Source organism: Martes martes (assembly GCF_963455335.1).
Source record: "Martes martes genome assembly, chromosome: X".
Taxonomy (NCBI): domain Eukaryota; kingdom Metazoa; phylum Chordata; class Mammalia; order Carnivora; family Mustelidae; genus Martes; species Martes martes.
In genome coordinates this window covers 16,465,312-16,525,358 of record NC_137897.1, presented here as the reverse complement: position 1 = coordinate 16,525,358, position 60,047 = coordinate 16,465,312, and the positions used below count along the sequence as shown (strand labels likewise).

At 38.0% G+C, this 60,047-nt stretch overlaps 2 protein-coding genes across 2 annotated transcripts; both read right to left on the bottom strand.

Annotated features, from left to right (window-relative positions):
• Positions 1-10,464: 10,464 nt before the first annotated feature.
• Positions 10,465-49,724, bottom strand: MBTPS2 (membrane bound transcription factor peptidase, site 2). Its single transcript, XM_080831330.1, has 11 exons — positions 49,535-49,724; positions 46,263-46,411; positions 43,032-43,272; positions 36,807-36,910; positions 34,083-34,210; positions 25,799-25,917; positions 24,687-24,867; positions 16,917-17,011; positions 16,368-16,563; positions 14,923-14,998; positions 10,465-13,388 (listed from the first exon to the last, which is right to left on the bottom strand). Exons 1-11 carry the CDS (start codon positions 49,607-49,609, stop codon positions 13,166-13,168), a joined length of 1,587 nt encoding a protein of 528 aa, XP_080687456.1. The 5' UTR covers positions 49,610-49,724; the 3' UTR covers positions 10,465-13,165.
• On the bottom strand, positions 30,717-32,201 carry YY2 (YY2 transcription factor; the record flags this gene model as incomplete). The annotated part of the gene is made up of 1 exon (XM_080794894.1): positions 30,717-32,201. The coding sequence occupies one exon, from the start codon at positions 32,199-32,201 to the stop codon at positions 30,717-30,719; it is 1,485 nt and encodes a 494-aa protein (XP_080651020.1).
• Positions 49,725-60,047: the final 10,323 nt, after the last annotated feature.

Here is a 60,047-nt window from a genome sequence, read left to right as displayed (position 1 = left end):
AACATTACCAAACTTTCACTCACATGACTAAAAGATTTTTCCCTCTTTTTAAAGACTATTGCATATATGATTTTTACAGTAAGCAGGGAGCGAAATATACATGAGTAAAATTCCTGTGCCATCCTTCCAAACCTGGGGAAATTTTTTATGTTATGTCTGGCCTTCCACTGTAATAGTAGAGAGAACAGTTATGCTCATCCATCTTCTTATCTCCAGTAGCTGAGGGTAGGTATGAAATTGGAATGTACCATATTAAGAAGGAGGCTCATTTTCTACCTTATAGAGTGGCCTTAGCCATCTGCTCAAGAGAGCTCACTGACTACCCTTATGAACTAGGCCCTATGAGGGTGGCCATACCAAGGGGAAACAGAGTCACAGCCCTCAAGGACTTTATAAACCAGGGAACGAAATAGGACACATGAGGTCACAGGTAAATGCCATGAGCACAAATATTTATAAAACACATGCTACAAATGGATAAGCCTTGAGGACACTAGGCTAAGTAAAATAAGACAGTCACAAAAGGCCAAATACTTTATGATTCCACTCATACGAGGTAGCCACAGTAGTCAAACTCACAGAGACACAAAGTAAAATGGTGGTTTTTCAGGGGCTGTGGAGAGGGGGGAATGGCAATTATTGCTTAATGGGTATGGAGTTTCAGTTTTTCAAAATGAAGAGTTCTGGAGATGGATAGTAGTGATGGTTGCATAACAATATGAATGTATTTAATGTTGTACAACTAAAATGGCAAATTTTATGTTATGTATGTTTTACCACAGTTAAAAACAACACTTGAGGAGAAATATCAAATTATGGTGTAACAAAAAACACAAGAGTTGGAACTAAAAGAACCTGAGTTCTCATCCTTACATTTCTACTGACTGACTGTATGTGCCTAGCCAAGTCATTTAACTTCATTAAGTGTCCTAATCTATAAGGCAAAGAAAATGACTGTGAGGTTATTGGGAGAATTCAAAGATGTAATGTATGAAAGAGCCACTTAGCTAAATGTAGGGGTGATACAAAATAACTTTTATCTTGGAGGTGATGAGGGAAGGTTCCATAGGGCACTGTGATTTGAACTGGTCCTGGAAAAGGTAGGGGAAAACATTTATTGAGTGCCAATTTTGTGACTAATCAAATAGCATGACAAGGCAATTTCAGTTAACACAACAAAGTTTTGAAGGTATCATTCTCAAAAAGAAGAAAATTAAAACACAAGGATATAATTTGCCCAAATCCAAAAAGCAGCTCTGTCTTTAAAATCCCTCATGCTTGCCATTTATAGGAAGCTGTGAAATAAAAAATGTTGAAATTGGGAATCAAATAAAATAGAAAGTTAAAAAGTGGAGATTCAATAAATGCAGAAGCCGGTTCTTTTAAAAAAAATCATTTTATTTTGAAGTAACTTCAAACAAAAATTTCAAGAATACAAAGGAAAAAAAATACAAATGACTCCCTCATGCCCTTCATTGAGCTTCAACAATTATTAACATTTTCCATTTTTTGGAAAGATTTATTTATTTGACAGAGAGATAGAGAGAAAGCACGCACAAGCAGGGGGAGCAGCAGGCAGAAGGAGAGAGAGAAGCAGGCCCCCCGCTGAGCAGGGAGCCCAACTCAGGACTTGATCCCAGGACGCCAGGACCATGACTTGAGCCCAAGGCAGACGCTTAAGCAACTGAGCCACACAGGCACCCCAACATTTTGCCATCTTGGCTTTATTATCTCTCCCTCTGAACCATGTGGGAGTAAGTTTCGCATATCATGCCCCTTAAAAAAACAAACAAACTTCTCCTCTACTCTCTTAGGTTAATAATTTGATGTCTGCAAATTAAACTAGACAGATAACCAAGAGAAAAAACAAATTTATTTACACACATAGCACAGGAGTTCACAAAGAAATGTGACTCAAGGCACTTTGAATTTGGGGCTTATCTGGCATCTACCAGGGGATAGATAGGAGCAGAGAGTCACTGGTGGGAGAATAAATGACTTATCAGAAGGAGGGGAGAAAGGGCACTTTTGAAAAAACAAATGGCTCTTTGGAAAGATAAATGGGCTGCTAAAAGAACTGGTGGGAGATATGATAGTTTTGTGTCAATGCCTGTTTGAAAAGATTTGAGGGGCTCCTGGTAGGAGATTTATGACAACTGAGTTCCTTTGGGAAGCCCTGCTTTTAGGCAGATAAGGCATTTTAGGAACTCAAATGTCTTCAGCTCAAAATCATTTTTATGCCAGATTGTCTTATTCTGGACCCTTTCAACTTCTAAACTTCTGCCCTGTGTTTTCTGAGAACTTAGGTAAACATAGAACATTCTCAAAATCAGGAAATTCAATGCTATCATCCCAGAGCTGAGTACTCTGTACCTGTTCTTCAAGTACCTTTGCCAGTATGTCTTATCTAGAAGGGGGGTTGGCTCAACTGCTCCTTGCAGCTATAGGAGAACTCCATCTTACTCAACAAGGATTTCTGGAGTGCCTACTCTGTGCCAAGCACTGTACTATACACTTAGGATTCAAGATAACTGTATTTGCATCCATGTTTCCTCTTCCCCCCTCTGACACAGGGCATCTCTCTTGCTGAAGGCTATTGCTCTACTTGTGCTCTGGAGCCCATCTCCTCCCTTGATGATCTGCTTTCCTTTTCTTAGGTTCTTCCCATCAGCACCAAAAATATACCCATGATTTTCCTATTGCTAAAACAGTAACAACAATACTGACACTTTCCTCTATATCCTTTACCAAGTCCCATTTCTCCCCACCCCTTCCAAATAGAACTTCGTTTTTTAAGATTTTATTTATTTATTTATTTGAGAGTGAGGGAAAGAGAGCAAATACGAGCTGGGAAAGGGGTAGAGAAAAAGGGAGAGAGAATCTCAAGCTGACTCTGCACCATGCCCAGGGTTCTATCCCGCGACGCCAAGATCACAACATGAGCCAAAACATACAGTCACAACATGAGTCAGATGCCCAATCAACTGAACCACCCAGGCACCCCGCCAAACGGAATTTCTTGGGTATGTTTTCTGCATTTGCAGTCTCTCCCTGCACCCCCACTCCCCACCCCTCCATCCACAACAACTAGGCTCAGCTTTCTATGCTGCACTGGGGCTGCTCTCTCAAGATCACCTATGAACTGCTAACTGAACATCTGGCAGCCTCTCTCAGTAACATCTCACGTTATCGACATCTTCTTGCTACATTCTCTTCCCTTTGTTTCTCTAATACCAAACTCTCACTTGTGATTTTCTTCCTAATTTTCTAAAGTTCATTTTTCCTCTTCCTTTGTACCCTTTTTACCTAAATGCTGGTGTTCCTGAGTGCTCTATCCTAGGACACCTACTCTTTCCTTTTCCTTTTCTTCTCTCCCTGGACTATCTACTCCCATGGGTTTAATCACATATTTGGGGTAAATCAGCTTATACATGGTGTCTTCAACTAATTTCTCCAGAGTTCCAGACCTGTCTGTCCAACAAACTACTTGAACTTCTCCCAGGCAGTCAAACTCAAGAGTTCCAAATTGAACTGCTCCTTGTCTGGTGTTCCTTAGCCACCATTCAATTGTCCAAGCCAGAAACCTGAAGTCTTCTTGACTCCTTCCTGAATCTAAACCACATGAAACCATCAAATAGAGTGGATCCTACTTTTGATTTGTCTTTCTCTCTTTCAACCTCTACTATCACCATCCTATTTTATATCACCATCAGCTCTTGCCAAAATTAGTGAAATAGTCTCCTAACCAATTTCCCTGCCTCCAGACTTGCCTCCCTCCAATCTATGCTTTATCCTTAGTCAAGGTGATCCACCAAAATGCAAATATGATTATGTCACTCTTTTGCTTGAGACTTCCAAACACTTCCCATTTGCAATTAGGCTAAAGTCCATAACATATTTCTAGGACCTGGCCTCTACTAACCTTCTTGGCTTAATCTCTTGTCACCCCCATGCCTGCAACATTTAGTAATGCTTAGCATATATATTTTGTTTAAAAAATAAATGGTATTTTTTCCTTACAAAATACAAAAGAGAAAAATTGACTTATTTATTGCTGTATCCCCAGAGCCCAGAACAGTGCCAAGAACACAGCAAGTACGCAGCAAATGTTTCTTAAATGAATGGAAGAATATTTGTATCAGTTCTAGTGGCTATAGAATGGGAATAAGCAAAAAAATGGAAACTTTTAAATCCAATAACCATCTCCTGGAATAGCGCATTTATAAGAGTCATATTCTAAAATTTGGCAAATTTAAAAACCAACTACAATGATCTCAGAGGAAAAACATTTTGAATGGGGGAAAAAGCATGCTTACTCAAATTTTATAAGAAATACAATACAAATTCATAATATCTTCATTACCTCTTATTTTCATGATTTTAAATTATGACTAAAAATGCATATATGTGAACAAGTAATCAAGGAATGCAGTGTTCTAAACTTGATCATTATATAATTAAAACAGATAAAGATAAGATACTTACTTTAAAGTCTGGACATCTATTCCAAAGACAGTTTTTTTTTTAAACCTTTAGAGACTAATATTAAACAATCCACAGAGAGAGGAATTAAAGCTTGAAAATCTAAGAAGCAAAAAAATAATTAAGAAGATGATGATAACAGTACCTTTAGATAATGATATATATATTAAGGATAATCTCCAGATTGCTAATCTATATTGCTTAGGAATGAGAAACACTATTTCAATAAAACTAAAAATGCCTCAGGGAAAAAAAGTGATTTAAGGACTCTTGTCAATTAAAGTACAAGACATATTCTCAATTCACTATATTACTAAACTGAAAAAGTTAATAATAAATAGCTGCCTCCTATATGAATAAGAATGGTTTATTAAATGAGAGATAATTTCACTTATTATATCCATTCTCTCCAAAGGATATAAATTCATGACTTCTTGGCTGGCATGAAATATCTCTTAAGACTAGCCATCTCCTTTCAGATGACTGGCTAATCATTTGGGGATAACAAAGCACAAGGTTATATTCCTACTTTGCACCAACATCAAAATACATTGCATGTAAATTAAAGATTATAATATTTGAAAAAAATGAAGTCATAAAATGATCATAAAATGTCTGTGAATATTTATAAAATCTTGAGAAGACACTGAAAACATTTCACCAAAGGTAGAAAACATAAGGCAAAGGTTGACACATCATGATATATAAAAATGTAAAAATAAGCATTAGCATTATACTTAAATGTGGTTTTAATTTATTCACATGTAACAAATCAAATGGCAGAGCTGAGCTTATGATGAAAAGCAGTAAGACAATAATCATTCCCATGAAAAACGGGCAAAGAATGGGAATAAATGAAAATAACACAATGGCCAATAAATACATTTTAAAATGTTCAACCTTTTTTCTAATCAAGGAAATGCAAATTAAAATGAGATGCTATTTTTACATATCCAATTAAGAGAAAAATGTGAGCGCAACAAGGCAATATGCATATATAAAACATTCACATTTTGAGACAGTAATTTTTCTTTTAAGATTATCATAAGAGTTTCTAGAATTATCCAAAAAATCATAGATATGCAAAAAGACTCAGTTATAAGTATGTCCCTCACTGCTTTGTTTATAACACTGCAAAACTGGAAATAATAGGGGTTGGTTAATTATGCCATATTCAGGGGTGCCTGGCTGGCTCAGTTGGTAGAGCATGTGACTCTTGATCTCAGGGTTGTGAGTTTAAGCCCCAGGATGGGCGTAGACCTTACTTTAAAAACAAAAAAAAGAAAAATTATGGTACATTCAGTGCTGCAATATTATATATCCGTTTAAATAACACTAGAGTATTAATAACATTGAAAATTGTTTATAATACATGATAAAGTTTAAAAAGCAGTTTACCAGTTAATCTATAATATAATCCTATTTTTCCTATTACAATTTACTTTAAGATGTTTTTTTTTTAAGATTTTATTTATTTATTTATTTGTCAGAGAGAGAGAGAGAGAGAGAGCGAGCGCAAGAGCACAGGCAGACAGAGTGGCAGAGGGAGAAGCAGGCTCCCTGCGGAGCAAGGAGCCCGATGTGGGACTCCATCCCAGGACGCTGGGATCATGACCTGAGCCGAAGGCAGCCACTTAACCAACTGAGCCACCCAGGCGTCCTGACTTTAAGATGTTTTCTATAACAAGTGTGTATTTCTTTTTTAGTAAGAAAATAGTTTTTCTATAAAGGCCAAAGGAATCACATTATCTCTCTTCTTCTGTTCCAATTCTATACTCTCCAAGCAAATTCCTGATTATCAACTTCTTTTTCCCAGGTATTTCTGTAACAAAAAAGGGGATGCCCTGGACTGGAGAAGTGAACATTCTGTAAATTGCTAAGTGCTACCCACTTCTCATTGTAGATTTCTGGTGATACATACAGCCTAGAAAGAAAATTAGAAGCCATTAAAGGAGGGAAACAAAGTGACTGAAAGGGAAGAAAACCATGGTAGGAATAAAGTATTAAAGTCAGGGACCTATAAAGGAAGGTAAGGTATGGTCAAATATATTTGTAAACCCTTGCAACAAATATGAGTCCTGAGTAATGAAAAGCAGTAAGAAGGTGATGTTACTGCAGGGCAATAGGGACAAATGATGTTGATTTAAAAACCTACATAAGAACACACATTAAAAAAGAAAGCTTAGCCTCTTTTCTAATTAATTAATGCAAAATAAAATGAACATGTGAAAAAATAGCTGATTTTGAAATACAATATCCTAAACTGTGCACAGAGTAGACAACTTTCTATAATCTGATGTAGTCCTCAAAATCCATTCTACCCCAAATTCTCTCTCATATTGGTTCATCACAGTGCATCCTTCTGAGTTAAAATGTTTGGGTAAGAGCAGATTTAAATGCCTAAGTTACTATCAGTACACATACCCACAAAGGTCATTTTGAATTGTTTCAGTGAGCAAAATCTTTAGCTAACACCTTAAGTATTACGATTTTGGGTTCATTTTGATTGGAGGAAGAAATATATAAAAGGGTCAAGAACTGGAAGACATCTGGACAACAAGAGCGAGCCCAAAGGCAGTGGAAGCCAAGGAGGAATATCAAAAGGAGGCAGGATCTGACACTGTGTGATCAGGGATGTCAAGGCAAATTTATGTCATAATTCTGCATTATGAAAATAAGTAATTTAAGTATATAATATCGTGAACATTCCAGGCACCATGTTAAGAACTTCATGTAAACTGCTTTAATAATCTTAAAAAGGAAAATACTGTTATATCTATTTTTAAAAATAGTTCATGCTACATAGAAAAATAAACCTGGAACCTGGATTTCCTACCTCACACCATATATTGTAGAAATCAAAGTCTCATTGTGAAAGTACAACTCTAAAGTAAATAGAAGAAATTGTAGAATATTACTGTGACTTTGGGACAGGACAGGACTCAAAAAATTAATGGACTTTACTGTATCAAACTAAAGATAAACTTGTTCAGCAACAAAACCTCATGAATAAAACTTATAAATGGGTGACAGATGGAAAAATTATTTGCAACATCTAATATGGACAAGAGATTGATATCTAGAACATGGTCTGTTCTATAAACAGATAGTAAATATTTTAGGCTTTGGAGGTCATATGGTCTTTGTTGGAACTGCTCAACTCTGCTGTTGTAGCATGAACAGAGCCATACACAATATATAAATGAATGAATGTAGCTGTGTTTTTTTTTTAAAAAAATATTGATTTTATTTCAGAGAGAGAGAAAGAGAGAGCAAGCGAGCAGGGGGAAGGGCAGAGGGAGAGACAGAATCTCCAGCAAACTCCCCATTGAGTGCAGAGACTGAAGAGGGGCTTGAATCCCAAGACCCCAAGATAATGGCCTGAGCCAAAGTCAAGAGTCAGAGGCTCAACCGACTGAGCCACCCAGGTGCTCCTGACTGGGGTTATGTTTTAAGAAATCCTTATTTACAAAACTAGGTGGTGAGCAGGATTTGGCTTGCAGGCTGCAGTTTGTTGACTCCTAATCTAGAATATACAAAAAATTCTTATGGATCAGTAAGAAAAATTTAGTAAACTCAATGGACAGCCCGGCAAAGGATATCAATAAGCAGCTGGCAAAATGAAAAATCTAAGTGGCTAAACAAGTATATGGATGCCCAACTTTATTAATCGAGAAATGCCAACTAAAAGTAAATACATTTTGCACACAACACATCTGTGAGAACATGAAAGTCAGACAATTCGGGTGGAGGTAAGGGCATGGGGAAACATGGAACCCTCATGCCTTGCTAATGAGGGTCAGTTAGACATTCTGCAGAGCAATCTAGAAGTGCTAAGTTAATTTAAGTATGTGTTTCCATAATCTAAATAAAGGAGAACTCCTTGATAAAGGGTAGCAGACACCTTATAACAACAAAAATATATTTGCCTTATTTTGTAATTAGATTTAACATATTTTTCTCATTTCACTAGAGATGGACAAAAACACCATCATAGACTGTCACTAGTCTATGGATCAGCTGTTATAAACTACTTGTATCAATGTGTTTTAGACATGGAAAAATATTAATATTCTTAGCATCTAATTCTTTCACAGCTTAGAGTTTCGTATCTTTAAGAGAACTGGTTTTAGATACTAGACTGAGTGCAAAATTTACATAAACTTAAGATAAAGCAAGACTTCAGTTTTGTAGGATGGACAGCCAATTACAGGGTTCTACTCTCAGATCTTTCTGTGTTTTTCTCTCTTCTGAAGAGTGTCAAGAGCACATCAGTAGAAAAATCTGAGAAATGATCAGTTAATAAGAAGGGATGATTATTGAATATCCATCAATCTTCAGCTAAATAAAACTAAGGTATGGCCAAAACACCAAGAGGAGCTTGCAAATATGCTGATTAAAAAGGTGTATTATCTCAGGGTGCCTGGGTGGCTCAGTGGGTTAAGCCTCTGCCTCCGGCCCAGGTCATGGTCTCAGGGTCCTCGGATGGAGCCCCACATTGGGCTCTCTGCTCAGCAGGGAGCCTGACTCCCCGCCCACCCCCGCCTGCCTCTCTGCCTACTTGTGATCTGTCAAATTAAAAAAAATCTTTAAAAAAAAAACTGTATTGTCTCAAAGAAAATATATCCACATGCTTTATCTTTTTTTTTAGCAGGGGGAAGGGCAGAGGGAGAGGGAGATAGAATCTTAAGCAAGCTCCACACCGAGCACAGAGCCTGACACGGGGTTCAATCTCACAGCCTTGAGTCATGACCTGAGTCAAAATCAGGAGTCGGATGCTTAACCGACTGAGCCACCCAAGGCACCTTCACATGCTTTATTAAGTAATCTCTACACCCAACATGGGACTTGAACTCACAACTCTGAGATCAAAAGCTGCATGCTCTACTGACTGAGCCAGCCAGGTACCCCTTTACATGCTTAACCTTAAAAGTGATTTAGTTAAACTCTATTCTAGTATTGAAAACCACTTGCGAGTTAAAAGCTGTGAAATAAATGAAACATTTTCTTACTTCCCAGTGTTTTATCACATGTTCATTTGCTTAAAAGTTAGTTTATACTAAAGCCTATGTATACTATTGTTTTTTGAGTAGTCATTGAAAGAAAAGTAGTTTACCCAGTGAATTGTACATATTAAACAGGTAAATTTTATAGTATTTAATTCTATCTTAAGCTGCTAAAAAAAGTGGTTTAGATAATCAGTCACCTAGTCTTGTGGCTCTTAATTGTAGCAGAATGGGATCAGAGGCAAAAAGGAGGAGTGGAATGATGCCAGCCAATCAGGATTTGGGCTAAATTTCCAGCCTATTTTATCTGGCCTTTAGGTAATCTAGAAAGAGAATATGTGCCCATGTGTGTGTGCGGGGGGGTGTAGAGAGAGAAAGTGAGAGAGAGTGCAGAGGGGGAGAGAGAGAAAGAGAGGGAGAGAGAGATTGAGGCTGGCACTGTGGTCAAGGGAGGGAGTGCTAGAGCAAGAGTTCAAGATGAACCAAATGTCAGAGTTGAAATACTTTTCCATGAATTCCTAAGAAATAGAGAAGACTTCTGTTGGACACTACTGAAAGGAAACGTGACAGTCCTCCAAAACAGTAGTGGGAGCACAGGAATCTCATTTAAAAAAGACTTCTTTCAGGTGCCTGGGTGGCTCAGTTAGCTAAGCGTCCACCTTCGGCTCAGATCACGATTCCAGGGTCTTAGGATTGAGTCCCACATCAGGCTCCTTCCTTGGCTGGGAATCTGCTTCTTCCTCTCCCCACTTATGCTCTCTCTCGCTATCTTTTTCTCTCAGATAAATACAATCTTTTTTTCTTTTTTAAGACTTCTTTCTGCGGCCTGCAACAACTTTCATGTAAGGACTGCTTGAGTGGAAACTGAAGGTTGCTTTTAGAAACAAGAATTTAAAAACAACGAAGATCACACTGTATGTAAAGGAACACGTTTGGTAGAAAAGAACACTTAAAAAAAAAAAGACAACACATAGATATGATAAAACACAGAGTGCTGGTACACATTTATTCTTTTATTGCTAAACATCAAATGCCAGTGGCTATGGTATCTTCAACTTGAATACTAAGAATGAATTACAGCATGGTTGAAAGAAAGATCTGTAGAAAAAAATACCTGTGCACCATTAATTAGTATGTGGACATTCAATAAATACCACAGGACAAACTGATGACGGAGAGCCATGTATCCATGAAGTGCTTGTTTAAAATTTGCTGTTAGAATAGATGACAATGACCCTATAAGAACGATTATCAAAAGATCAAGTTTAAACGCATGTCTTTTCAAACTGAGATGAAAAGCATACGTTCTTTACACACTGTAGGTGATTTTAAAAACTGTGGAAAATGTAAACAATGTAGAGTAGAACACTGAAAATAAAGTACTGTTGAACGACGTGATAACACAGAAAGCACATTTTTTTCAAATCCTCAAAGTAATTCATTTTTTCTAATTGCTCTACATTAACCAAAATGGGTTATTTTCATAAAGATGATGATATACTAGGGACACAAAGACCTTCCAGGTTATTTTGTTGTTAACATATATTTACAGTAAATATTCAATAATACTATTCATAGCTTACTTAAATAGAAACATGCTTTTCTAATCCATAAATACCAGTATTCATCATTCACTCGACCACATTTATTAAGTATTTATGATGTCTCATGCACTGTGCCAGGGATGCAAAGCCGAGTATGGCATGGTCCTTGCTCTAGAGGTGCCGATAATCAAGCTGAAGAGGCAACAGATAATATTTCCTTTCTTACACGATGAGGCCATTTCTGTGCAAATGCAACTGATCTGCTCATTATCCTAATAAGAGTGGTTCTCAAATCCCGACCCTATAGAGCAAGAGACCAAGATGTTCAAATGCTACAAGAAAGTGAGGTGTTTGGTTGTTGCTGTTGTTTTTTTTCCCTACCCAGAAAAAGAAATTAATGGGTAAGATTTCCTCTACTAAAATTTTTTCTGTTTTAAAAAACTGACCTGCACATATACAACATGTTCATTAGTAAACTGCATAGTTCATGTTATCAAATTAATTATGCAAGTATTTCATGGTATTCTCCAAGTTCTACTATCTAAACAGGTCTGAGCTCTCTGCTAACAGATTTTGATCCTGAATGACTATCTACCTAAGAATACAACAACCACCTTTTTCCTGGGATAAAAGAATAACTTGTATGATTTTAGTAGTGGTAATAACTGATGACAAGTCATTAATAAAATCTTAACAGTATACTCAATAAATAATTTCTATTTAAGAAGGCAGGCAAACTTGCAATACAGTCTAAAGAACTTCTTAAGAATTAAAAACGTTTATTGCTGAAGAGCAGCTCAATAATCAGAAAAAGGTGAACCCCATGGAATGCCTCACTTGGTGAAAAAGTTGGGTACACAGTTGTTAATGTTCTTGAGTGTATGAAGGAAGCACGTATTTTTCAACAAAGAACAGTACGCTCACACTTAGAAGACCAAGAGCTTCACAGTGGCCTGTTGACTTCCTGGGTTTTCCAGGGTTCCAGCTCTAGTCCAAAAGACCTTGAACTACTCAGGGCTCTTTTGGGCTCCAGAGTCAGTTCCCAGGCTCTGGCAAATCCACATCTGTACTCATGTGTAGCCATTCTCACTGTACTACCAAGTCTTCCGTGGACCCATAGAGGTAGCTTAGGAGAAAGATGGAAAGCAAGGACTGGGTGTTTACAGTCAATACAGAAAAACATGAAAGCTGCTGGTGAGGACAGAGTATGGTTGAGAGCTTAAGGTAGTTGCTCCTTGAAGGCAGGAACCCAGGACCTAGGCCCCAGATAACCCCAGCAGCACAAGAGAAAACGTCTACCCTGAAAGGGTTCTGAGCTTCAAAGCTTTGCGGAGAATGGTAACCAGGACTGCAGCAGATCTGTCTCGTGATCTGTTAGAAGACCAGGCTCAGTTCTGACGCTCAACTTTAACTTCCTCAGCTCACATGCTGCAAGTGGAAGATACTTCTTGTAGCTCACTCTGAATGTCAGAACACAGTGCTGCTTTATGAGGGTACGTACGGGGACACATTATCAAAGAGGCAACTCTTGTAGGGCAAAGCATGTGTCATTGTAAGCCCTACTTCCTACTTTGTTCACTTATTTGGTATCATTTAACAAAGATTTTCCCTTTCATGTCAGCAGATGCTTTTATAGAATTTTATTAATTGTAATCAGACCTCAATTGTCAGAGTACAAAATAATATATCAATAAATCTTAAAATACTTTTCAAACTAAGAAAAAAGACAAGAGATATAGGCCAAGAAAATGCTCACCCTTCCACTTGGCCAGAGTCTGGTCTTCTTCAAATCTGGGTTAATGATGCTTTTTCAGAAAGTTTGCCCCAATTAATTCCACCCAATTCTCTTCTCCTTTACACTACTGCAGTATGATATGTAGTCACACAGAATGGTTTAATATGAATTTTCACTTGTTTAGAAATTGTTTCACAAGCATCTGAAATTTGTTAAGTTCAGTCTTTAAAAGTAGGATGTGGTCAGGGACTATGCCTTTCATTTCTTCTGTTTATCCCCCATTCCAGAGTTTGGATATTCTGATACAGGAGGAGCTTAAAGTTGTTGGTTAAAATGTAATTTTAAGGAAATGCTTTCTCTTTCATATAAAGTATCATTCTGCAAGATGAGTGCAAACATTACCGTGCTGTAACCATCCAGAGTCCCAGGGTCACGTTGGCAGCTAGAAGTACACTACCACCAAGCAAGATGAAAAATCCTATCAGATCTTTGATATCATTGTCTCCAATCACTGAGGTAAGGGTAGCATCTAAGAACGAGTTTAAAATCCACTGACCATCCAAGGCAAAGCAGGGCACTGCATTAACAATAGCCAGAGCTCCTGAGAGAGAAATCAGGTACCTGGTTAAAACAAGTTAAGGAGCCGACTGTGAAGTCTGAGTGGAAAACACATATTTAGTAATCAGAAGAAGATATTTTACTAGGACTACATTTGAGATTATACTTGACTTCCCTCCTTTAATCTTTAAATTTCTGCCCACTAGTACAGGATATTCCTTCTTAGATCCTGGTATTTACTTATTTATTTTTTAAAAGATTTATTTGAGAGAGAGAGAGAGAGAGAGAGAGAGAACGTGGGTGAGCAAGGGGGAGGGGCAGATGGGGAGAGAGAGAGAATCCTGAAGCAGACTTCTCACTGAGCAAGGAGCCCCATGAGGGGTTCAATCCCACAACCCTGACACAATGACTTGAGCCAAAACCAAGAGCTGGCTGCTCAACTGACAGCCACCCAGGCAATCCAGATCTCTACTATTTCAAACAAATTATTTATATTATTTTAAAGCTCAAAAACCTTGACTAGAAAAATAAAGGCCAATCATGTGCAAACTAATGCAATCTATAGCAAACCCAGAGGAAGACTGAGTCTTTGTAATCTTCTAATGACACAAGGAGGGAAAGAAATGTGGAAGCAATTAGAAATAAGGGAAAATCACTTTTCAATCCTTACAAAATACTAACTTATCTTAGGAAACATAAAGATTTTGGCCCCTTTAACTCTATTTTAATATTATCTATGAGGTGATAGAGTAAATATAACTATAACATAACTATTTTATTATCATCTATAAGGTTATGTCTATCATAAATCTCTGAGACAAAGGTGCAATCTACAAGGTACAATCTTGATTGTACGTATTTTCTAGTAACTGCTCATTTGTTTTCCCTTTCACATTTCTGCAAATTATTGAGGAAAGAAATGAAGATGATTTAAAAGCGACAAAAATATGTATTGTGCACATGAAACTGATGTAACACTGTAATGTTAACTATAATGGAAGTGAAAAAAAAAGATCCATACTTAGATATAAACTTAAAATCTAGAAAGTTTAAAAAAAGTGACAAAAATAAAGAACCCTTACAAACTGCTAGGTTTGTTCAGATTCTTCATAATGATGAATTTAGAAATCAAGTTTTATATTCAAACAAAATGTGCTGAAGAACACAAGATATCGTCCTCTGAATTGCTATTTTAATAGCGGCAACCAGTTCGATCTCCCTTACTCATTCCTCCATTTAGTCAGAGTTAACAGGCTCAGACAGGGCAGAATTCATCACCGTGGTAGAAATTGAAGCTTTCAATCTTTATAAACTTACTAAGGGGTCTTAGATCAGTAAATTCAACTCTCAACTCTCAACTTATAGTCTGGGTTCTTCCTTTTCTTCCATATCTTAACTTTTCTCCTTCCCTGATCTATCTCTCTCTTATGACTTCTTCCCTCCTAGTTACAATTTGATCTTTTTCAACTTTAAAGTCTCCTTTTTAGTTGTTAGCAATCAATCGATATTACAAGGTGTGTGCATGCTCTATTCAAGGTAAGCCTGATCATGTTCCAAGTAACACTTTTAAAAACATTCTTCACACCAGAAAGGATACTTAACAAATGTCTCCACAACCACAGGCAGATCTATGCTTAGAAAGTTGAAACGTGGGATGAAACTGGTGATGCTCACTAAAAAAGAAAAATAAGGAATAATGAATATTGTTCATACAGGTAAGTAGCAGTATTATAAACATTTTTCCATATGGCCAAAAATTAGGCTAGCCTATTAAATTGGTTGAGAAAGCCCTTCCCAGACATATGCAGGCAGCCTATATGCCCCACATATAAAATAATTATTCTAGAACACCTAATAAATATAGTGGAATATAGAAATTCATGTCCCAGTGTGTACTTATATTTGACTGTATACCAAGTATGACTACCAAATACAGAAACTGACTTAAAAACTATGCCAGAATTTATCAAGAGTCCTTATCCTTCAAAGAGGTATAACCTTAAAATCACATTAATTCTAACTATCAATTAAAAAGAAGAATGACCCAGGTTGTAACTCAGAATATGACTATGAAGCAATGGGAGAGCGTTTTAAAGAGTAACATAAAACCTACATGTTCACCAACTGAGGAATGAATAAAGAGAATGTGGTATGTCCACAGAATGGAATATTTGGCCATAAAAAGGAAGGGCATACTGATGCCTGCTACACCATGGATGAACCTTAAATACATTATACTAAGTGAGAGAAGTCAGTCACAAAATATTCTACTTATATGAAATGTGCAGAACAGGCAAACTTATAGAAAGTAGATTAGTGGTTGCCAAGAGGTGAGGGGCGGGGTTGGGGAGAAATGAGAATTGACTGCTTAATGGATATGGGGTTTCTTTTTGGGGTGATGTAGATTGTGGTGATGGTGACACAACTCTGAATATATTAAAAACTCTTCAACTGTATACCTTAAAAGGGTCAAATATACGGTATGTGAATTATATTTCAATACAATTATTATAAAAAAACAACAAAATGAGTTGGACCATATGATCTTCAGCCATATGGAGAAGCTATCTATTTAGTCCAATCATGTAGCCACTGTTGAAACAATTATGCTGGCCCAGTTTTGAAAATTATATTCATATAAAATTCATGTGTTATACACAAATTATAGTCTTAACATGATGACTCCTGGATTCTCTGGGATATGTTGCTCTTGCCACTGTTTTGGGAGTTCGGAGAGATGTAATAAACTCTCAGAGAACATCTGAGAGAGCACCTATGTGACTTGGGAATAAATGGTGGTGAAAAGAAAATACATTTACTCTCTATAGGCAGACGTGGAAATCAGCTCCATCTTGCTTCATAAATTCAGATTATTTTCCTAATGGTAAATTTCATACAACGCTTAAGAACAAGTCAATAAGACTTTGAAAAGTGGTCACATTTATAATAATTAAAATTAACATAGGATTTGTACTGAGTTTCTGCCATGGAGAATATATACCATCGTAATGATTTTGGGGGTCGACCACAATAAACACTCACCTGTGTAGTGAAGGTGCAGTGGATGGCCTACATACAACATATCAATTTGAGGTGGATGTTTCACTTTTATTAAGCGAGTATGAGTTTCCAAAGAAGGTATTATACAGAAACTTGAACTTGAACTTTTTTTACAATCTTTATTGGTTCTACAAACTTGCGTGGCTTCAACTGCTTTCCGGGCAGGTAAGCATGTGTGCTATGAACAAAATATTAATTAGTCAATACTAAAAATAATTTACTAACAAGAAAACAAGAAAGTTACAGGTATTTAATGTCTTTTATGTCACAGAGAATATAAGGAACAAATTCACAGAGAAGAAATGCCATTTATGTGCACCTACTATAAAATAGATTCAAATATTCCACTTTGGCCAAATAAGGTATCACACCTGTAAATTGCTGAAGAGTCCCAGTTGAAATGTGACAAGTGAAATGTAGAAATGTTAATAAAACAACACGAAGCAAAAGGGAAAAGTTTTCAGAGATTCCATTTTAGATCGATATGATTATTTTGTAAAGACTGTATCAGACAAGCAAGGGACAACTCACCAAACGCTTATTAAAGTTATTTCTGTAGGAAAAGCACACATCTGTGAGGCTGTGATTGTTACAGCATTCCGTCGAACCATCTAGCCGTTTGTATGCTGAAGAGAAATAATTTTTTAGAATCTGTTATACAGAAGTACATTAAAAAATTTTTTTTACTTATTTATTTGACAGAGAGAGACACAGCAAGAGAGGGAACACAAGCAGTGGGAGTGGGAGAGGGAGAAGCAGGCTTCCTGTGGGCAGGGAGCCCGACGCGGGGCTCGATCCCAGGACCCTGGAATCATGGCCTGAGCTGAAGGCAGACGCTTAGTGACTGATCCACCCAGGCGCCCCCAGAAGTACATTTGTAATAAAAATTTTGCTTTCAAGACAAAAAATGTAAGTAAAATGCACATGAATTTGGAAACAATTGTATGATTGAGGGTTCAGTTTGACAGGCTACTTGCTGCAGTGACTTTATGGTACAAAAAAGGACATGATATTACAAAAAGAGATGCGTCCAGTTTGGAATCAAGAAGCAGTACTATAGGGGCGCCTGGGTGGCTCAGTGGGTTAAGCCTCTGCCTTCAGCTCAGGTCATGATCTCAGGGTCCTGGGATGGAGCCCCGCATGCGGCTCTCTGCTCAGCGGGGAGCCTGCCTCCCCTCTCTCTCTGCCTGCCTCTCTGCCTAGTTGTGATCTCTCTCTCTGTCAAATAAATTAATTTTAAAAGAAAGAAGCAGTACTTACCCTAGATTACCTGTCCTCACATAAACACCTACAAATAAAGCTGGAGTTCCAGGGTCTCAGCAGTTTTTGCAATAACTCCAGCAGGTCAAGCACAAATATTTAATGAGCCACTATTAGCAGCTATAATGCTACTGATCTAGGATTACTACTGAGTTCCTGCATTGTAGTGTTAGCAGAATGGGCGAGAGGATGCCTAAGAGGCTCTTATCCCTAAAATCCCTATTATTGCAAATATCTATCTTACCTCCATGCTTACCTTGGGGCTTTCCTCAAAGAATCAGGGCAGCCCAATTTGACCCCAGAGATGTGCAATATTTGACCGCCTACCAGTAATCCAGTTACCATTTTTGGAAGACAATGGAAACAGGGCAACTATTTATTCCCATTATTCATTTATTTTTAAAAGTTCTTTGCTAGACTGCCTCACTTGTATCTAGGACAGAATAAGAAAACTAAGTCATTGATACAGGTGGGATAAAAAATTATTTCCATGTATATATTTTGGAAGGTTTCCTGTATTCAGCATATCAAACTTGTAAAGCGTACACTGATGTGCAGCAGGGACCAATTAAACTTAGAATTTTATATTCGCACTACCATACTCAGATGTGCTGAGGAAGACTGACTCAAGAGCAAAGTTACCACAGAACTACCAAAAAAAAAAAAAGTACATTTTTCCAGTCCACAGGAAGTTTTTCTATTACAAGAGTGTCTTCAGGAGCACTGGCATGAAAATCTTAGTTGATATGCAATGTGATTTTTTAAGGATTTTCTATTTTTGCCATCAGTTGTTGTTTACTTTTAAGGGTTTTTTTTTTAAAGTTTTATTTATTTAAGTGATCTCTACACCCAACGGTTGGCTTGAACTCCTGACCCTGAGCTCAAGAGTCAGATGCTCTACTACTGAGCCAGCCAGACACCCCAAAAGAGTTTTAAAAAAAACTAGGTTATTTGAGGGGTGCCTGGGTGACTCAGTCCATTAAGTGTCTGACACCTGATCTCGGCTCAGGTCTTGATCTAGGGGCGAGAGTTCAGCCCTGCACTGGGCTCCACACCCAGTGGGGAGCCTACTTAAAAAAGAAAGGAAAAAAGACATCTTGTATTGGTTAGACTGTCACCATCTCTCCTTGGCCAACATAAAACGAAGAACAAAACAGAGATGACAAAAACTAGCTGACAAATCAGTTTCTCCTCTGCATTGCTTGGCTGTGTGGGTAGTTTTGATTTGTTTTCTTAGCATAATTGAATAGGTATTTAAATTTTGGATGATGAGTTGTCTTTGAAATATGAACGCAAACTGTGACTATCTAATGGCACAGACAAACCTGTGCCTGTAATCATTCATCAGCCCTAACTGTAAAGTATAAGGTAAAAAGTTGTTTAGGATTTTTTGTTTTTTACCAATTCAGGCTACAATTTCAATGTTCTCTCTGATTAGTTGCCAAGTCCCACCAATTTTAACCTCCTTATTATTTTTCTCCCTATATATTCCCATTTGAGTATAGATTCTATTTCCTCTCATGTGGCCCATTTGAAGAATCCTAGTAAGTCTTGTTTGCTCACCAGCTAGCCAACACATGCAAGCCTTTCCTACATACCGAATGCTTCAGATTAACCTTCCAATGTAGAACTATGAGACTATAACTCCTCTAATCCAAAACTTCCAAAGATTGCACTGCTCCCAAATAATGCTAAATTCCATAGACTAAAATAGAGAGACTAGAGACTTCTTTTATCATCTTATCTCATACCATTAACTTGCTGAACCAAATTACCAGCAGTTCCCTGACCACTTTCTAGTCTATGGTTACGAGGTTCATTTCTATCTTGGCCTCCTGAAATTAAACTCACTGCTGAGGCCCAACTCAAGGGCTGCTGCTACGAAATCTGCCCTCCTCTTCTCAGTCAAGACTGACTGCCACCAATTCCCATAACTCCACCAATTCCTGTCATTACCCACAGTTAACCTTGTACTGCAATCATGTGGCTATGGTCTGCTTCTTTTTTAAAAAAGTTTTTATTTAAATTCCAATTGGTTAACATACAGTGTAATATTCGTTTCAGGTATAATATAGTGATTCAACACTTCCATACATCACCCAGTGCTCATCACAAGTACACTCCTTAATCCCTATCACATGGTCTATATCCTTGACTAGATTGAGCTCCTTGAGAAAAAAGTTTCTCAATCTTACAGAAGGTACATAACTCAATATACATTGACTACATAAATGATGTTCTATGCCATTTGCCTTTGTTTTAGTAATTATTTACAAAATTTACATCTGATGCTTGGTCACTAACTTTTCTTGGGGGAATGTATGCAACACAGAATTGAAAGTCAAGAATCTGATATCACTTTTGATACAGCATGTCTGGTAACACAAATGCTTAAAGGGGCCAACCAGGAAGCAAATTAATGAAGTGCATAATGTTTGGAAAAAATAGGAAGTGTTGGGACTGTGATGAAGTAGGAAATATACATCCTGTTTAAGGGGTTAGCAGCTAGGCTACTCAACCTGGGGCCCTGATTTCACAGATCATCTATTTTATTCCAAAAGAAATCTGAAACCTCTTGAATTTTAATCATTGGCATCTAATTAATATTCATATTAAAAAAACACTACACAGGCCAAACCAAATGTATCTGTTGAGGTTGGCTTTGGCCTCTGGGCTATCACCAATCTGCAACCTCTATGTTATGACTTTTTCCTATGGTGATTACTCTAACCAAAACAAATCCATGGCTGTGGCCATCCTGACAAACGTAATTTTCCAATAAAGAGTTAAATATTTTGTTGTGATTTGAGAAGTAAATTTGATATTTCTGTTTATCCATTAAAAGAAGTTGTAGTTTTAAAAACTATTTTATAATCTTTTCTACTGGGTCACATTTAAGGACAAGTTGCTAAGCCAATTTTTGTAACTCATTTCTTAACCTATAAGATAGGGATGCCACAGACAATTTTCACATTAGTGTACATAGTTTTATTAAGGATGAGAGGCCAATCTAATTCTACTTTAGAAGGAGAATTCAAGACTGCAATGAGAGGCCCCGGAGGCATTCATAGGTTGAATTTAACTCTAGATGATTACAATTGTCCCTTAAATCTCCTCAGTCTGGGAGACAATTAGGTAATTCAAGAACAGATCAGTGGCAGAATTCTACTACAGGGAGAATCTGCATACTCTAAATATACCCTAAACTGGGCCTCAACACAGTTGTTGACATAGTCTAGCCTCTAAAGACTAGTCTAGACCAGAGGCTTATTTTATTTTTAAAAATTTTTAAAAAAGTAATCTCTACACCTAATGTGGGGCTCAAACTTAACAACCCTGAGATTGAGAGTTGCACGCTCCACTGGCTGAGCCAGGCAGGTACCCTATCAGAGGTTAATTTTAGAATAAGACAGGAAAGAAGAGACTTTTTCAATCTACAGTTCATAGTCCCTACTACTTTCTATATTACTAAAATGAACTGAACAATTTTCTTACATTAAATATATAAATGTAGTTAGGGCTCCAACATAGGAGGCAAGCCTAGTTATTTATTCTTAGTTCCACAGTAGAATTTTTATCAGCATCACCTAGTAACCAGTAGTTAAAAAATTATAAACATACACATACAGACACATGCACACACACACATTATCTCTTCAGTTTAGGATAGCAAAAAAACCTTTGGATCATAACTTGATGTTCACAATGGAAAAACAGATACTTTACTCCAAACATTAAAGAAGATTCAGGCATAAAAACAATCTAGGTACTCAAAATATATGGAAAGTCTTTCTGAAATTTTCCTCTTATTATCTTAAACCAGGTGGGGAAGGGTCTTTTCTCACTTGAGGTAAGGATATGTAGGACAGGACAATATTCTCATTGTCAGGCAATTACAGGGATATACTCTTGCCTCCTCTGAATAGGAATGCAGGCTATTCAAGGGGGCTGTCTGAATCTGAGCTCAAAGCTTCATTTTAGGGAGCAGTTGCTGTTTTTTAAAAAAGATTTTATTTATTTATTTGACACAGAGAGAGAGAGAGAGCGCGCGAGCACACAAGCAGGGGGAGGGGCAGAGGGACAGGAAGAAGCAGGCTCCCCCACTGAGTAAGGAGCCCGATGTGGAACTTGATCCCAAGACCCTGGGATCATAATGTGAGCTGAAGGCAGCCACTTATGAAGCAACTGAGCCACCCAGTCGCCTTTAGTTTTCAATCTCATGATCCTGAAAATGTACTTCAAATGGTGGACTTGTTTTGTATAGCCTTTCTTACTCAAGACAATGCTTTCAGGAAAGAGAAAAAAGGAAAGGATTAACAGAAGAAAAAGTAGGTCTACAGAATTTAAATCATAAGGTAGATTAACTACATTTTTCTAACTTGACAGAAATCTACTTGTTAATACTTTGAACATCCAGTCTGCTTGATTATATTTAAAAAAATTTAATAATATACCGTAAGAGGTAAGTGGCCAGATATGACTGGTTGGGACAGCTTACGTGCACTTCCAGGGTCAGATCTTTCTAAGGTGGCTTTATTTTTCTGCAGTGGTGTAAATTCCTAGAATTTTAATTATGTATACTAAATTCTACTCCAAAATGAACACAAATCATCACTTTTGGATTACTGGCCACTTTGTATTACCATATTTAGCTGTATGTTTCCCCAATGTTTATAATGAAGGATAAAAAACCGTATCTAGATACATGTAAAATACTATTAATCCATAGCTTTCTTAAAAATGTCCACAGCCCCAGTGGTCAAGTCTGCCATTAAAAATTAATCTGGTATTTATTTAAAGTTACATTTACAGTCATTAAGATTCCTATAAGCTAGCTAAATATACGTACTCCATTTTAAAATGGTTAAATAGAGGTAAAGGTTTATCAGACACAGTCATCATGTAGAATCAACCTGTATCCTAATACAGTCACTTCTAAGGAGATAAAATGGATACTGAAGAATTATTTTGGGACTGATTTTTTTTTTATTAGTGTGGAAAGAATAATCACTGCTTTAGGTTTTTACACAAACATCTCCAAAATATAGCATATGACCCACAAAAGTGAAATACTCAAAAAGTTAATAAGAGCTTCAGAGTATTTCAGGGAAGATTTTCATTTCCATTCTGTCTGACAGGAAAAGGACAATACCTTAAATATCTGAAATGCAGTTATCCTAAATAAAACAGTTTTACTAGAAAGAGCTTTACTTGATTACTGTGTCAGTTTGGCTTTTGTAATTCAATAGAAATTATATCAAATTTAAAGAAATTGGGAGGAAAATGATAAAGGACTTAAGAAGTATGAGATAATGTATCATTTTTCTCAGAGAAGAATGCATTATAGGTCATAAACCAACCTTGTGTCACTGAAATGTTTGGGAAGATGGTAAATGGTTCTTGAGAACAAGAAAAATTGATAAATATTTCAACCTTCAAGAATCAGGTTAGCCCACTGAACAATGTTAACATTACCAGAGGGTGTAACACTATGTGCCTCCGGACATGATGCAATAGGAAGTAGTGAGCAACAACTATGAAATATTTTCACCCCCTCAAAAGATGGATCCAGAATTTAAGCAAGCCTCTAACCCTAATGACCATTTATAGGAGATCTGGGAGATAACTGAACATATTAACAACATCATAAGGATAACACAGAGCCAGACAAATCCAGAATATGGGCAATTTGACAAAACAAATGACTGTTTCTTAAATGATATCCCCCCCAAGAAGGGGAACTGTTCCAAGTTCAAAGGCACTTACAGGGCATACCATTCAACCTAAACCAACTATGAAAAAAACAATTAGGAAAAAGTGAATGCTAACTAGTTCTTACAAATTGGTGTTAATTTTCTTAGGTGTGAATAACAGTACTATGGTCATGTTTAAAAAGTCATCATATATTAAAGACATGCTAAAGTTTGTGGCGGAAATGATACGATGCCTGGGATGTGCTTTAAAATACTCCCCTCAAAAGTGGGCTAATTAGGTTAAAAAAAAAGCTGGCAAAATGCTGATAATTGCTGAAGCTGGGAGAAGGATGCAGGAGGTTTCATTTATACTACTTTTTTTTCTTTTCCTTTTTTAAAAGTTTTATTTATTTAAGTAATCTCTACACCTAATGTGGGGCTCCAACTTACAACCCTGACCAAGATCAAGAGTTGCATGCCCCTTCGATTGAGCCAGCCAGGCACCCCCATACTACTTTCTTGACTTTTATGTATGTTTAACAACTTTTTACAGTAATAAAAGTTCTTAAGATTGTATTATACATGGAAGATTACACTTGAAAAATATTTAAAAATCAGTTCCTACTACTCTGCCATTCTTGCACACAGTACTTGAGTTGTTCTTGATTATTTATATTTCCTAGCCCGGAGTAGATGTGGACAAGCATCCAGGGTATTTCTTGACTTAAAAATATAGTCTGTGAACAAAATTCGTGTTTTTCAACACTGACAATAATCCGGGCCCCATGATTTTGTATAAAGATTTGGGAGGCTGATTTTTCAGAGCTGAAAGAATTCAAAATAAATCTGGCAGCTTTTGAGAATAAACTTGTTTCACCTTGTCACTTGCTACACAGAACAAAAGATCTGACTTCAGAGTGTATTTCTGGATGCCAAAATGATTTCCTCTAGATGCCTGCCACATAAAATAACTCTATCCCAAATAGCTTTGGATGTGATACCACCCATACGGCATGGGGGCATTTAATTACTGGAATTTAGTTAATTGGTTATGGTTGAGCTTGAATGCTGACTTAACACAAGTTCTTCTAAATGAAGAAAGAATTAGATACCAAAGTCCTAAAAGTCAAATATAATATTATGAAATTAGTTAGAAATTCAGTAACAATTATAAATATTAGTACCCAACTTACCAAGAAGAAAATTTCCTAGTTTGGGCCTACTAGTACTTTACTGATTTGCTTTAAAGAAATTAGAACAAAATAAATCTACAGACATGGTCTAAGAATTGGTGAATGGCAAGTACTGTTGCTTGAAGCATTATATTATACGGAAGAAATATACACACCTCTAACTGGGAAGCTTAACTGCTGTAAGGTTGATGCACTAATACAGTAACCAATTTGGGGCTCATAGGCGATGGTATCTAGACATTCATTCCAATCTTGTACATTAGTAACAGGACAATCCTGTAGATGGGTGACAAGGTCTCCCACAAAAAGGCCTCTGGGTCCAACGGCAGGTGAGTCCTTGGGAAGAGGGTACAACCAAATCAGATAACGTATGAAGACAAGCTATGATTAATCTGACCAAATAATAAAGACACTGAGCTACTTAGGTACAATATTTTCACTAATGCAAAAAATAAGCCGGCTTTGAATCCAAGATGCATAGTCCTGGAACATTAACAAAATACCTAACAGTTTTCCTACTTTTCCAAGATTCCGAATTTTTCGTTACTGAAAAAAAACCCACTTGCCAACCATCAAGATTAAAATGATAAAAGTTTTTCCCAAACTGCTAATTAAAATTTTTTCTGAAAGTAGTCATCAGAATGCCTTCATTATCTTGTATACCCTCAGTGGATAAAATTATAAGACAAGTCCTTATCTAAACACACTCCCAAATATGCAGACAATACCATCAGCACAATGAATATGTAAGCCAGGGACTTGCAAAGGTAATTTTCCTCTTCCAAAGGTCTGAATAGAAGACTTGATGCCATTGTAGTAATTACTGCCAAAGGCAGTGAAATAAAGAGTTGAAGAAAGTAACTTAAACTCCTATGAAATGTTCTGGCCATAGGTTTGAAACTTTTTACTTAGGACTAAGGACATGTGACTCAAAACCACAGTTATAAAAATAAACAGTAAAGGCAAATGATGCATTTTATAAACAAAGTACAGGCAGAAAATCTTGGTACTATCTTTATAACTCAGAACAGAAACAATTTTAAGTAATTTTAAAAAGCCAATGGGTTTCACAATTTTAAGTAATTTTAAAAAAGCTAATGGGTTTCAAAAAACTTTTTGCTCAACTTAAAAGGATTATAGTAATTTCTTCAGGAGAAACTGAACATTCTGCATATGAAAACGTGAATATATGTTCCTAACATAAAATGCTAAGTGTTATACCACGAAGTCTGGTAAATGAACGCCCCACAAAATCCTCATTATTTACCTCAGCAACTTCCGTGATAAGCACCCCGACTCCAGTGTAGTAAAATGGCAAGAGAATTACAGGGAGGAGCACAAGAGCTAAAATACCAAGGAGTGCAAGGACGAAATTATGCCAGATACCTGAAAAGAGAGGAAAAAAAAAAAAAGAATAAGCTCAACCGGGGAAAGGAATGATCTAGGTGTGCGACTTCATAATACCTGGGCATTCTGATAAATTAGTTAAGTAATCAGAAGAAGCTGTGAAGCAGATAGATCTACTTTAGTACCAAGGAAAGATGTTCAGTTAGAGGCCTCTTCCATTTCAGATACTGAAATATAAAATGAGCATGTTAATACCACGTTAGGAAGACCATATACTAATATGATTTAACATTAGTAGAATCTATATATTCTAATATATATATGTAAAAATATAAAGTGAATTAATAATTCATATAATAATTATATAATTATATATAATTAATTCCTATAATTCAAATAATTAATAATAATAATTTAATATAAAGTGAATTAATAATTCTACTTGCTTCATCCTCTTTTCAGAAAATGTATACATTATTAACTGAAGCATACTTGTGATCTCTGAAAAAATTTCAAAGCTATTCAAATGAAAGATGAAATTAAAAAACATTCTTGCTGAGCTGGTTTATGGAAATCCAAATGATATTTGGAAAAAGGGAGTGTTTTAAGAATTAAATTGTTATAGAGAATACTATTGATGATCCAAACACAGTAACTTACACCATGTCACAGACTACAACCATATGTACCGCATATACAGAGATTTCCTTTCTTTCCTTTTTTTTTTTTTAAATACAGAGAAGGTTAAGGTGAACTCAGTGGTGTGCTGGAGGCTGGTCCTACCAGCTCACCACAGCTGACTGTGTACATCTCTTCCTAATTCCTCCTTCAGGGACTTTGGGCTGGCACCTTGAAATTGGCCAAGGCAGGAGTAATTATACCACAGAAACCAGCAAATGCTACATATGAGAGCTCCTCATTCTCCCCTCCGGAGATAGGGCTTAAACAATCACTAGCACATCCACTAGATATCCTTCTCTTCCATACCTAGCCTTTCCTTCTTCTATAGTATTTCTCATGCGACAGGGTGGGAGCTCTACCAGCACTCTGAACCTCGCAATTCTTTGTACAAGTCTGTCCCTTGCATTACAGGATATTTACCATTTTTGGCTCCCATCCACTAAATGCCATTAGTAGTCTCTCCTCACTGAGGCAACCAAAGAATGCTCCCTATGCCCCACACATTCCAAACATCTCCAGGAGGGTAACAGCACCAGTGGTTGAGAATCAATGTTTTATAACGACAGAGATGTAACCTAAAGTCATTTCCTATACTCACAGGAAGCTGAGTATGGCCATATGCCACTTTGGCTAACAGGATGTAAGTGGAGGTGATGGGGACAGCACCATAGCTACATTGGAGCTATGATGGAGATAAACCTGAGTCCATGACGTAGAAGCTGCGTGTCGGGAATAGTAGAGCTAATAAGATAGAAAGGGCCCAAGTCCTCCAAATAACAGAATTAACATATCAGTGCTGAACTACCTACATTTGGTAAGTTTTATGAGAGTTCAAGCCATTGTTATTTTTAGCTATTATAGTAGTCAAACACTGGCTAAGACATGTTTCATGTACCTTATTCACACTGTTAAGATGTTCTTCCACTTTTTTTTTTGAGTGTTGTAAGTTGCTTAATTCCAGAAATATCCAGAGTAATTCTAGCCCAGGACACAATGGGTAAACAATCTTTTCTATTCTATACAGAGAGAAATCTTTTAAATTCACCAATGGTATCAAACTATTTATTGGAAACTATGTTTTGCTTTTCCACGTATGTACTTTGGACTTTCCCCTCAGCTGCATATTCATATATAGCCCATTTCTTTCTTTTTTCCACTACTTTCTTTTTTTTTTATAAAATTTTTAAAAAGATTTTATTTATTTATTTGACAGAGATCACAAGTAGGCAGAGGCAGGCAGAGAGAGAGAGGAAGGGAAGCAGGCTCCCTGCTGCGCAGAGAGCCCGACGCGGGGCTCCATCCCAGGACCCCGAGACCACGACCCGAAGGCAGAGGCTTTAACCCACTGAGCCACCCAGGCGCCCCTACTTTATTTTTTTATATCCATTATTTTACTAATTTATCAGAATGCCCAGTTCTTATATCCATTACAGAGTAATCCATGTTAAAAAAAAAAACATACTGACTTATTTATAAGGTTCCCTACTAATGATCACTTAGGTTGTTTTAACTTTTTCATACAATGCTGCAACAAATAGCTTTGTTCATATTGTTATATATCTAAGTATGCATCTGTGGGGGTTTGGAAAGTTACACAGAAATGGAATTGTTGGGTCAAAAACTGTGCACTGAAATTGACCTCCAGGGCTGCCTGGGTGGCTCAGTCAGTTGAGCACCTTCAGCTCAGGTCCTAATCCCAGGGTCCTGGGAACAAGCCCCACAATGGGCTGCCTGGTCAGTGCAGAGCTTGCTTCTTCCTCTTCTCCCTGTTTGTGCTCTCTTACTCTCTCTCTCTTAATAAATAAAATCTTTTTTTTTAAAGATTTTATTTATTTGTTTGACAGAGATCACAAGTAGGCAGAGAGACAGGCAGAGAGGGAGAGGGAAGCAGGCTCCCTGCTGAGCAGAGAGCCCGATGTGGGGCTCGATCCCAGGACCCTGGGATCATGACCTGAGCCGAAGGCAGAGGCTTTAACCCACTGAGCCACCCAGACGCCCCAATAAATAAAATCTTAAAAAACAATTGATCTCCAATGAGTCTGCGTTAATGTTCTCATAATTGGCATAGGTTTCCTTACCCTGTAACAATGGATGCTATGATGTTAGATTTTGTCATCTGCTATGTTAGAAGTAAAATCTGTTGTGATTTGTTTAAGCTTGTACATTTTCCATGTTTATTAAAGGACTATTTGTATTTCTGTTGAGAACTATTTCTATCCCTCACCTGTTTACATATATATTCTTACTAATTTGTATATATTATTCCTGAATGTATATATTGAAGAATTTGGTCCTTTTTTTTAAGACTTTATTTGAGAGAGAGAGAGAGAGAGACAGAGATGGTGAGAGAGTAAGGCAGATCCTTATCCAACCAAGCCACCCAGCGCCCCTGAATTTGATCCTTTGTAAGAGGTATCACAATTTTTCTTCCAGTTTGTTTTTTGGCTTGGTTTATAGCTTTGCCTATGCAGACATTTTACATTTTGGTGTGGTCAAATTGCTCCTTTGTATTAAGCCTTTCCCAGTTCAAGATTATAAAGATACTCACCTGGTGTTTTCTTATACTGCTTTCATAGCTTCGTTTAAAAAACAAAATTAAACAAAACTTTTTTTTGCCCACTAGAATCTACTCTAGTGAAACTAATTTAGGCATACAGTTATAACCCCCCCTCAAATTGCTAGTCCCAGTACAATTTCACAAAATAATCCATCCCCAACACTGATTAGATTTGCCACTGTTAACACGTGTTAAATCCAGCTTTCCCCCAACTCCTCAGGATGACAGTCCACGAGCAGACTGTCATGAGAGTTGCACTCTCACCATTTCTCCTTATCAGGATAATTCCACCACACAACCATAGCATAGACCCTATCATCTTCCCATCCAAACAGAGAGGGCACAGAGCAGCACTGCTTTCCTGAATCTCCAGGCAGCTTCTTTTCTCTTGTCAGGGATGCAGCTGGTATAACATCACTCCGCTAGACTCCAGATTTGCCCATGATGGCTAAGTGGCAATAAGGGTGGTAGAACATACACATTCCCTTATTTAAACAACCTCTTGTCCATTAATGATTTGTTTGTAAGTATACCAAAGGATACTTTGTATCCTTTGTTATAACTTTTACTTTTTCTACAGCAGAGTTTTTTGACAGTGACACCAGTGGCATTTTAGGCCACATCAATCTATGATGTGGGGAACTATCTTATGCACTGTAGGATGTTTAGCAACATCCCTAGCCTCTACCCACCAGATACCAGTAGCACCCTCCCCATTTTCTCCGTTTTTTAGTTATGGTATTTATATAGGCACTTTTTTTTCCTTCTTCAGAAGAGGTATTTTATTTTTGCTTTTTCTATTACACAAGATATACACATCAAGTGTTAAAAAGTCAATATATATACGATATATTCTACAACTGAGCACCACTCTGTAACTGAATATGCAAAGAAATTATACTAAACAACAGCACCCAGTAGTATTTTGGGGAAATAAAATGACTAAAATAGATTTAAATTGACTAATACTATTAAGTGACATCTAATTCAAGACCAAGGAAAACAGTGCAGCTAAAAGTTAGCTTTGTGTTATCAAAGAATACAACCATAATTAAGATAGCAAAAAAACCTATGTTTTTTTAAACAGAAAACTATATATGTATGTAATTGTTCATTGTTTTGCATGCAAAACATTATCAATCTTCAGAAAAAAACATACAAAGAATTACCAAACATATTCCTAAAAGTATAAATATGAACATTTGGAAACTACAGAATTTTAAAAACTTGCAACCAATACATGAGCTTCATATTTTTAAAAACCCTGAAAAGAAGTTCCATTTTTAGAACAGCTGTGTAAAGAACTGTCTTTTGATATGAGGTTCACAAATTATCCTCCTATTGGGACCAAACTCTACAAAAACACCATGTATTTCAAATAGCATTACAGAACAGGATATAACATCTTAACCATGTCATCTTACATAAAGGAATACTTTTTTTAAAATTTTACTTTCACTTTTACTAGTCTACCAAAACCTTAGATGTGTAGGAATCATTAAAAAAATTATTTCCTAGAAGCAATACACAAGAGAGGCATATTTATTTGCAATCACACTTCTAGAAGACACCTCCCAAGTTTGAAAAGGGTCTTCTCTTTTTACTGGCTGTTTTTGTTCTTCGCATGTGTTAAGATATGAGATTTCAGGTTAGTTGACTGAGCGAACTTCTTATTACAGCCATCAAAGGGGCACACGTAGGGCCGGTCTCCGGTATGGATTCGCACATGTGTACGCAAATTGAAATCCAGGGAAAAGCGTTTTCCACAGCCTTCAAAAGTGCACTGGAAGGGCTTCTCTCCAGTATGCACCAGTTGATGTCGTTTTAGTTTTGAGCTCTCGACAAAAGCTTTGCCACATTCTGCACATACGTGGACTCGAGGACCGTGAGTGTGCAGATGTTTACGCATAGCGGAGTTATCCTTGAACATCTTCACACAGCCTTTATGAGGGCAAGCTATGGTTCTTGGAGCATCTTCTTTGGGTTTTCTTGGCTTCATTCTAGTAAATTCTGCCAGTTGTTTAGGATCTGAGAGATCAATACCAGGTATTCCTTCGGGAGGAAGCTTCTTTCCGGTCAGGTACTCTGAATAATCAGGAGCTGAGTTCTCTATCTGTCCTGTCTCATGGTCTTTATTCTCGCTCGGGGACCACATGGTGACGGAGAACTCACCCTCCAGAGTTTTGATCTGCACCTGCTTCTGCTCCCATTTCGTGGGGCTCATCTCGGAGTTGCTACTTCCCGCCTGGGGCTCACTGGTCGTGTAATTTTTCTTACAGCTGGCCTTCTTGCTTTGGCTGCTGCGCTTCTTGCTGCGGGTGTGGGTTGATGATGATGCGGAAGCTGACAAGGAAGCCAGGGTCTGCTGGAAGCATTCATCTTCATCAACCGGAAGGACCATCTGGTCCTCGAAAATGTTGTGGGCCTGCAGGTTGTCTGACTCGTAGTAGCCCACCACTTCCTCCTGTGTCTGTACCATGATTATATCCTGGTCGTGGTCCCCTTGGTTCGGGTTGTTGGTAAAGAGTGGCTGCAGCGCGATGAGAGGTGGATGGTTGTGGCCACCGTGGACCCAATTGCCGCTGATAATCTCGTACTCTGCGATGCTTTCCATCGCCATCGCCTCCACAGGGATGGTCTCGACAGGAATGGTCTCCACCACGGGTATGGTCTCCACAGGGTTGGTCTCCATGGGGACGGACGCCACAGGGACAGTCGCTACTGGGGCGTTCTCCACATGGATCTGGTGCTGCTCCACAATATCTGTAGGTAACTCCGAACTTTCCGTGGGGATGTAGAGAGTGTCGTTTGAAGCCATGGCTCGGAGTTCCACGAAGGCTCTGGTTCCCGGGCAGTGAGCGGGCGGGCGGCTGGAAGGCTGCGTTAAAGGCTGACAGAAAAGCGAGCACTCCAGAGGAAAGCGCAAGCGCCAGACGCAGGTGTGGGCCGTTGACGGCGAAGACGCGGAAGACGCGGAAAAAGTGGAAGACGCGCGGAGGACTCGGCCCGAAGCCGCGCGGAGGACTCGGCCCGAAGCCGCTGAGGACTCGGAAGTCGCGAGTGCTTCTGGGAGCGCCAGGCGCATGCGCTTCCCACTACCTCAACAAGCGCGTGCTTACGTTCACACTCACGCGCTCATGGACGCTCCAGTCCTCATGAGCACGTCACCCTCCCCTCCCCACTCCGAATGCCACGCTATTGTTTTTTGACTATTAATTCGGTAACCAGGTTCTTCACTGAATTTTTCTCTTTTCTGTTGATTTTCCCTTTTCCTTCCCCCACCAAAGTATGTAATAGTACCTGAAAAAAAGGCTTACATTATTTTTGCTTCTTTCTTCCCTCTTACTGTACTGACCCACATTTAGAGACCCATTTCATAGTATCAGTGATAATGATAATGGGACTGCTTGTCTTGTCCTTTAATAGGAATGTGTGTTAGGGTTATGTCATTAGGAAGTATCCGGCTATTTTTATTTCTACTAAGGAAATTTTTTTTCAGCCATTAATGGATGGTAAGTTTTGTTAAATACCGAGTCCGATATCTGCTGAGATGAGGATTTTTTTTCCCCTAATGGTAAATAAAGCTTACCACTTTCAAATAGACTTCCTATTGTTGAACCATACTTGTGTTGTTTAGAGACACCGTATGTAGTTTTTGGTACTTTACAAGGTGTATCAGTGTTCTATTAGCCTAATTTTTTTTTTTAAATTTCCTTCTCCATGCGATACAGAAAATTTATACTGAATTGGAATTAAATAAAAAGCCAACTTTCCTTGAAGACTGGAAAGAATTACACCTATGAAACTTTCAGGGACATTCTTCATCAACTTTCTTAACTTCTCTCGTTGTAATTAATTAGCCTATTTAGATTTTTTTTCTATCTTCTCTGGAGTTTACACCATTTATACTTTTAAATAATTATCCAAGTTTTAGAAGATTTTTTGCAGAGATGAACAAAGAACAATTTTATAATTGTTTTAATTTTTTCTGTATCAGTTATCATTCCCCAATCTGGGTGCAAATTTTGTCTGGCTTTTTACCATGTTTACTCCTTTTTTTCTTCAAAAAGCCTCTTGGACTTAAGTTTGTTTTTTTTCCTAATTTATAATTTTCTACCTACATCCTTATTAATTACATTGCTTCTTAACTATTTTATAGTTCTTTTCTTACTACTTCAGTTAAATGCTTAACTGACTTATTTTCATTTCTTATTTCATAACAGCATAAGGCAGTGAATTTTCCTTTCAGCAAACCTTTACAACTTATGTCATCATCATTTTTAAATATACTGCAATTATGTTTTGAATTAAATTTGCCAATTTTCATGTTTTATGGTCACTTGAAACTGTTGATATATAGTTTGATATATTCATTGAATTTTACTTTACTAATTTGAGTTTTGATGATCTGACTTTTCATACTTTTCTGCCATGTACTGAGAGATGAGATGAGCTTCCTTTATTACATTTTGTTTTTTCTTTGCACTTGCACCTTTTTCATTTTTGTTTTGCTGGTTTGTTACTTGATGCAGTGAGTTCACAATGATTACATTTTCACTGTGGATTACACACCTTTTGATTATTAAGTCACCCCCTATGTCTAACTAACTTAATGTAGTCATAGTTCCTGTTCACATTTGTATGGTATGTCCTGTTCATTTTACTTTCAACCTTTTAAAAATTGTTGTTTTTGAAGATACTGGAATGTAAATTATTTTGCTTTATTACTTAAGAAAAATAAAATTTAAGTAATCTCTGTACCCAACAGGGGGCTCGAACTCACAACCCTGAGCTCAAGAGTCACATGCTTCTCAGACTGAGTCAGCCTGGAGCCCCTTGTTTTGTTACTTTTAACTGAGAATCTTATAAACTGAATTTATCAACCAAAAGGTGAGATGTTTTCATTTGTGATGTGAATACTTTCTATAATGATACACATATGAATAAAGAAATTTAAGTCTGTTACCTGCACAGAATATCCTTAGTTGCTGGACTGGTGATATAAGTTGCAAATGAGTAGTGAACAGATCAACAAATGCTCCAGGATAAATAACGAAGAGAAAAATCCCAAAGCCATTAAATCGAACTTGTTCCCTAAGAAATCATAAAGAAAAAGGAATTTACTACTAGTATTGCAGTTTTCAAATTAATAATATATTTAATCTTAAAACTTGCCACTGTGATTTAAATTCTTGTTTAACAAATCTCTGGACAATTGAGAAAAATAAACTCAGATATGATGTATATTTATCTTATAATTTTACAATAGTGTATGGGTTTGGTTATCTATGAAATTGCATTATGTAAAACAAGGGCATTCTGAAATAGGCTTAAAACTTCAAAACTTCTTGAAACTAATAGGCTGAGCAAATAACTTGAAATTAGTCACATATATAAAGAAATGGTTAATATTTCTGTGAGAAACTAAATGAAAAATATTTTTATGGTTTACTCTGAATTATTTTCAGAGAAGGACACAAAAAATATAATTCAAGTAAAGTATCTATATTTGTTTAAGCTATTATTAATAAAAGTGTAGGTTTATCTAAGTGTATTCCTGAATTATTATTAATTCATAATGTTAATTCATAATGCATAATGCTCAGATTGTTCTTAAGAGGACTATTTTTTATCAATTCATTCTCTAAAAATGGAATTACTTCTAATAGCCTCATAAGGCTAAACAGCTACGCTAAAAAAAAATTCCCCAAATATATTGTGCTGTCATTTAGTACTGAGTATTTGACTGTAAAATTGACTTTCACTTGGCAGTTGGATTTTATAAGATTACTCACACTGTTTCACAAACATACATTGAAGTATTAAACTGTTAATAACAATGATTTTATATGCAAAACCCTAAAAGCTGCAATGCTAAAAATATGGAAGCAAAGGAGAGAGATAAAAAAAAAATAGGCTCCTACTTAAACCACTATATGTCACACTTGTGTAACAGTATATGCTCTGTCAAGATGAGAGTTTATTGGCAGCCAACAGACTCTTGTTCATAAGCAATGGGAAAGTAGTAAGAACAAATTACATCTTCTTCTATAAAATCTTTTATCTGGTCCACACACCCAGGGGATAAAATACGTTCCCATCAGTATGTGTGCTCATCATGGCAGTAATTATCAGAGGGAGTGAAGGGGGCACTGTGCTTCCCTATCACAACTTTATAAGTTTAGGAGCCTTTAAAATGCTTAGGTATAATTACAATGATGTATTTGCGTAGTGAAGACAAGAACATGGCATGGTACTTGAGCAAGTTCCAGGTCTCATCCTCTCTTATCTTCTACTTGGGTTTCTAGACAGGCTATGATATTTGTTAACAATCCCAGAGCTTTCAGTGTTCTTGCTTTGGCCAGCAGAGGCTGTGATTAGAAGCAGGAAAGTATTTCAGCCAGTAAGTCAAACAAAGTACTAAGAAGGCTGGCAGGTGAGCTCAAGTCTAGCAGCTACCATTCTAACCTAATGATAAATACAAAGATTAGGTTTCAGTTTGAGGAGTCCTTTATAGATCTTGGATATCAGCCCTTTGTCTAACATGAACAGACACTTCTCCAATGAAGGCATACAAACAGCTATCAGACACATGAAAAAATGTTCATCATCACTAGCCATCAGGGAGATTCAAATCAAAACCACATCAAGATACCACCTTACACCAGTTAGAATGGCCAAAATTAATAACACAGAAAATAATACAGAGGATGTGAAGAAAGGGGAACCCTCTTCACTGCGGGTGGGATTGCAAGTTGGTACAGCCGCCTCGGAAAACAGTGTGGAGACTCCTCAAGAAATTAAAAATAGAGCTTCCCTATGACCCTGCAACTGCACTGCTGGGTATTTACCCCAAAGATACAGATGTAGTGAAAAGAAGGGCCATCTGTACCCCAGTGTTCATAGCAGCAATGACCACAGTTGCCAAACTGTGGAAAGAACTAAGATGCCTTTCAATGGACGAGTGGATAAAGATGTGGTCCATACATACTATGGAGTATTATGCCTCCATCAGAAAGGATGAATACTCAACTTTTGTATCAACATGGACGGGACTGGAAGAGATTATGCTGAGTGAAATAAGTCGAGCAAAGAGTGTCAATTATCATATGGTTTCGCTTATTTGTGGAGCATAAGGAATAACATGGAGGACATGGGGAGATGGAGAGAAGGGAGTTGGGGGAAATTGGAGAGGGAGACAAACCATGAGAGACTGTGGACTCTGAGGAACTAACTGAGTGTTTTGGAGGGGAGGAGGGTGGGAGGTTGGGTGAGCCTGATGGTGGGTATTGTGGAGGGCACGTACTGCATGGAGCATTGGGTGTGGTGCAATAAACAATGAATTCTGAAACACTGAAAAGAAATTTAAAAAATAAATAAAAATTTTTTTTTAATAAATAAAATTTTTAAAAAAAGATTGGGTTTCAGGGTTTGACGAAAATCTTGAAGCACCATGAAGATATAAGAAGGCTGGCAAAGGATAGAAAGACCTAGATTATAGATGTGCATAGTTAACTGAGTATTCATCAATATATTAATCTTTATAAAAGAGTAGGTACCTCAAAATAATGTGGATATGCACTGGGCAATATTCACAGAAAGAAAAAAACTATCAAATGTACCAGATTTTTGTAATAAACCCTCCTAAGTAAAAAGTTATTACATGTAGTAGAAAGAAAAATATCATTACCTAATAGCGGCTATCCCATGTCCAATTTCATGTACAACACCACTAATGAGAACTGCAGCGAAGAAATAGGTCAGTTGGTTGACAGGTAAATTTATACCAGGAACCTGTTCACAGACACAATGATAAATACACATGTGGGCACAAAGAAACCACGATGTTCACTCCGTGTTAAAGCTTAAACTTCCAGGCTGAAGGTTCTGTAAACTAAAAGTAGGGGTGCCAGTTCGTTAAGCATCTGACTCTTGGTTTCAGCTCAGGTCACGATCTCAGGGTCATGAGATCAAGTCCCACCTCGAGCCCCACTTCAGGCTCAGTGCTCAGCACCAAATCTGCTGCAGATTCCCCCGCAACCCCCACTCTGGCTTGTGCTCTCTTTCTCAAATAAAGAATAAATTTTTTTTTAAAAAGTACGTAATATGACTATCAGTGGTTACTTCTCTACTTCTATCATAATAAAAGTAAAAACATCAGTTTTTTCGAACTAGGCAGTTTTTGAATTAACCACAACACCAATCTAAAGATAACAGTGAACACCAGGTTAAAAAGTCAAAACTTTCACTTCCTGAAGTCTTCACCATGGGAAAGAATTAGGAAGCCTGGCAAAGTGCCAGGGAATGCGGAGTGACAGCAACAGAGTCAGCAACTGTTCTACCCTCAGGAGCTAGAAGCCTGATTCGGAAATTCTTGTTACAATTCCTAGTCCTTTCTCTGAATTTTTATTGCAAGGTTTCAAGTACTTAAGTGAGTAATATAGGATATTCCTGCCTCCCATCAATGAGTTTTCATTTTAGTATTCTCAAATTACATGAGCACTGGTAATCAGGGTAGTGTAATCAAGTGCCTCACTGGTGTGGGAGTGGGAGCACCCTGCCCTCCATTTCTTTGATGCCAACAATTTGTCTAGTACATTGGTCAGAAAAATATATCAAAATGATACATGAAAGTATTATATTAACATTCAATGCAGGAAGGAAGTCCTTTGGAATGTACAGACATATCAAGGACTTACGAAGCAGGAGAACTTGTCCTGCAAGCACATGTTCCTAAGATGATGTGCATGTATGTATCACTGAATACACAAAGCAAGTTTGCTGTTGTAAGCGTTGTATGGTATAGTTTTTTAGATACCCAAGAATCATCTTGTCAGGTAAATAACCACTCCCAAGTTATGTCATCTGTTAAGGAAAAATTCCATATATCAGGTTAAGTGGGACACACCATGCATTTAATATTATTCACACACTGAGCATCTGTTTCTCATAGTCCAGGAGCTGGAACCTAAAAATATCCTTCTAGAGGAAATTCCTCCTCTGTCTTATTATTATTTTAATTATAAAATGTGTTTAAAGCAGGAAAATGGGAAAATTCAAAGAAAAACAGAAGCCTATAATGCTGCTTCCAAAACACAAAACAAAAAATCATTCTTGATGTTTTATGTTCTTCTAGTCTTTTCATATATATATATATATATATATATATATATATATACACATAAATATATATACATTTTTTAAAATTATACTTTTATTACACCTCTGGTTTTGAAACCTGCCCCTCTCACTTAATGATATCATCAACATTTTTCCATGAGTGTTTTCTGGTTCAATGTGATTTTTAATAGCTGTATTGCATTCTATAAAATAGACTGTTAGGTATTTAATCATTTTAAAAAGTTTCTCCTCTTATAAATATTGTGATGAACATATTTGGGCACATATATTCAAATATTTTGGGTGAATAAATTCTTAGACAAGCATGGTTGGTTCAGGTTCTGGAGACATGTCACTTGGGTTTGACATTCTGGATCCATCTCTAACTAGCTAAAGTGGCCTTAAGGAAGTTTGGATTATTAACCCCAATATTGCAATTTCTTCACTATTAAAATGGAAATAACCACACTTACATAAAGGGTAATTCTGAGGATTAAATAAGAATCCTTGGGACGCCTGGGTGGCTCAGTGGGTTAAGCCTCTGCCTTCGGCTCAGGTCATGATCCCAGGGTCCTGGGATCAAGCCCCACATCTGGCTCTCTCTCAGCAGGGAGCCTGCCTCCCGCCCCCCCACCCCCACCATCTCTCTGCCTGCCTTCTCTGCCTACTTGTGATCTATCTCTCTCTCTCTGTCAAATAAATAAATAAAATCTAAAAAAAAAAATCCTTGCCCCATGTTTAATATTATATGGGTAATAAATGCTATCATTACACAAAATTTAAAGGACTTTGATACATATCAAACTGTTCTCCAGAAGCAGACCCTTCCATAACCTTGGGCAAACTTGTATTATTCAAGTCTTTCAAATCTGTAATTTGAGGGATATAAAAAGTATCTCATTGCTTGATTTATATTTCTTTGATGATTATTAAAGCTCAGTTTTCCCTCTGCTTCTGACCATTGACAGGTCTTTTGTGAGCAGTCTACTCATGACTATTTTTTTCTCCTAGAGTGTTCTTTTGTCTTATTGCTGTGGAAGATCACTTTGAGTATCAATGATCAGTCCTCTGTAATACATATCACAGATGCCTCTCCAAGTTCTTCTGATTTTAATTTTACTTTTAGTTTTCTGATATATAAAAATTTTTGTCATCAAATCTATCAATATTCATGGTTTGTCCCATGAGTGTTATGCTTATGTCATCCTAATTCTGTGTTCCTATAGAAGCCCGTTTTTTTTATCTTTTGATTTCTTACGATTTTGTTTCAATTTTAATTCAATTGAAATTTATTTTTGTGCACAGAGGAGTTTCACTTTTAAGTCTCCTTTAGTGACTGAAGAGGAGATTCAAACCATGTTGCTTGGATCACTTTCTTTCTTTTTTTTTTTTTTTAAGATTTATTTATTTGACAGACAGAGATCACAAGCAGGCAGAGAAGCAGGCAGAGAGAGAGGGGAAAGCAGGCTCCCCGCTGACCAGAGAGCCTGATGTGGGGCTAGATCCCAGGACCCTGAGATCATGACCTGAGCCGAAGGCAGAGGCTTAACCCACTGAGCCACCCAGGCGCCCCGCTTGGATCACTTTCTAAATTCATTAATTGCAAGTGTCTTTCCCTAGTTATGAAACTAGTTTTCATAACCTTCATTTTTAATATACGCATAATATTTCACTGTAAGACAATCCCATAACTTAAGCATTCCTCAATTATACACTGTGGTTGTGTCTAATTCTTCATAATAATAAATAAGGTAAGATTTTGAAGAATACTTTTTTTGCATGTTTGGAAGTGTTTCCTTAAAACTAGAGTCCTAGATGTGGAAATAAATGGTCAAAAAATATGAATATTTTTATAATGCTCATTATCTGAAGTTCTCTTTACTCAGCCCCTCCTAAGCAACTCTTTCTAAGAATATCAGGGTATGCTCTTCCTCATACCTGCTCCATTTCCATGTTGTCAGGGGTCTTCTGCCTGTTCAGATCACTTTCCTGTTCAGATCAGTTTCCTTTTCTCTGACTTCTCTTCTAAATTTATGAATTTAATTTTTTTAAAGATTTATTTATTTGACAGACAGAGATCACAAGTAGGCAGAGAGGCAGGCAGAGAGAGAGGAGGAAACAGGCTCCCCGCTGAGCAGGGAGCCAGGTGCGGGGCTCGATCCCAGGACCCTGAGATCATGATCTGAGCTGAAGGCAGAAGCTTAACCCACTGAGCCACCCAGGTGCCCCAACATTAATTCTTATACATTCTCTCTATATCACAAAGTATCTATCTTATTTTACCTTCATTTCAAATACATTAGTAGGCTTGATTCAATAGGACATTGGTTCCTTTGCTTTATTATTATTTTTAAATGATTTTATTTATTTCAGAGTGTGTGCATGAGAGAGAGAGAGACCACGAGCAGGGGGAGGGACAGAGGAAGAGGGAGAGAGAAATCACAAGCAGACTCCAAGCTGAGCGCACAGCCTGACACAGGGCTTGATCTCATAACCCTGAGATCATAACCTGAGTCGAAATCAAGAGTTGGATGCTTAACCAACTGAGCCACCCAGGCACCCCTTTTGCTTTATTATTTTATGGATGTAATGATGAAATAAGGTAAGGATTTGAGTGTGTGACTATACTAACAGATGGTAGGTCTTATTTGCTGGCAACAGTATGTGAATGCCCATCTGTCTTGGCCATGATCACACAGGGTATTAGATGTACCAAAATTCTGATCTCTCAATGACACACAGTGCCAGGTTTTTGGGAATTAATACTGAATGAGGCTGTAGGGAATTATAATGTAAACAGAAAGTACATTCTCTGGTCTACAAGAACTCTTACCAAAACCAGGAGACTTAACATTCTTAAATGTATACATAAATATGCACAGTGCACTACAGAGGACAGCTGACTTTTTCATGGTTCCGCAGCATGACTCTCCTAACACAGTCAGTATTTTTGTGAGCTCTATGAATAAACTGAGAAGCAGAAAGAAGAAATAATAATAACACTTTGTCATTCTAATCCTAGCGGGCAGACAGGTGAATGATCACATTTCCTCTCAACCTGCTTCTTTTTCTACTATCCTATTCTTTAGCAAACAACAACCAATTGTGTAGCCTGAGAGTTTAGGATGACTCCAGCCTCACTGAGCCAGCCAGATGCCCCCCAAAATAAAAACTTCTTAGAATGGTCTTTCATAACCCAGACCCTATCTATATTACCCATCTTATCTTCTACACCATATGCCATACACCATATACCACCTAGACATAGGTGAAAGTTACTTTATAGTTCCTTGAAGAATTACTGGTCTTTCTTTAGGGAGTAGAGCATAATGGCTCTGAGGTCAGTGGTGGGTCCACCATTTACAAGCTGTGACTACAAGCAAGTAAGTGGCTTAACATCTGTCTTCCTTGGTTTTCTCATCTGTGATGAGATACTTACTCTAGATGGTTATAAGAATAAAATAAAATGGAAGAAAAAGAATAAAATGGGCACATAAACCTCACACAGGAAGCACTGTATATTACCTAGGTTTTATTATTACTCTACTATTCCCCCCTCCCTAACAGGGAACACTTTACATAGGGTTAAAAGGCAATTTATTTATATGGTATAGAGATCTTAAATAGGCAAATATGTTCCTCTCTGTTACTGGGATCTCAACTGCCATCTTTCCTTAGAGGCTATGGGGACTTTTCTCATCCTTCCCTTGAAGGTCTCCTCTCCTCTCTTCCCAGTGCCAGGGACATCTCAGCATGCATTTTCTCTGTACCATAGTACCTGGTACTCTGTGAACTGTAGCACAATCACAGCAGCTGTCCCTCTAGACTAAAAGCTCCATGAGTGCTAGGATTGGATTTTGTTCCCCATGTAAGCAGGACTCAGCATAGGGCCACTAGGCAGATTACATTCAGTAAATGTTGAAGAAATAAATCATTTCTTCTGAGGCCTCAACTAGCAAATCCTTTGAACCTCTAAAAAAGAGCTATGACCGTAGGTGAGATTCATTATCATTCTCTACAAATGACTTTTAAATCTACCCACAGTGGCCCAGCCTAGTAGAAACCACAAAAAGAAGAGTTAAAAAAATTGGTAACTAGCTCTTAAATAGTCTATTCCATTAATAAAAGCATGATAAAGAACATAACAACCATGACTACTGGAAATAAAAACATATATGTAAAAAATCTGAAATAAAAGTTACTCGGTGGTAAAGCACCCTTCCACACTCTGGAGACATGCATCAGTAAGGTATATAGGTTTATACGTGTGCTTTCAAGTGAGAATCATTATAAATAGCTTATAGTCAAAGGAGTAATATTCAGCGTATTCTTCCCATCAGGAAATCACAGTGACCATTCAAGGTCTTTTATCTTTAAATAAAAGGATATTACTGGTTAGAGTCTGAAAGCCATGAAGAGGAGAGGTCTAAAATGCAATTTATTTATTCAGTATAGAGATCTTAGATAGGCCAACTCATTTCTTGATAGAAACAGTCATTTAAGACCTCAAGAAGACAACATGAATTAAATCAAGTATCTGTGTAATTGCTGACAGTCTTGATGGTGGTACATTTGTTGTATCACTACTGCTACCACTACTACTACTGCTACCACATATTCCAACAAATCCTTGCTAGATTCCTATTAATATTTTTGTTTAAGCAGGCAGTTCGAGAAATCGTGAGACTTTTCATCTATTTCCATATTTGTAATATGGAGAGGAGTTATGCTAGCTAGAAAAAAATACCTTATATTTGTGTTGTGATAAACTTAAAAAGCAAAAAAAGGTACTTACCACAACTTGGAGCACTTGCTCATTGTGAAGTGAGGAGGAGGAGGAAGAGGATGAAGAGGAAGATGATGAAGAGGAAGAAGCAGAAGAAGAGGAGGAAGAAGAAGAGGAAGAGGAAGAAGAGGAAGAAGAGTAAGAGGGAGAGTCAGCCATCATTTGCGCCAAAGTCTGCATCAGCGTTTTCCCGAGGAGGAAAAAAGAGCTGAACATGGCAATTACACCAAACACCATTCCAAAATTGAACCTGTTGGGAGGAAACAAAATCACATAAACATACAATTCCGTATAATTCAGGGGTTAACAAATTAATCGACAAGCCACATTTCACAGCTTCAAAATAATGGCTAAAAATTTCACTACATCTGCCTTGTCTTCTTACCTGAATTTTAGGTATGTGACTGAAGCACAGGCATGGATCTCTCCAAGCAACTGTAATAATTTATAATTCTCTCATAACTGAAGAGGCTGAATACTCTTCCCAATAAAAAGCTTCTTTCCTCTCATGCCTTTCACCCGTTTACAAAGAATCGTTTTGATCTTGTTCTCATATAATTATGAAAGCTCTTTTGACATTGTAGACATTCATATCTTTTTTCCTCTACCAATTCTTTTGTTTGCATTTTATTTTAGCTATATTTTGTGATGAGCTTAAATATTAATATGGTAAAATTGAACAAGTTTCCTTCTACTGTTTTAATAGTTACAAATTACCCTTCTATAATTGGCAATAAACTATTACATTTTCTAACTTTTTATAAGTTTTTCAAGGATCTCGTCCGTTTCATCTAAATTATCAAATTTATAGGCATAGAATTGTTCACAGTAGTTTCATTTTTTAAAAAGTCTATGGAATAGGCAGTAATGTGCCTTTTTCTCAATTCTGATTTTTTTAAAGTGAAGTGCAATTAACATAATACTGTATTAGTTTCAGTTATACAACATATTGATTCTATATAATATTCAATACTCATCATGCTAAGTGTAGTCACCATACAGTATCATTACATTATTATTGACTATATTCCCTATGCTGTACTTTTCATCTCTGTGACTTATTTTGTAACTGAAAATCTGCACCTCTCAATCCTCTTTATTTATTTCAGCCATTCCCCTGCCTACCTCCTGTGTGGCAACTAACAGTTTGTTCTCTGTATTTAAGAGTCTGCTTAGTTTTTGTTTGGCTGTTCTTTTGTTTTGTTTTTGCATTCCACATATAAGTGGAATCATATACTATTTGTCTTTCCCTAACTTAGAATAATACCCTCTAGGTCCACCCATGTTGTTGCAAATGGCAAGATCTCATTCTCTTTTATGGCTAATATTCCATTATGTATATATACCACATCCTCTTTATCCATTCATCTTTCTTTAAAAAGATTTATTTATTTATGAGAGAGAGAGAGAGAGAGAACGAGAGAGTGAGTGGGGAGACAGGCAAAGGGAAAAAAGCCTTGAGCAGACTCCCTGCCAAGTGCAGAGCCTGACATAGGGCTTGATCCCACAATCAATGAGATCATCACCTGGGCTGGAACCAAGAGTAGGATGATCAACTGACTAAGCTACTGTGTAGCCCCTCCATTCATCTTTTTTTAAAAGCTTTTATTATTTTTTATTTATTTTTCAGGGGGGTAAAGGTGAGGGGGTGGAAAGAAGCAGAAGGAGGAGAGACAGAGTATTAAGCAGGCTCCACACCCAGTGCACAGCCTGACACAAGGCTCGAACTCACAACCCTGAGATCACGACCTGAGTTGAAACCAAGAGTCGGACACTTAACTAACTAGGACACCCAGGCGCCCCTCCATTCATCTATTGATGGACACCTGGGCTACTTCTACATCACAGCTATTGTAAATAATGCTCCAATAAACACAGGGGTGCATTTATCTTTTTGAATTAGTATTTTTGTTTCCTTTGGGTAAATATCCAGTAGTGGAATTACTGGATCATATGGTATTCTTAAAAAAAAATTTTTTTTTAAATTGAAGTATAGTTGACGTACAATGTTACATTAGTTTCCGTGTACAACACAGCAATTCAACAAGTTTATACATTATGCTGTGTTCACTACAAGTGTAGCTACCATTTGGTGGTATTTTAGTTCATTTTTTTGGACAAACCTCCATATTGTTTTCCACAGCAGTTGCACCATTTATATTACCAACAATAGTGCACTAGGGTTCCCTTTTCTCTGCATCCTAGCTAATGCCTGCTACTTTTTATCTTTTTGATACTAACCATTCAATTCTGATTTTTAGTTACCTGTGTTTTCTTTTCTTCTTGATAATTATGGAAGGGGTTTATTGGTTTTATCAATCTTTTCAAAGAACCAACACTTGGGCTTTGCTGATTTTCTTTCTGTATAATTTTTATTGCACTGATTTCTGCTCTTTATTATTTTCTTCTTTCTATCTTGTTTGATCTGCTATTGCATTTTTTTTTGCTTTTTAATGATTTTTTACATTTAGCTCTATTCCAGTTGGAGCTAAATTTCTAGTAAAAAGGAATTTAGACAAAGGTCTCCTATGCCCACACTAGAAATTCTGCCAACTATAAAACCTGTCAATCTCTAAGGTGTCCAAGAGATCTTTATAAACCTCTTAACAATAAATACTATATGCTCCTTGATTGAAGAAATTTGTTAAAATAAAGGGGTATGCCTGGCATGGCCAGGGGACTTCAAAACCCTGCTGCTACAATCTGGCTGGCCATTTTCCCAATTGGTGTGTGTATATGCCTTACTGGTTGTGACATATTTTAAATATCATTCCCCTGGAGGGAGATCACAAAAGAAGTATAGGAAAATGTCTGCAGACTTTTGGACATCCTATGACTCCCAGGACCTTCGTTTCTATGTGTGATGACAGGGGACAGAATTCTACAGAATTAGTTTCCTGAAGGAAAGTGCTTTTTTGCCTTTCTCGTCCTCGTTTTTGCATTTCTAGTAGTGTATAACTGACAAAGTAAAGTACCCAAGTCTCAAACACACAGCTCACAGAATTCTTACATGTGTACCCATGTATCTACCACCCAGATCAAGATACAGAACCTTGATTTTTGATGTATGCCAGAAGTACAATGATGTAATCTCCTAAGTACATATAAAACCAGAAAAGTTTTACACTGCTGACATTTTAAAACTCAGTAGATTGGAAAATAATGGAAATAGTTCATTTAACAAGCATTTCTCATGATTATAATGACTGATTTAAGCCAAAAAAAGAAAATGAAGAATACCACTGGTAAAGCATCCTTGCTTTCCGCCGTCCCCAACTGTAAAAAGCACGATTGAAAACAGCAGTTTGCCATCTTATGTGAAAAGGGGAGATGCTCAGTCCGTTGTTTTCCAACCAGTCTTCATAGGAATGTTTAAAATACACAGATGACTAGGAGAGAAAGAAAAGTTCCATATCACTCAGTTTTGAAGAACATGTATGAAGTTTAAGAAAATCAAAAAAGTCTTTCCTATAGGAAAGCAAGATACTGACTGTCCAAATACTTATAAATTAAAAGCTTTATGTTTATTCTTCAGGATATTAAAGGTCTCAGACTAGCTGGTCTGTTGAGGTCAGGGTCTGGCAAACTATGGCCCATGGGCTAAATGTGGCCCACAACCTGTTTTTCTTTTCTTTTCAAATAAACTCTATGCTCAGTGTGGGACTCGAACTCACGACCCCTGAGATCAAGTCACATGTACTATCGACTGAGACAGCCAAGGCCCCATAATACAGCCTGTTTTTGTATCGCCTGTGAGCTAAGGATGGTTTTTACATTTTCGAGGGATTGTTTAAAAAAAAAAAAAAGACAACAAAAAACCAAGAATATGTGACAGAGATGCTATGTGGCTCACAAAGCCTAAAATACGTATCATGTGGCCCTTTACAGAAAGTTTGCTGAACTCTGCTTAGAGGAGCATTGTCCAATAGAAATATGAGCCACAAATGCAAGCCAGATATGTAATTTTAAATTTCTTAATTTTAAAAAGTAAACAGAAGCAGATTAATTTAAATATATTTTTAAACTAAAAATATCTAAGATATTATCCTTTCAACATGTAATAAATAAAACAAACTACTGAAATACTTTACATTCCATCTACTTATTTGTACGTAAGCCTTTGAATCCAGTGTCAGTGTTATTGCAAATTTCAATTTGGACTAGTGCCATTTCAAATGCTCCATGACCACATGTAGTTAGTGGCTACCACACTGGACAGCAGAGTTCTAGAAGCCTTGTTACAACAAAAAGAGATCTTGTATTATAATTTAAGAAGACCCCCAACCAATCCAACACAGGGAATAAGTTAGTTGGAATCAGTGCTTTCTATCCTCTTATGAGCAACAACCCTAAGAAATTAGGCTGCCTTTGATCATATAAAAGTACAAAACCTATATAAAGCCATCTTGGATCTTGTAACTTACATTTTTCAGGGTTGAAGGGATCTGCTTATACACAGCCTAACAAGAGTTTTATCTTTAGGGAAGTCTGAAGTCCTTTAGTAATGTAGGATTTCAAATAACATAAGGTTGTTTTATACATCCTGACACTGACCCCTATTACTCCTCAGTTACAGTAAGTTAAGTATTTTGTCATACTGATGCTCATCCATTTGAGAAATTTGCCTCTAGAAGGATACCTCAGCCCTATCAGTCATAAGAAATGACCTAACCGAATACAGGTATCCATTCGCCCTTGGATCTGTAATGTTCTCTGTTCTCAGTCTTCAGGTGAAGTTTTTTTAAACTTGCTTGTTTTCCAGGACTTGGGAAAGTAGAGCGATACACTCCTTCAGTGTATGTCTACTGAGGAAATCTGAGAAGAACCAACCGTGGAACAGCAGACCAAGCTGGAAGCAGAGGAGCTGAAGGTGTGCAGACTCCTGAACTTGAGGTCTCTCCATTCCCCAGACAGATATTCTGAGTGAGAGTTAGGTTTTTTGCTCAAGGGGTAGTGCTCTGTTGGGGACCTAGGGGTTATTACTGAAAGTGAAGTAACCTGATCACCTCACACACTTGACCAGAGACTGTAAAGGTTTGAAAAGTTCTTTTTATTTTGGATTTTTGTCATATATGCAACATGAAGAAATCACGTGGCTTTGTTTTTTCTAAAAACAGAATCCCCGTTTAAAGAAGCAGTGGCCGGTATTGCTATGATATGCTAAACACTATGCCAAGTACTTGCAGAGGAAGCGCCTAAGGATCTTGTAAATACACACATTCTCATTCTGTAGGTCGAGATTCTACGTTTCTGACGAGTTTCCAGATAAAGCAAGTGCTGCTGGTCCTTGAATTTCAGGTTGAGTAGCAAAGCCTTATGTGCACAAACTAATGTAATTCTCTCTACAATCTCAGAAGATCCTCACTATTATTAACTCCATTTTGAAGATGAAGAAACCCAGGCACAGAGAGTAATTTGGCCAAGGTCACAAGGGGTGGGAAGTGGCTGAACCCAGCCCTTGCTCTAAGGACTCTACTGTAAAACCTATTCACTTTGCAAGTTTAAATCCAAGAAAGAAGCACAAGTATCATTTCATTTTACTGTTACACCTAAAACACACAATACTAAATATTCTATTTATACTCTATCTATACTCTAATATTCTATTTAGAACGGTATTCGTAACATGAAGTTTTTATTAAACACTTAAGAAAGGTACTATGGAATAAAATCTGTATATTGTAATAACTTTATTGTTACCTTCGCCCCCCCCCACTACCGTTTCAAAGGTTGCTTGAAACATGTGGTCAGGCAAGTGTGCCTAATTTCTGTTACCCTTCCCAAATAGCTAAACAGTGGACCGTGCACCGGGGGTGTACGTGTGGGGTGGGGAAGGAGGGTAGTGTGAAGAAGCGGGTGAAAATTAGAATTGGAGTAGTCAGAAACTAGTTATCTCAATCTTTATTACCTGGGCATGCTACTTTGAAGTATGCGCTATAGACTATTAACACCGGTAACACCTGGGAACTGCTTACAAAAGCAGACTCTTAGGCCCCACCCCAAACCTGTTGACTCAGAAAGCGATTTTTAACAGGAACCCCAAATGATTGTATACACTTTAAACTTTGAGACCGCTGGTCTAAATCGCAACTTGATTTAGATTCATTCCAGTACCACAGTCTTTGGAGGGTCGTGGCCTTAAAGACAATGAGGGAGAACAATGCCTTTCCTAGGCGGACTTTTTATTTTCCTCCCAGGTGCACTGCCGCGGGGTCTGGCAAAGCCCAGGCCCTCCCTAGCCCACTACTGGCGCCTCCCTGGCAGGACCCGAAGGCGGCGGGGCCTGCACCGCCCCGCAATACGACTGCTGCAGCTGCGCAGACCGCCACACCCCTCCCGCGGTCCGCCGTGTTTTATTTACTCCACGGGGCCCGGGCGCCACGCGGAAAGGCGCACGTGGGTACTGGCCCCGCGGCTTCCAGCCCGGGACGCGCGAGCCAGGGGAAAAGGCCTCGAGCCTTGCGCCCGGCCCTGGAAACCGCGGGCTTGGGCTTTAGGCCCGAGGCCCTCACCTTCAGTACCAAGTCGGTCAGGTAGACGGCAGTCCAGCCGCCCACCACCACTACCACCAGCGACACTGGAATCATGGCAGTGGCGGAGGCAGCGGAGGGATAAGCGAGCCCGGGCGTCCTCCTCCCTGTGAGCTGCAACGAGCCGAAAGCGCTACGCCTACAGCCCCAGCATCCGCGCAGGAACCAAGCTGTCACCGGTTCCTTTTTCCCGGTGGCGACGTTTCCCCCCGGACCCTTCCGGAAAGCACACAGCTAGCCATGTGCGCACCGGAAAAGGGCGCGGGGGCTTATTTTCGTGGCACACCATGGAACGGAGGTGGGTGCGTCGGCTCGGCACCAGCGCCCAGCCCTCTAGCGATTTCTTAGGCTCTGGCCCTCCCTGCTGTTGGCTCTGTATTCTCTCCGGTTCTGGTCCGGGGTTTGCTGTTCCTTTTCAGCCAGTGAGAGTTTGGGGTCGTGTGAAGACAGCGGGTCATGTCTCCGTCTCGCAGACCCTGTCATAGGCATCCAGATTTAATTATGTTTATTTTTTTTTTAATTTGAGTGTAGTTTACATAACGCGAAATCATAATGCAGGTCTCAATTGTCCATTTCAGTTAGTTTTGATAACTGCGTATATCTGTGTACCCTAATCTAAATAGAGAACATTTGCACCTCAGGAATTTTCTTCCTTTCTCTCCCAGGCCGTCCCCCCACCCACCCCTGTTCTAATGTATTTAAACTGTGTAAATAGAGCTATACAGTAAGTATACTCTTTTGTGTCTGGCTTATTTTGCTCAACATAATAATTTTTTCTTTTTAAAATTTTTTATTTAATTCAATTAGTTAACATAGTGTATTATTAATTTCAGAGGTAGAGTTCAGCGATGCATTAGTTACATATCACGCCCAGTGCTCATTACATCCCGTGCTTGCCGTAATGCCCATCGCCCAGTTACCCCAAGCCCCCACCCACCTCCCCTCCAGCAACCCTCGGTTTGTTTCCTACTATTAAGAATCTCATAGGGTTTGTCTCCCTCTCTGATTTCATCTTATATTTCCCTCCCTTCTCCTATGAGCCTCTGTTTTGTTTCTTACATTCCACACATGAGTGTAATTGTATATTTGTTTTTCTCTGACTTATTTCACCTAGCATAATACTCTCTAGTTCATCCACCAACATAATATTTTTGAGATTCATCCATGTTGTTGATTAAATTAGGTTCTTTTTGCAACCCCATCCATTACGAAATTTGAGATTGGTGCTGTGTTTAAAAATTGGAGCTCCAAATATCTGCACATATTTGTATGCTGACCTATACTTGATTAAGTGTTGACCTGGAGTGGTGGTTCTCAGCCTTGGCTATACAGTAGGATCATCACGGGGCTTCTAAAATTTCCTATGTCCATTTGCAGCCTAGATTAATTGAATCAGAAGCTCAGAGTGGGACCTGAGTCACTATTTTTTAAGGTCCTTACATCATTCCACTGTGTAGATGAGATTGAGAATCACTAAACTAAATGACTTCTAAAGGGAAAAAAAAAACAACCCCTTATTTATGGAGGGTTTTTCTGCATTCTCTTAATGTTCATATTTTTGTAAGCCAACTTTTCCGAAAAAGCATCATTAGCAATAATAGTATCAATATTAATATAGGGAACATAATACTATTTTAAGAACAAGTATCCCTAATAAAAACAGACCCTCATATATAAATGGCCTCCGATAGAAAAATGACAGTATAATACTAGAAAGTTGTATTACAGATATTGCTACTAATTTGCCTCATTCTCCCATCCTTTTCCTAAAGTTTTAATAATTTAACACCATGTCCCTCTAGCTTCAAGAGACCTCATGAGTCAGTTTTACATCTCCTTGCATACATGTGTGCATATATGTTGTTATAAAATGTTTCAACTTATTTTGGATGTAGTTGGGTGTAAATTATAAGTTTATATTCAAGCACTCTGAGACCCCACAGTTTTCCATGTACAGGTGCCCCAACAGTCTTAGTGCACTTTAAGATTTTGATAATTTCAGAAATATAGTTGCTATAAACTTTTAAAAGCCATCACTTGAAAGTTCATTTAAATTTCTTTTATACTTATTTCATTTTGTGAATTTTGGGTAATTTTAAATTTCAAGTGTTTTAGTCTCAACTGAAGATAAACGTTGAAAAAAATTGAAATACATTACTGTTTAAAAATTTCCAAGACTAAGCATGAAAGAAATTTAGGTATTTTTTTACACTTTGGAGAACAGTGTGGAGATTCCTCAGGAAATTAAAAATAGAGCTTCCCTATGACCCTGCAATTGCACTACTGGGTATTTACCCCAAAGATACAGATGTAGTGAAAAGAAGGGCCATCTGTACCCCAGTGTTTATAGCAGCAATGGCCACGGTCGCCAAACTGTGGAAAGAACCAAGATGCCCTTCGACGGATGAATGGATAAGGAAGATGTGGTCCATATACACTATGGAGTATTATGCCTCCATCAGAAAGGACGAATACCCAACTTTTGTAGCAACATGGACAGGACTGGAAGAGATTATGCTGAGTGAAATAAGTCAAACAGAGAGAGTCAAGTATCATATGGTTTCACTTATTTGTGGAGCATAACAAATAATATAGAGGACGAGGGTAGATGGAGAGGAGAAGGGAGTTGAGGGAAATTGGAGGGGGAGGTGAACCATGAGAGACTATGGACTCTGAAAAACAACCTGAGGGTTTTGAAGGGGTGGGGGAACCAGGTGGTGGGTATTGGGGAGGGCACAGATTGCATGGAGCACTGGGTGTGGTGAAAAAACAATGAATACTGTTACGCTGAAAATAAATAAAAAATTTAATTAAAAAAAGATTTTATTTATTCATTTGAGAGAGAGAGAGAGGGAGAGAGTTCACAAGCAGAGGGCAGAGGGAGAAGCAGGTTCCCCGATGAGCCCATGAGCGGGGACCCCGGGGCTCAATCCTGGCTGGGTCCCAGACCCTGGGATCATGACCAAAGCCTAAGACAGACACTAAACCAACTGAGCCATCCAGCTGCCATAGTATTTTTATTTTTAAAAGATGTTTTAAGTCTGTGGAATTTGTACTTCTGAAGTTATTAAAACTTAAAACTGCACTAAGACTGTTGGTAGGCTATTGTGTTTGAACTGGCCTTTGTTCACTCTTACATAATGACTGCAGTTTTTAACACTGTTCTTCCTGGGGAAGAGAATATGAACTTAAGATCTTTTTTTTGGTTAGCCTGAAGCCTTGTCTGGACCCCTTGCTGGGACAAGCTACTGTGTGGCTATCTGATTACCTAAAATATGTAGGAAATGAGTTGATTGTGTTTTTCTGTTCCCAACCTAAAAATTTACTTATACAGATAACGTGGTGTTCTCCTCAGGGACCCAGCAGCTAAAACAAAACACTGAATTGAATCCTTCTGGTTTCTGGAACTTATCAGTGGTGGCAGCCAGCTGGTGGCAGCAGACGAGACAAGATAGAGGATGCAAGATGGCAGCAAAAAAAATACCCGAATTCCAGAAGATCAAAGTATTTTTCCTAAAAACAAATTTGTGACCTAGTTTACAAGTCGCTTCAGGTTTCTGTCGGTAATTAATTAATTAATTGATTAGGGGCGCCTGGGTGGCTCAGCGGGTTAAAGCCTCTGCTTTCGGCTCAGGTCATGATCTCGGGGTCCTGGGATCGAGCCCCGCATCGGGCTCTCTGCTCAGCGGGGAGCCTGCTTCCTCCTCTCTCCCTGCCTGCCTCTCTGTCTGCTTGTGATCTCTCTCTGTCAAATAAATAAATAAAATCTTTAAAAAAAAAAAAAAAAATTAATTAATTGATTAATGGAAGCTTTACACCCAACTTGGGGCTTGAACTCATGACCCCAAGATCGTATGTTCTATTGGCTGAGCCAACCAGGCACCCCTGTCAGGTAACTATTTTAAATAGAGGACACATAGCCTCTATTATTATAAAATTATTCATATAATTTTATCATTTTTAGAGGGGGCATCAGATATGTATTTTTGCTAAATGCAGAATAGCTTCATTATTAAAAAACCATATTTGGCTGAAGCAGAATATCAACATCATTCAATAAACTTCTGAGATACCAGATCAACTTGAGATATAACATTAGATATTAATTTAAAATATTATTACAAATTCATTATGAAAAATATTAGTATTTAGATTTTTAAAATTATTATTATTTTTTTTAATTTATAGACAGAGATCACAAGTAGGCAGAGAGGCAGGCAGAGAGAGAGGAGGAAGCAGGCTTCCTGCTGAGCAGAGAGCCGGATGTGGGGCTTGATCGCAGGACCCTGAGATCACGACCTGAGCCAAAGGCAGAGGCTTTAACCCACTGAGCCACCCAGGTGCCCCTAATATTTAGATTTTTAAAGTCTGATGTTTTGTGCAGGAATATTTCTTTTTTTAAGGTGCTCCCAATTAAAAAATCTTTAAATTAAATTAAAATTTAAAGAAAAAAAATCCCAAGGGCTAAAAATAGCAAAGAATTATTTTTCTTTGTGCTCTGTATCCATCATTGTTTGGCATGCTGATGGAGACTTGACCATTTTATTATGCTCAAAATGAGGTTCAGCATTTACTGGGACAGAGAAAGAAAAGACTAGAGTGTATACCACTGGCAGTAAAGTGCTATGGCCCCAATGTGCACATGTTGCTGCCATTCATGTTTCATTAGCCAAAAGTAGTCAAATGGTTGTACTTAACAAAAAAGGCAGAGGGAGGGGTTGTCTGGGTGGCTCAGTGAGTTAAGCATCTGCCTTCCACTCAGGTCATGATCCCAGGGTCCTGGGGATCGAGCCCCGCATCAGGCTTCCTGCTCAGCAGGAAGTTTGTTTCTCCCTTCCCTCCCCCTGTTTATGCTCTCTCTCCCTTTCTCTCAAATAAATAAATAAAATCTTAAAAAAGAAGAGCAGATGGAGTGTCATCACCTGGAAGGAGAGAAGAACACCTGGAAATACACAGTAGTGTAATCTACAGCCTAAATAGCTGTTCACTCTCACCTAGGGAGGATACGGTGGCACAAAATGTTTGGTTAGTGCTGTGATTATGGGATATTGCTAGTGTTGATGCTGCCACACAATTACTAAGTCTTTCTTTTCCATTTAATAGGAACCAACTTAAGGTAAAGACTCCTCTCCATTTTTTTTATAAAGAACTTTTTAAAAAAATTATTTATTTGACAGAGAGATCACAAGTAAGCAGAGAGGCAGGCAGAGAGAGAGGGGGAAGCAGGCTCCCTGCTGAGCAGAGAGCCTGATGCGGGGCTCCATCCCAGGACCCTGAGATCATGACCTGAGCCGAAGGCAGAGGCTTAACCCACTGAGCCACCCAGGTGCCCCTCCTCTCCATTTTAAATCCAGTCTTGGTATGGTTGCTGAAGATGGCACAGTTTGGTTGAAGCAGTCCCACAAATGGAAGTTTCTAGTGCCAGGTGAAGAAAATATTTTCTGAATCTCTTCTGAAAGTGCTGTCTTCACTTATGTTTCATTCCTAATGTATATAGACTTTTTGACTGCAACTGCTGCTTTACAGTCATGTAGATAATGTTTGTCCTTGGGGCGCCTGGGTGGCTCAGTGGGTTAAGCCTCTGCCTTTAGCTCAGGTCATGGTCTCAGAGTCCTGGGATCGAACCCCACATCGGGCTCTCTGCTCAGCGGGGAGCCTGCTTCCCCCCTCTCTCTGCCTGTCTCTCTGCCTACTTGTGATCTCTCTGTGTCAAATAAATAAAAAAAATCTTTTTTAAAAAGTCCGTATAAACCTTGGTTCTAAAAATGTGCTAATGGAGCAAAATAATTGCTTTCAAGAAACCAATCATCTAGGTTTTTCCACCTGCATTTCAGTTTCACTTCGTGTACATTAGTGTCTTCATCTTTGTGGAGTGAGAAGAGAATCTTTTTAGCAGCTGTCATGTAACACATACTTGTACTCTGAAAATATCAGTTTGGTTCCTTCATCAGGTTCCAGCAAGCAAAGTACTTTCTCTGCAAGCAGTTTTAGTAAGATGTATTGTTTTTATCCAAAAAGCACATTATTTTGGTTTTGTTCAAGATGGCTTCTAAACATGTTTAGACATTTTGTTAAATATATGACAAGGCAATTCCAAATCTTTGGACATCATGTACCTTTGTCTTTGATGGAAGTGTGATGATATGGCCCACTATCCTTCTGCTTATAGACAGAGATAATGGCTTTCTGATTATAGTACTGAAGTGTGTATCAAAAAAACATTGTATACTTATGATTCCTAAAACACTCTTTACCATGTTAGTTCTATTATTAATAATAATGACACATTTTACAACTGGTTTTCCATCTTACAAGTAGTTCTTCAGTCAGAACTACTAAACAGAAGCAGAGTGGAATTCATTACTAATCTACCATATCATCTGACTTAAATATGACTTGTAGTTGTTTCTGCATATCCAAATGTCTGATGTCCTAGATAAAGTAGCACATTTAACAATATTACAGCCTTTCCACATACAGAAAACTATTCAAGAAATTTTCCAGCAACACATTTTTTAGAAGGAACTTAAGAACTAGCATTCATAGCTTCAGCAAATACAAAAAAAAATAACCTTTCATCTTTGACTATTGAAAATAGTTCATTGTATGTAGTAGATGTCAAATTATGGCCTGAGGGTCAGATTTAACCCTCTGCCTGTTGTGTAAATGATTGGAACACAGCCATGATCTCTGTTTGCATGTTACCTACCTTTGCACCACGGCAGAGCTGAGTAGTTGGGACAGTGACCTAGTGGCCTGCAATACCTAAAACGTTATCTGGCCTTTAAAAGAAAAAGCGTGCTGACCTATGATCTATAGTAATATTGTTGATAAGATTTTCTTTAACTTTTAGCTTCCCTAATAGAACTATAAGGACTTCTCTTCTTTTTTTTTTTTTTAAGATTTTTTATTTGTTTATTTGACAGAGAGAGAGATCACAAGTAGGCAGAGAGGCAGGCAGAGAGAAAGGGGGAAGCAGGCTCCCTGCTGAGCAGAGAGCCCGATGTGGGGCTCGATCCCAGGACCCTGAGATCATGACCTGAGCCGAAGGCAGAGGCCGAACCCACTGAGCTACCCAGGCACCCCAGGACTTCTCTTCTTAAAGCCTTCTCAAGAAGTCTATTATTTAGGGGCGCCTGGGTGGCTCAGTGGGTTAAAGCCGCTGCCTTCGGCTCAGGTCATGATCCCGTCGTCCTAGGATCGAGCCCTGCATCGGGCTCTCTGCTCAGCAGAGAGCCTGCTTCCTCCCTTCTCTCTCTGCCTGCCTCTATGCCTACTTGTGATCTGTCTGTCAAATAAATAAATAAAATCTTTAAAAAAAAAGTCTATTATTTAGAGATTTGCTACGTGGGAATAAAATGTGGTTTTGAGATCTCATTTTGCTTTAGCTCTTTCTTTTATTCTTCTTCTACTTTACTTTCTTTATGTATAAACTGAAGATGATTTATCAAGGATGCTATAGAAAGGGACTTAGGAATTTTTCCTGCTTGTGAAATTTTGACGTGGTAAACTGAGATTTTGTTGTTAATTTACCCTTGCAAGATGTGAATAATTCCTTAGTGAGATTTTTTTCTTGTAAGGCTTATAACCTAAGTGGAAGTGAAGGAAAAAAATTAAATACAGTTCTTTATTTTAGAATTTGTTGCTACATCATAACCTAGCAAAGGCCAAGCAATTCAAATTCTTAATTGGTTCTCTACATAAGCTTAATAGTTTTTTTTTTAAATTTATCTATTTATTTGACACACAGAGAGAGAGAGCACAAGTAGGCAGTGCGGCAAGCAGTGGGAGAGGGAGAGTCAGGCTCTCTGCTGAGCAGGGAGCCTGACGCGGGCCTCAATTCCAGGACCCTGGGATCATGACCTGAACCGAAGGCAGCCGCTGAACGACTGAGCCACCCAGGCGCCCCATAAGCTTAATAGTTTTAAAAATTATAATTATCATAGCATTTTACTCTTCAGTAATGGGTATACATTTGCTAATCAAATGATGGATTTAAAATTAGCATGTAGGATCCCTGGGGTCCTGGGATCAAGTACCACGTAGTACCCCGACAGGCTCCGGCTCCCTGCTCGGTGGGGAGCCTGCTTCTCCCTGTCTCTCTGCTTCTCCTGCTTGTGGTCTCTCACTCTCTCTGTCAAATAAATAAAATAGTTTAAATAAATACATAAATAAACTTTGCACGTGAAATTTTTTTTACCTCAAGTTATTTTAGACTCTGCAAGTGTGTATGTTTGAAAGTGAATATTAAAATATTTTCAGTACATTCAGTGACATACCTTATATTATTTACATTGTTTCACTACTTATATATGATGATATCTACTCTGTCATATGATCACTGGTTGTGCAAATTGTCAGAGTTTCTAGAAATTATGTTGAAGTAGGCATTTGGCCATATAGGGAAGGAAAAATAATTTTCCCTCTTCCCTCTGAGTTCCTTGGCTGAGACTCACCCACTATAATAAAGGATTAACACGAAAAAAGCAAACAGAAACTTAATAAAATGTACACATCCTGTATACAGGGGAGAGACCCAGGAAAACTGAGTAACTCCTTGAAATGGCCTAAGCTACTATCTTAAATACTGTCAGCTAAGAACAAAAGACATTGGTGGGGGAAGCCAGTTATGGGAGGTGACCAGGAAAAGCACAACGAACAAGGGTAAGGTTGTTAAACTGATTTAAATTGTTGCTTTCTGCACAGATAAGAGTTTCTAGAGATTAAGAGTCTTCCTCCTCCTTCTGGTACAGAGGGAGACACCCCTACAAAGAGAGATTCCCCTTGTAAACGTTTCTTTCTTACAAAGGGTAACTTGTATTGTTTTCAGCGCATCCTCTGTGTCAGCTGTTTTAAGAAAACAAAAAAACAAAAAACACGCCAAACTAGTTTAAAATAATCAATATGCCAAAAAGGCATATTCTGGGGTGGTATATTTTGCTCTGCTGCAGCCATTTGGACTTCCAAGACAAGGCTCGGGGGGAAACAAAATCCCAAATGCTAAATTCTAAGGTTTAAACAAAACTTCAGTGCATCCCTGTTATCTAATCCATCAGGCTCTAAAAGTAATCTCTATCTGCTTGTCTGAAAATATCTTGATTTCCCTCTTATTTTAGATGATAGTTTCATAGGGCATATAATACTAGGTTGAAAGTTATTTTCACGTAACATTTTGAGAATGTTACTTATTTTCTGGCTTCTAGCTGCTGTCAAAAAGTCTTGTCAGTTTAACTGTCTCTTGTTTTAGGTAATGCATCTCTTTCTGGTGTTCCTCTTTGGCGTGTTTAGATGTGCATTTCTTTTTATTTAACTTGCTTGGAATTTGTTGAGATATGGGTCAGGGTCCAGGCAGGAAAATGGCAACCATGCTAGGTACTTCAAAACAGGATTTTATAAGGGAATTGGCTACACATATATTGGAAGGTTGAAAGAGGAACAAAGGCAAGGTAGCTGGGAGATTGGAAAGCATAAAGCAGCTATTACATCTCTAGGGCTCAAGGCACCAAAGGGAGGAGGTTATGCTACCAGAACCTTGGAGGCGAGGAGAGGGGGGCCACCATCCCAGGAATCGTTGGGCTGGATGATTGGAGGAAACGTTGTGCCTAAGGGCTTGTGGCCAGAAGGAGAAAAAATAAGAGAACAAGTGTGAGAGAAGAACTCCTACTATTACCCTCTTTCTACTTATGGTTAGGTACCAATGCCCCTTATTGGTGGAATCCAGGAGGAAGATACCTGCTAAAGGAGCCTAGGACAGCATTTTGCGAACACCCAACCCCAGTGCTCCCTTGCTGGGGACAGAAGGATGAATGTGGAGCGGGAAGCTAGGTGAGTATCCAGCACTATTCAGCTTGCTGAATTTTAGAATTTGTCTTCATCAAATGGGGCAAATTCTTAGCCATTCTCACTTTGAACATTCTTTTTCCCTTGTTTTTTCCCCACTTCATTTTGAAAGTCCAATTAGATATAATAGTTTCTTTATCCTCCATGTCTTTTTCTCCTGTCTTTCATATTTTCCATGTCTTTATCATGCTGCATGCTGGGTAGTTTCTTGAAATCCATCTTTCAGTTCATTATTTCTTACTTTGGCTGTGTTTATTTGTTGTTGTGACCAGTCTGTTGATTTTCCAATTTTAATTATTTTATTTTTAATATCTAGAAATTACATTTGGGTTTGTTTCAAATCTGATTTGCTGGTTTTTTTTTTAACTTGTTCCTTAGTCATGTTTTCAATTTTACATATTAAACATACTCATTATATACTGTGTATCTGATGATTCCAGTATCTATAATATTGGCTGTTCTGATCCTTTGTTTCTGCTAATTATTGCTCATGATAATGTGTGTTTTTTTCCCTTTTTATTGCAAACTCATGTTTGTTGGAATTCTATCTGGTGGAAGTAATTAATGCCTGAGCTTAAAGTAAGTTCCTCCAGAGAGGAGTAACATTTACTTTTGCCAAGTACCTAAAGGCCCCACTAACCTGAGGGGTCACTTA

What these genes read in the sequence shown, in the direction of transcription:
- MBTPS2 (XM_080831330.1), bottom strand. Translation starts at nt 49,609, where the DNA reads ATGATTCCAGTGTCGCTGGTGGTAGTGGTGGTGGGCGGCTGGACTGCC. An exon ending in GCAAGGATGCTTTACCAGTG is followed by an intron (nt 43,273 to 46,262) that starts GTATTCTTCATT and finishes TCCTCCCAACAG; the next exon opens with GTTCAATTTTGGAATGGTGT. An exon ending in GTTAAGCTTCCCAGTTAGAG is followed by an intron (nt 17,012 to 24,686) that starts GTGTGTATATTT and finishes ATTTCTCTTCAG; the next exon opens with CATACAAACGGCTAGATGGT.